Here is a 72089-nt window from a genome sequence, read left to right on the forward strand (position 1 = left end):
ATAGCAGCATTGCCAAGGAGCGGCAAGGGGAGGGGGTGGGACAGTGATGAATAAGGGGCTGGGGACTGAGGTGCCACTCTTCTGCCCACTGTGGCGGAACTAGATGCACAGATGGGCTAGTGGACAAAGCTCCGAGGGGAATGTGGCAGCAGTGGTTGAGAGCAAGGGTCTTGGGGAGAAGTGGATGTGAAATCCAGGCTAGGGTATCTGGGGTTAGGGAGAGACCCACTCTGTCTCTCACTTCCATTCACTCAACATCTGTTTCTCTCTCTCTCTCTCTCTCTCTCTCTCTCTCTCTCTCTCTCTCTCTCTCACAAGCTCACACATGTGCCACACATGCACACACACATACGTACATACATACATGCACACATATGCACACACAAGCACAGGCTGCACATGCATGCACACTCACGCATGCACACTCACGCATGCACACACAAACACACCCAGGTACACGTGGAAACACGCAGATTGCACATGCATACGCACACATGCACACACACATACACACACCCAACAACACCCAGGCAAGCACAGGCAATCATCTACCCCCAGGCCAGGGTCCCCTGCACACTGAGCCCTCCCTGGGCCAGGACAAAACCTGAGCTTAACCCGGGAAAGTCAGCCGAGAGCCGCGGCTAGTAATCCCTGGACTGTGGGCCCCGGATGGCAGGAGCCCTGGAAGCAGCATGATGGAAAGTGATGGGCACAGGCTGAGGGACGGGGGTTTAGGCTAAGGCCTGGCCCTTGGGGTCCTGGGCAATTCTAAGTAGAAGGAGGTGAGTTCCAGCCTGGGTAATAGTTCCTAAAGGCCAGGTCTGGAGTGTACCAAGAGGCTGTCCTCCTAGCCCTATGGCCTTCTGATTCTGGGGCACCGAAGCCCGCCATATGTCACAGGAAAGGCCCCTCCTGACCCCAGGAGAATTAACCCCAAACCTCGGGGACTCACATGTGAGTCCACCCAGAGCACCCTCTGCCCCTCTCCAAGCCCAGGGTCCCACCCCTGACCTGGGGGACTGACGAGCACACAGTCCACTGACAGGCACACTTACTCCTTCCATCTCCAGCCAACACCAAGCAAACAGATAAAGTGCTTTGTAAAGTGCAGGTATATAGGTAATACTCCACATCACCCTGCCAGCCCCACCCCCACCCACGCCCACCCCCCTCCCAGCCACCACCCACCCCCTCCCCCACCCCCCAACCTCCTGGGCGTTCTTGCCTATAGAGGCCTCTCAGCGGCAACAGTGCTGACAGAGACCACTATGGGCCCTACTAAGACCACAGCTGCATCCCCTGGAATTTGGTCTTTCCCACAATCGAATTAGTGTAATAAATGTCTCCCTGGGGTGAGAGGAACCCCCTCCTTTGCAGACTAACCCAGTAACATCTGGCCTGAATTTGGCCTCACTCTCTGTGCCAATTAGCTGCTGTCCTGCTCCCCACTGTGCTGCCCACTCATCTGCCCAAGCCACCTCCACCCACCCATGGCTGGCTTCCCTGGAGGCCCTACTTGATAGCTGGGTGCCGCGGTCTGGAGGAAGAGCCCAAAATGTCCCCTGAGTAGCACAGGGAGGGCAGTATTAGGAGCACTGCCTCCCAGGTGGCTACTGTGAGGGGAGCTTGAGAGAAAGCTTTGCTAGACACCTGACCCACCACACGCCAGCCCACAGTTTGGTGATGGCAGCCACTGGTCAGGATAAGGGGAAAATTATAGTCATCTGGAAGGAAAAGTGCAGCCAGGGCATCACTGTGCCCCGCTTCCTAAAGGCTGACCTGGGAGCGTCAGTGAAATCTGAGGTCCAGCTTGGTCCCTTCTGGGAAGGAAGAAGGCTAGGACCTCCTCTCCCTCAGTAACCACCACTCGCCCTGCCACTGATCCATTTAGTCAAATGGCTGCTACTTACAACGTGTGAGTGGTGACTCCCACCAGAGAATGTCCCTCCAACAAGCAGGAGAAAGACAAAGTGAGTGGTGGGGAAACTGAGGCCCTGAGGGGGAGAGTCGGAGACGAATTACGGCTGGGCCCGGTTCCCAGAACTCCTAGATAAAGTTCCTCCCGGAGCATCCTTGCGCCTCGTGGTCTGGTCTTCCAGCATGGCACTGGGGACCAGCAAAATCACTCTGCCCAAGGGGGTGGGAGATCTGGAGCCAAGCCTTCCTACTTCTGCTCTCTTGATGGGTGACTGAAGGTGATCCACTCAGGCTTCCGGGGTCTTCCTGAATCTCAGTGAAATCAGATGCAGGCTGTGATAGGATATAGCGGTGCCATGGCCTCCAGAGAGAGGTCTGGTCTTAACGAACACCAGGAACCAATCTTTCTCTCGGCCTCAGTGTCTTCAACTGTAAAATGGGGGAGTGAACTGGGAGACCACTATGGGCCCGATGCTGAGAGCAGAGCAGCACCATTTGGAATCTGACCTTTCCCACTTGGAGGGCAGGGTCTGAATCGCACTCATCTCTGCCCCCAGAGTCTCAGCACAGTGCCTAGCACACTCCCCCAACACCTTGGAGTTTGACGACCTTCCTGGGAGGGGCTGTATAATAGTCTCCAATCTCTCTGACTCAAGTCAGGGGAAGCAACCTGGTGATCTAGAGGCTCCACCCATCCCTCCTGCCACTACTGCAATTCTACTTCCATCTCCCTGAAACTAATAATTTTAGGGAGCAAATTTCACATGTTCTTCACAGACATTACAAACCTGGCTCATCCGTTTTGCATTTGGATTTGAATTTGTTGTCTGGACTTCTAGGAAATTAGTAATGAGTGATTCTAATAATTATTTGTTCTAGGAACTCTCCTAAAAATAACTTGGTCAAATGAGGGTGGCGGTGGGGTGAGGCAGTCCTCTAAAACATTTCTCCTTCATTCCATCCGAAGTCTTGAGTTCCAATTACTCATAAAAGTTTGTGTGCATAGTTCCAAATTCTAATGAATTTCCAGGAAATATCAACGAAATGATGTTGGCATTGTCAAGATGTGTTCATTTTGTTTTGTTTTGTTTTGTTTTGTTTTGTTTTGTTTCAAAAACTCTTGCTAGCTGCTCTCTTTTGTGCAGACAACAACTGCATAAAATATGTCAGTTTCTGGGGTATATTATTGGAGCTGTATCTTAATGGCATAAACTGATGATATCGAATTCTCAGAACCATCAAATCTTGAGATTTCAGAGTCAGCATGCCCAGAATAATACCCAGCAGTCTCTCCTCCCAAAGTTGACACTTTTCATAGCTTCACCTCAATATCTATCCATTACGTTCTATGGTTTCTGAGCAAGTCAATAATTTGGGCCTTATTTCTTTAATTGTCATCTCTTTCCAACGAAGTAAAGAGTCTGATGTCAACCAAGTTCCTGAAGGAGCCCAGCTATGGTCAAGGTGCTCAGGGCAAGGTCTCCAGGCCCAAAGTGCAGCTGCATCTGGAAAGCTGCCATCTAGTCCCTATGTAGTTGGGGAGCCTCCTTGCCATCCATGCCATCTCCATGCCCATCATGATGGTCCAGCCCTGTCCCAGTCCCAATCTCAATAAACTTCAGTTGCTGGAAAGAGGCAACCAGATCTGACCAGCCCCAAGGCTTCAGCTTCACGCCGGGCTGGCGAGTGGGCGTTTAGCACCTTCCCCTGGCAGAGCAGCTAAGCCGCAGAAATGAGCTTGGGTTACATTCCAGGTTCCAGCCAACTTGGCAGCCCATGAGTCAAGCCTGGTGTGTGGCCAGCCATGAGTCTAGCACAACTAAAAGGCATAAAACCGTACTTTGCTGTTGAGATACACGCCCATGGGTAGGCTTTGTAGGCAGTTCCCCAGACACAATCCTTGATTTCTGCTACCATGCTCTTCCCGAACACCCTTCCTCCTGCCAGGAGTCTCCACGGCACATGTCTCCTTATGCATCTGGGAACCCAGCTTCCCTCAGATTGAAATGCTACCTCCAATGATGCTAATAAGGAGGGCCACAAGGCATGGGTGAAGGGCAGAGTGTCCTCTGTCATCTCTGATCTCAAGTCAAGCCTCAGCCACATCTACTCCTTCTTAGCAAGTCCATGGCTTTGAGGATTTCTCACCAGTTCTGCATATCACAACTTCTTTGGAGGCTGGAGCTAGAATCTTGACTCTAGAACATCAAGGGACTCCTCATCATGGACGTCTTAGCTTCATCAGAGGTCAGAGCTGAGGTCTCAGCTCTACAACATCAAGCAGAGCCATCATCATGGGCATCAAAGCTTCATTGGGGACTTGAGCTGGAATCTCAGTTCTGGAACATCAAGAGGGCCATTCACTGCTGACATCTGAGCTCAGAGGCTGGAGCTGGGGTCTCAGATCTGGAACCTCATGAGGGCCACCCATGATGGACATCTGAGCTCCATCAGAGGCTGGAATTGGATTTCAGATCTGGAACATCAAGTGGAGCCTTCATCATGGACATCTGAGCTTCATCAGAAGGTGGAGCTGGGGTCTCAGTTGTGGAACATCATGACGGCCATTCACCATGGTCATCTGAGCTTCACTGGATGCTGGAGCTGGGTCTCAGTTCTGAAACATTGAGATGACCACTCATCATGGACATTTGAGCTTCATAAGAGGCTGGAGCTGGAGTCTCAGATCTGGAACATCAAGTGGGCCATTCATTGTTGACATCTGAGCTCAGTCAGAGGCTGGAGCTGAGGTCCCAGATCTGGAACATCATGAGGGCCACTCATCGTGGACCTCTGATCTCCATCAGAGGCTGGAGTTGGAGCTGGAATCTCATATCTGGAACATCATAAGGGCCACTCACTGTGGACATCTGAGCTTCACTGGAGATTTAGCTGGGTTCTCAGTTCTGAAACATGAAGGTGGCCACTCATCATGGACCTTTGAGCTTCATCGGAGACTGGTGGACCTCTGATCTCCATCAGAGGCTGGAGTTGGAGCTGGAATCTCATATCTGGAACATCATAAGGGCCACTCACTGTGGACACCTGAGCTTCACTGGAGACTTAGCTGGGATCTCAGTTCTGAAACATGAAGGTGGCCACTCATCATGGACCTTTGAGCTTCATCGGAGACTGGAACTGGGTTCTCAGATCTTAAACATCATGAGGGCCACTCATTGTGGACATCTGAGCTCCATCAGAGGCTGGACCTGGGGTTTCACATCTGGAACATCAAGAGGACCCTTCATCATGGACACCTGAGCTTCTTCAGAGGCTGGAACTGGGTTCTCAGGTCTGGAACATCAGGAGGGCCACTCGTCATAGATATTTAAGCTTCATCAGAGGCTAGAGCTGAGGTCTCAGTTCTGGAACATCAAGAGGGCCACTCATCAGGGACATTTGGGCTTCATCGGAGACTGGAACTGGGTTCTCAGATCTTAAACATCATGAGGGCCACTCATTGTGGACATCTGAGCTCCATCAGAGGCTGGACCTGGGGTTTCACATCTGGAACATCAAGAGGACCCTTCATCATGGACATCTGAGCTTCTTCAGAGGCTGGAACTGGGTTCTCAGGTCTGGAACATCAAGAGGGCCACTCATCAGGGACATTTGGGCTTCATCAGACTCTGAAGCTGGGTTCTCAGTTCTGGAACATCAAGATGGCCACTTGTCATGGACATTTGAGCTTCACCAGAGGCTGGAGCTGAGGTCTCAGTTCTAGAACATCAAGAGGGCCACTCATCATTGACATATGAGCTTCATCGGAGGCTGGAGATGGGGTCTCAGATCTGGAACATCATGAGTGCCACTGATCATGGATGTCTGAGCTTCATTGGAGACTTAAGCTGGGTTCTCAATTCTGGAACATCAAGAGGACCACTCATCAGGGACATTTGGGCTTCATCAGACTCTGAAGCTGGGTTCTCAGATCTGCAACTTCAAGAGGGCCACTCATCATGGACATCTGAGCTTCAACGGAGGCTGGAGCTATAGTCTCAGCTCTGGAACATCTAGGAGTCCTTCATTCTTAATGACTCAGCTTCATCAGTGACTGCAGCTTTACCCATTACATACAGGACTCTCCTGGAATGAGTGTTGACTCAGGATCACAGGCAGATTGTACCTGCTTGAGACTACCTGCTTGGCCGTCCACTTGCCATCAGTTCTAAAATGATAACTGCCTGGCCAGAGGCCCCCACCACCACAATGTGTGAGGAGGACAAGAACTGTAGCCCTGGGGGCAGACCCTCTGAGGCTGCAGAAGCCAGGACAGTGAGCTCAACTCGGACTTCCTCCACCATCTCTGTATATTCCTTTCTGGAAAGAAACCTGGCATCCTATGACCATTAAACAAAGGGGGTCCATCCAGGTTAGCTCATCCATATGTGCATCAGTCCCAGAACCTCCACCAGGCCAGCCCTGCTGCAGGACATTTTATCACCCTTGAGTGCCAGATGGGTAAGGGACAGGCGGGGACTGGAGCTGGCTCCCCTGACCCTCCCCACCCATCACACTGCCCAAAGAGAGAAGCCCCAGTGAGAGGCACATTTAACACTTACCCGTCCTTACATTAGTAGCACGTCCATTACTGTGTTTGTTAAGGCAAAAAAAAGATATTTATTGAGAGCACAATAGGATGTGCCAAGCCCCAGGTTGGGCACTTTCAGACCGCATCACAGACTCCTCACAACAACCCTGTGAGGTAGGTGCAGAGCCCCTTTCACAGATGCGGATGGCGAAGGCACAGCCAGTCCCCTAAGTCTCAGGGTTCGTAAGGTGTGGGCAGGCGTCAAGCCCACGTGTCTGACCCTCAGCTCAATGAAGTCCATCCGCATAGGGTGGGCGACTACCGCAGGGGAGGCTGAGGAGGAGGGCACACCCCTCCTTGCAGGGGGCAGCCGGGTCCAGAGTCTTTGGGTCCAGCCTGTCCCGAGGGAATGTGAGCAGGGCGTCCCCGTGGCTGTGGAGGCTGAGAGAGACACAGGTGCAGATGAAGGCCACCCACTCTCGGTCGCACTGGCCAACAAGCGTTCTCATGCAGACAGGCAGGTCAGGAGCGCAGAGAGGACAGGAACCCCCTCTGCTTACCAGACGGAGCGCCTGAGAACCTGGACATCGCAGGAAAGGCCCTGGCTCTCCGCTGTCATGGGGTCGAGGGGAGCACCCAGCCACCAGCTCCAGCCTTTCTACTTAGTTCCCTTCAGCCTCTGGTGTCCTGCACATTACCTGGGTCTCCTCCACCCGCACAGACTTCCAGAAGCACAACCCTGGTCATGGCGCCCTCCCCGACCAGCCACCTCTCACAGTGCTCACCGCATTAACCCAAAATCTGGAACTCGTAGCCTTTCCAAAGACCACCCCAGCTCTCCAACCCATTACCAATGAAACCTGAGTGTTTTCTAAAATATCAGCCTCGTCCTACTCTGGGGGTTTCTAGATATTCTCCCTGATCTTCCCATTTTGGCCTCTCTTCCCTTCCCTCCCTCCCTGTCTCCCCAGAGTTGGCCAGGTGCCTCTCCCACACCTCTACTCTGTCCCACAGTCCCCTGGGCCAGAGGCCAGGGAGCACAGGGCTCTGTGACCAGCGCCCACAGACTGCAGGGCGCATGGCCAGCCTCAAAGCCCCCAGGAGGGCGAGGGCTTCTGTGTGCCAGGTAACAAAGCATTTATTTTCATATAAATAACCTCACTGAAGCAAAAACCATGTCAGGTATGTGACTAGTTCCAGGTTACAGGTAAGCAAGATCACATAGCTACCACACACACACCCACAAACACACATGTGTAAAAAGGTGCTGGGGCAGCTCAAACCCAGATCTTGATTCTTGGGAACCAATACACGGGGTACAGCCAGGCACAGCCACCTTTCTCGGTGTCTACCAGCATCCCCTGGAGGACACAATCATGATGCACCCAATCTACAGATGGGAATGCCAAGACTCGGGGTGGTTTAAGTAACCTGCCCAAAGACCACTACACTGGCAAATAGTAACATCAGGACCAGAAACTAAATGGGCAAGACCTCCAGAGCCCCACCCCTCAACATCTGCCCTGCGAGGTGGGTGCTAGGTTCCCCCGCAGAAGATAGACCCAAGCAGTCACCTTAAGTTTAAACGCCACACATTTGTCTAGCTCCAAGGTTCCGGCTTTGCCCAGTCTACCTACCCCTCAATGCAATAAATAAAATGCTGAATTCTCAATAGTGTCCCCAAGGCCCAAACCTTGTCCCATGCTGGGAACAATAGGCTAAAGGCGGGGGGGGGGGTCCTCACCATGTCTGGGACCTGCATGGATGCTGGGAGCTGCATCTAAGGTTTGCCAAGCGCCATGTGCCTTGGACACCCTGCTTCACTGATGAGTTGTTCCGTATAGACCCCTCACAGGGCATGGTCCTTGTCATCCACAAGAGCAATCATCTCCCCCAATTTTCTCTAAATAGAGCTGAGCATTAACTAATCTCAAATGGGGCAGGAATGGCTCTAAGATCTCCTCAGTGGCGCCAGACCAAGGTGCGCTAATGACTTGAAAGCCTGCTCACGGCTGGAACCAGCCCTTCAACTCAGGCCCCCTGGCTCTCACTCGAGCCTCTTGAAAATATGGGCTGTGATTTCTGAGCACGCAGGGAACACAGTTTACTGATTACTAATCAACCTCGTTTTGTAAGGAACAAAGTTGGAAAAGATAATCAAACTTTCAACAGAACTCAGACTTGGAAGTGGCAGCTGAATAAGGGTCTCACCTGATGACTGACACACAAACACAGCCCCTTGCAAACTTGCTCAGCTCTCCTTCCAAAAGGAGATGTCACAATGAATCCTTGTGAGCTGGCCCTAGTCTAGCACTAGCTGATTTTTAAAATTGTGTGTTGACTGGGAGTGAATGAAGGAAGGAATTAAGGGATGAAGGAATGGGTTATAACCACGGCCATCTGGTGGAGGAACCTGGAAGGTGGAAGGCAAAGGTTATGGCAGGGACCAGGCACCACCAGACAGGGTGGCCTGGAGAGGATGTCTCTGCTGGTGGACAGGGGCCCTGTCAGACCCCAGTCGTGGATTCATCACTGTGTGTGATGCATGGGAAAGCACCTTAGAGAAGGAAGCCATATGGGTGACGGTGGCAGATGAGATTCAGCTGGGGCTTGCTTACAGCAGTGACTCTGGAGGAAGAAGCTATAAATATGGGTGTTTGCTATATGACCACAGCCCATGGCACTACACACCACAACCAAAGGAAAAGGTTTGCTTTCAGAAAAGGGAGAGGCCAAAACGCCATGTTAAGAAATGTAGGATGAATTCAAGGATGGATGGATGGATGGATCAAATTAAGTTGGAAATCATCGCCAACCTCCCAAGAATATCACTGACAACTCATTACACTTTCATTCATCCCTTCATCCTCTCATCCATCAGGCAATCATTCAATCACTCACTACACATTAATCCATCCTTCCATCCTCTCATCCAGCCACCCACTCACCAACTCACTACATCTACAACCATCCATCCATCCTGCCATCTTCTCTTCCATTAGCCAATCAATGACCATTCACAGCACAGTCATCCATTCTCTAACTGATAGGCCAATCACTTACCCACTCACTCACAACTTCATCAACATTTGATTATCTCATCCACTAGCCAATCACTGACCACATTACACCTTCAACATCCTTCCTTCCATTCATCAATCAGCCAATCATTCATCACTCACTATACCTTCATCCATCTTTCCATCTTCTCATACATCTTTCTATCCTCTCATCCATTAGCCAACCACTCATCCACACACATCTTCATCCATCCTTCCAACATTCCATCCTCTCATCCATTAGCCAACCATTAGTGAGTTTAGTTCACTCACTAAAATTTCATCCATCCTTCCATCTTTTCATACAATAGCCAACCACTAACCCAATCACTACATCTTCATTGCTCCTTCCATACTCTTATCCATCAGCCAACCACTCACCCACTGATTCACATCTTCATCCACCCTACCATCCTCTCATCCATTAGCCAATCACTGAACACTTACTACATCTTCATTCATCCCTCCATCCTCTCATCCATCAGCCAATCGATCATTCACTCACATCTTCATCCATCCTTCCATCCATGTCATCCATCAGCCAACTACTCACTCACTTACTACATCTTAAGCCATCCTACTATCCTTCCATCCTCACATCTATTAGCAATACACTGACCACTCACTACATCTTCATCACTTCCATCTCTCATATATCAATCAACCACTCACCTCCCCATTCATAGCTTCACCCATCCTTCCATCCTCTCATCCACTAGCCAATCACTCAATCACTCACTCTACCTTCATCCATCCTTACACTGTCTTAACCATCTGTCAAACAAAACCCCACTCACTACATCTTCATCCTTTCTTCCAGCCTCTCATCCATCAGCCAATCATTTACTTATTCACTATACAGTCATCCACCCTACCATCCTCTCATCCATCATCCTACCATTCACCCACTTACATCTTCATCCATATTATTATCCTTCCATCCTCTCATCATTAGCAATACACTGACTACTCACTACATATTCATCTCTCCTTCCATCCTCTCATTCATCAGCCAAACATTCACCCACTCATTCACACCTTCATCTATCCTTCCATCCTTACATCTTCTCATCCATTAGCCAATCACTGACCACTCCCTACATCATAATCCATATTCTCATCCATAATCCAATCACTCAGTCATTCACTACACCTTCATCTATCTTTCCACTGTCTTATCTATGAGCCTACCAAAAACCCACTCATTACATCTTCATCATCCCTCCATCCTCTCATCAATCAGCCAACCACTCACTCAATCACTACATTTTCATCCATCCTTCTATCCTTCAATCCTCTCATCCATTAGTCATATACTGACAACTCACATCTATATACATCCCTTTATCCTCTCATTCATCCACCAATCATTCATTCATTCACTACACCTTCATACATCCTTTCCTCATCTCATCCATCAGCCAACTAAAACCCACTTCCTAAATCTTCATCCATCCTACGATCCTCTATCCATCAGCCAACTACTTACCCACTCACTACATATTCATGCATCCTTCTAGCCTTCCATGAACTCACCCATTTTCCAGTTGTTCACAACTCACTACATCTTCATCTATCCCTTTATCCTCGCATCCATCAGATGCTCACTTATTCACTCACTATACCGTCATTCATCCTTCCATCATCTTATTCATCAGCCAACCAAACTCCCACCCACTACCTATGCACCAATCCTTCCATACTCTCACCCATCAGCTAATTTTCATTCACTCACTACACTTTATACCATCCTTCCATCCTCTAATTGATAAACCAATCATTCACCAACTCACTATATCTCCATTTATCCTTCTGACCTTCCATCCACTCATCCATTAGCGATTCACAGACTACTCACTACATCTGCATCCATTTCTTTATCCTCTCACCAATCATCCATTCACTCATTTACTCACTACACTGTCATCCATCCTTCAATTGTCTTATCCATCAGCCAACCACTGACACACTCACATCTTCATCAATCCCTCCATCATCTCATTCATCAACCAACCACTCACCCCCTCATTCATATCTTCATCCTTTCATCCTTTTTCCAATCACCCACTCACATCTTCTTCCATCCTCTCATCTTCTAATCCAACCACTTGTTTGCAACTTCACCCATCCTTTTATCCTTCCATGCTCTCATCCATTCGCCAGCCATTGACCACTCACTACATCTTCATTCATCCCTCCATATTCTCATACATCAGTGAATCACTCATACACTCACTACAAATTCATCTTTCCTTCAATCTGACATACATCAGCCAACTACTGACCTATTCTCTACATCTTCATCCCTCCTTACATCCACTCAATCACATCTTCATTTATCCCTCCATCATCTTATCCTTCAGACACCCACTTACCCACTCAATCACATCTTCATCAATCCTTCTATCTTTCAATCATATCATCCATTAGCAAATCCCTAATCACTTACTACACCAGCATACATGCTTCCATCCCCTCAGGCATCAGTCAACCAATCACCCATTCACGACATCTTCATCCATCCCTCCATCCTTTCATCCATTAGCCAAGTCATCACCCACTCATTATACCTCATCCATCAAGCCATTCTCTCCTCCATCAACTAACCACTCACCCAATCATTGAATCTTCATTCATCCTTACATCCTTCTATCTTCTCTTCCAATAGTCATTCACTGACCACTGAAAACATCTTCATCCATCCCACCATCCTCTAATCTGTCAGCCAAGCACTCATTCACTCACTAAACCTTTATCCATAATGCCAGCCTCTCATCCATCAGTCAATGACTGAACCATTAACTACATCTTAGTCCATCCTTCTGTCCTCTCATCCTTCAGCCAAACACAGACCCGCACTCCCATCCTCCTCCATCCCTCCATTCCATTAGTCAATCATTCATCTACTCATTCACATACTCATCCATCCTCCTGTTTATTAGCCAACCACTGATCCACTCAGTACATCTTCATCACCCTTCAGCCAGACACTCACCCAATCATTACATTCTCATCCATCTTGAAATCCTTCCATTCTCTCATCCATTACCCAATCACTTATGACTTACAACTTTATGCATTCCTCCATCCTGTCAATCCATCAACCAACCAATCATCCACTCACTAAATCTTCATCAATCCTTCCATCCTCTCATCCAGCAGCAAACCATTGACCCACTCAGTACATCTTCATCTCCCTTCTATGTTTTAATCCATCAGCCAACCACTGACCCATACACACATCTTCATCCATCCTTTCATCCTTCATCTTTTCCATAAAAAAAACCACTCACATACTCATTCACAACTTCATTCATTCTTCCTCCTTTCATTAGCTGATCACTGAAAACACTCTACATCTTTATCCATTGCTCAGTTCTCTCCTCTATCAGCCAATACATGACCCACTCATTACATCATCCATCCTCTCATTCATGAGCCAACCACTAACCATTCATTCACGTCTTCACTTATATTTACATCTTCCCATTTATCTGCCAATCACTCATTCACATCTTCATCTATCTTTCCATCCTTCCATCCTCTCATCCATTAGCCAATCATTCACCACTCACTACATCTTCATCCATCCTTTTATCCTATCACCCATCAGCCAATCATTCCCTCACTACACTTTCATCCATCTTATCATCCTCTGATCCAGCACCAAACCAATTACTCACTTACTACATCTTTATCCACCAGCAAATCACTAACCTACCCACATCTTCATCTGTCCTTCCATCCTCACATCCATCAGCCAACCATGGATCCACATTCATATCTTTATCCATCCCTCCATCCTCTCATCCAGCAGCCAATGCATCATGCATTCACTACATGTTTATCCACCCCTCCATCCCCTCATTTATCAGCAAACTACTAACCACTACTACATCTTCAAACTATCCTTCTATATTCAACCATCAGCCAGATACTCACCCACTCACTACATCTTCACTGATCACTCCATCCTTTTATTCTCTCAACCATTAGTCCATCATGGACACTCACTACACCTTCATCCATCTCTCCATGCTGTCATCCATCAGCCAACCACTGATCCACTAGTCACATCATCATCCATCCTTCCACTCACTTAAGCAATAGCCAATCACTGTTGACTAACTCTATCTTCATCCATCCTTCCATCCTCTCATCAATTAGCCAATCACTGACCACTTGCTACATCTTCATCCATCCCTCCATCCTCTCATTCATCAGCCAATCACTCACTCACTCACTACACTTTCATGTATCCTTCCATATCTTGTGCATCAGTCAACTGCTGATCCACTCACTACATCTTCACCCATCATTCTAGCCTCTCTTCCATCAGCCAGCCATAGACAGTCATTCATATCTTCATCCTTCCATCCTTCTACTCTCTCATCCATTAGGCAATGACTGAACATTCACTACATCTTCATCCATATGTCCATCCTCTCTTCTATCAGTCAACCATTAATCCACTCACTACATCTTCACCAACCCTCCTATCTTTCTATCCACTAATCCATTAGCCACACACTGACCACTCACTACATCTTCATCATCCTTCCATCCTCTCATTCATCAGCCAATCACTCATTCACTCACTTCACTTTCATCCATCCTTCCATCTCTCACCCATCAGTCAACTACTGACCCACTACATCTTAATCTAGTCTTCCACCCTCTGGTCCATCAGGTAACCATTGACCCTATCATTCACACCTGCATCCATCCTTCCCTCCCCTTATTCATGAGGCAATCTCTGACCTAGATCCCTCTTTGCATCCTCTCACCCATCAGTCACGCTCTCATCTGCATCCAACCTTTCATTTTCCTATCCATCAACCCACCATTCACCTACTCATTCACATCTTCATCCACACTTCCTTCCATCTTCTCCTTCATTAACCAATCACAGACCACTCACTACATCTTCATCTATCCTTCCATTCTCTTATTAGCAAACCAATCACCTATTCATTACATCTTCATCCCTCCATCTGATTATCCAGTCAACCACTGAGCACTCATTCACATCTTCATTTATATTTCTATCCTCTCATCCATGAACCAACTATGAACTCAGTCACATCTTCACCCATCCTTCCATCCTGTCATCCATCCACCACCACTCACTCACCCACTATTCCCATATTCTTCCATTCTTCCATGCTTCCGTCCTCTCATCCAAAAGCCAATCACTGATCACTTACTGTATCTTCAATCCTTCCAGCCTCTCATCAATCATCCAATCATTCATTCACTCACTAGACCTTCATCCACATTTCCATCATCTTATACATCAGCTAATCACTTACCCATTTTCATCCATCAATGCTATTATCTGTTAGCCAATCACTGACCACTCATTAAGCCTTTATTCATTCCTCCATTCTGTCATCCATCAGCAAAACAATCATGCACTCAATACTTCATCCATCTTTCCAACCTATTTTCCATCAGTAATTCACTAACTTCTCATTCACAGATTCATTTATACTTACATCTCTCATTCATCAGCCAATTATTCTCCCACTCACTGCATCTTCATCCATCCTTCCATCCTCTCAGCCATTAACCAACTATAAAACCACAGTCACATCTTCATCCAACCCTCCATCCTCTCATCCAACAGTCATTCACTCACTATACCTTCATCCATATTTCCATCATCTCATCCAAAAGCCGACCAAAAACCCACTCACTACATCTTCATCCATCCTCCATCCTGTCAATAATCACCCATTGATTCATCCATTCTTCCACACTTCCATCCTCTCATCCATTAGACAATCACTGATTGTTCACTACATCTTTACCCTTCTATCCATTCTCTCATCCATTAGTCAATCAGACATTCTCTCAATACACATTCATCCATCCTTCCATCCTTTCATCCATTAGACAACCACTCACCCACTCATTAAATTTAATCCCCCCTTCCATCCACTCATCAATCAGTCAACCACTGACCACTCACTACATATTCATCAACCCTTCCATCTTCTCATCCAGCAACCGACCACTCACAGTCATTCACATCTTCATCCACCCTTTTATTCTTCTATCCTCATCAATTAGCCAATCAGTAACCACTTGCTACTTCATCCATCCCTCAATACTCATTCATCAGCCAATCACTCATTCACTCACTACACTTTCATCCATCAGTCAACTAGTGGCCCACTCACTTACATCTTCATCCATCCTCTCATCCATCACCTAACAGTCTTTCACATATTCATCCTTCCATCCTCTCATCCATTAGGTAATCACTGAACTTTCACTGTGTCTTCATCAATCCTTCTATCTTTCTATCCTCTAATCCATTAGCCAATCATTGACCATTCACTACATCTTTATCCATCCTTTCATCCTCTCTCCCATCAGTCAACTATTGACCTACAATCATATCTTCATCCACCCTTGTATTGTTCCATCCTCTCATTCATCAGCCAATCATTCATTCACTACACTTTCACCTATCATTCCATCTCTCATCCATCAGTCAACTATTGACCCACTCACTACCTCTTCATCAAGTCTTCCATTTTCTGATCCATCAGGCAACCATTACCCTATCATTCACATTTTCATCTATCCTGTCATCCCCTTATTCATTAGGCAATCACTCATCATTCACTACATCTTGATCCATTCTTCCATCCTCTCATTCATCAGCCAATCACTCATTCACTCACTACATCTTCATCCATCCTGTCACCCATCAACCAACCATTCACACTATCATTCACTTCTTCATCCATTCTTCCTTACCCCCCACCTCATTGGTTAGGCAATCATTGACCATTCATTACCTCTTTATCCACCATTCCATCCTCGCACCCATCAGCCCAGCTATTGACCTACACTCACATCTTCATGCAACCTTCATTCTCCTATCCATCAAACAACCACTCACATATCATTCACATCTTCATCCACTCTTCTTTCCTTCCATCTTTATCTTCAATAACCAATCATAATTACTCACTATATCTTCATCATCCCTCCATCCTCTTATCAGCCAACCAATAACCCACCCATTACCTCTTCATCCATCTTTCCATTCTATTATCCATCAGTCAACCACTGACCTCTCATTCACATCTTCATTTATATTTACAACCTCTCATTCATCAACCAATTATTCACCCACTCACTGCATCTTCATCCGTCCTTCCATCCTCTCAGCCATGAACCAACTATAAATCCACAGTCACATCTTCATCCATCCATCCGTCAGTCATTCACTCAATACACCTTCATCCATCAGCCAACCAAAAACCCACTCAGTACATCTTCATCCATCCTCCATCCTGTCATCCATCATCCATCCACTTATCCACTATTTAGGTCTTCACCCATTCTTACACACTTCCATTCTCTTATTCATTAGCCAGTCACTGACTATTCACTACATCTTTATCCTTCTATCCATTCTCTCATCCATTAGTCAATCAGACATTCACTCAATACACATTCATCCATCTTTCCATCCTGTCATCCAATAGGCAACCACTAACTATTAACTACATTTTTATCTATTCTTCCATCCTTTAATCCATTAGATAACCACTCACAAACTCATTAAATTTAATCCTCCCTTTCATCCTCTCATCAATCAGCCAATCACTGACCACTCACTACATCTTCATCAATCCTTCCATTCTCTCATCCAGCAGCCAACCATTCAGTCACTCACATCTTCATCCTTCCATCCCCCTAACCATCAGCCAACCACTGATCCACTCACTACATCTTCATCCATCCTTCTATCTTTCCATCCTCTAATCCATTAGCCAATCACTGACCACTTGTTACATCTTCATCCCTCCATCCTCTCATCCATTAGCCATCCACTGACAACAGTCTTTCATATCTTCATCCTTCCATCCTCTCATCCGTTAGGCAATCACGGATCTTTCACTGTGTCTTCATCCATCCTTCTATCTTTCTATCTTCTAATCCATTAGCCAATCAGTGACCATTCACTACATCTTTATCCATCCTTTCATACTCTCTCTCATCAGCTAGCTATTGACCCACACTTCCCATCTTCATCCACCCTTTTATTCTTCCATACTCTCATCAATTAGCCAATCACTGACCACTTGCTACATCTTCATCCATCCCTCCATCCTCTCATTCATCAGCCAATCACTCATTCACTCACTTCACTTTTATTCTTCTTTCCATCTCTCACCCATCAGTCAACTACTCACCCACTCACTACATCTTCATCCAGTCTTCCATCCTCTGATCCATCAGGCAACTATTGATCCTGTCATTCACATCTTCATCCATCCATCTATCCCCTTATTCATTAGGAAATCACTGATCACTCACTACATCTTTATCCATCCTTGCATCCTCTCACCCATCAGCCAATAGTTGACCCACACTCACATCTGCATCCAACCTTTCATTCTCCTATCAACCAATCATTCATCTACTCATTCACATCTTCATCCACCCTTCCTTCCATCGTCTCCTTCACTAACTAATCACAAACCATTCACTACATCTTCATCCATTCCTCCATTCTCTTATTTATTAGCAAACCAATCACCCACATTACATCTTCATCCCTCCATCTGATTATCCAGTCAACCACTGAGCACTCATTCACATCTTCATTTATATTTCTATCCTCTCATCCATGAACCAACTATGAACTCAGTCACATCTTCACCCATCCTTCCATCCTGTCATCCATCAGCCACCACTCACTCACCCCACTATTCACATCTTCTTCCATTCTCCCATGCTACCATCCTCTCATCCAATAGCCAATCACTGATCACTTACTACATCATCATCAATCCCTCCCATCCTCTCATCCAATAGCCAATCACTGATCACTTACTACATCTTCATCAATCCCTCCCATCCAATTATTCATTCACTCACTACACATTCATCCATATTTCCAACATCTCATCCATCAGCCAACCGCTCACCCACTCATTCACATCTTCATCCATCCATGCTCTTACCTGTCAGCCAAACACTGAACACCCACACCTTCATCCAAACATCCATCCTATCATGCATCAGCCAAAGAATCATGCACTCACTACATCTTCATCCATTCCTCCATCCTGTCATCCATCAGCCAACCACTCACCCACTCACTACATCTTATTCTCTTCTTCAGTCTTCTCATCCAATAGACAGACACTTATCCACTCATTATATCTTTCCCCTCTCAATTATCTCATCCATTATCCAATTACTGACCACTCACTACGCCTTCATCCATTCCTCCATTGTTATTGAACAGTTAAACAATCATCTACTCACTATCCCTTCATCCATCCTTCCATCCTCTTATGCATTATTCAACCACTGACACACACTCACATCTTAAATCCTTTCATCCTTTTATCCATCAACTAGCCACGCACCTACTCATTCACATCTTCATCCATCCTTCCATCCTTCCATCCTGTCACTCATAAGTCAATCACTTACCATTCACTACATCTTCATCCATCCCTCCATCCTCTCATTTTTCAGACAATCAATCGCCCAGCCATTACATCTTCATCCATTCTTCCATCCTCTCATTCATCAGCCAATGACTTACCATTCATTCACAACTTCATTTATACTTACAGCCTCTCATCATCAGCCAACAAGTCATCTACTCACTACATTCATCCATCCTTCTATCCTCTTATCCATCAGTCAACCATTCACCCACTCACTGCAGCTTCATCTTCCCTTTCATTCTCTCATCTATCAGGAAACCAATCACCCATTCACTACATCTTTTTTTAATCCTCACCCAAAAAGTAAAGATATTTTTTTCCATTGATTTCAGAAAGAGTGGAAGGGATGGGGGAGGAAAGGAAAGAGAGAGAAACATCAATGCGAGAGAGACACATCAATTGGATGCCTCCTGCACACACCTCAACCATGGCAGGAATAGAGCCTGCAACCCAGGTACATGCCCTTGACCCAGGAATGGAACCTGTGATCACCAGTTGTGTAGGCTGACACTCTAAACACTGAAACTCAACAGTCAGGGCCCATTCACTACATCTTCATCCAACCTTCCATCCTCTCATCCATCAGCCCACCATTTATCTTCTCATTCAGATTTTCACCCATCTTTCCATCCAATCATCCAACAAAGCAATATTTAGTATTTATAACATGTTGGGCATTGGAGATGCAAAGATCAATTCAACATTGTGTTGCCCTTAGGGGCTCACAGTCTAGCAAGAGAAACTGACATGCCTATGAAGCAATGATCATTTCTGGGTGTAGGAAGATAATTCATAAGAATGAGAGAAAGTGGGTGTGCTAAGCCATTAGCTGTGACATAATTTATAACATTAAAAGGAAAGATGCTATGCATAACAATAGCAGGTAGGTGTTGTGAATAATAAGACACAATGCATCTAGTGAGGTGATGAAGACTATGCAAGCAAGAAAATTGTTGATGACAGCATATTAATGGAAAAGGCAGGGCATTAAAACAGCGTATGTGGTGAGGAATGGCAGTTAGGTCATTTAAAAAGAGATGTTCATTTTTTAAAAGTGTGCATTAGACAAGAATTTGAAGGGGATAAAGAAAGATGGGTGCTATGTCAGGTTGATGGATGACCTCATTCTCTAGGTCATGTGCCATTTACACGGTTTATATTAGGAACACAAGAGGGCCTTGGCTTGTCTTACCTAGAGGCCCAACCTCCATCCTCCATCCTCACAGGTGACCCATGCCCAGGGAGGGGCCAAGACACCCACCTGGCCCAACACCCCTTGCTCATGCAACCTTCTGCAGCGCCCTACATTGAGCCCTTCTGCCTATCTAGGTCACAGAGCACTGCCAATAGGCATATAAGCATCTGCCCCCCCGACCCTGATCAATCCAAGTGGGAAGCTGATGCCATTCCAAGGCTACAGATGGAGAAACTGAGGCTGAGAAAGCTGAAGTAAAATGGAGCACACACCAAGCAATGGCAATCACCTGACAGCTTCCTGAGCCAGCGCCTCCCTGCCAGGTACAGTGCATGTAACAGGCACATGACTTGCCAAGAGCTATCCTCCCTGGTCCCCACTTTCTTCAACTGGCTAGATCACGGGAAGCCCAAAAGAGGACGGAAGGTTCCTCCCTTCCTTTCTTCCTCCTATCCACTCCCTCCCTTTCTGTTTTCCTCTCTCTTTTCCTTCCTTCAGTCACTCATCCATTCACTCACTTGAATCAAATCAGATTAGATTTGATTATCTTATTTATGGACTTCAGAAGCACAACTTTAAAGGAATCATAGCCCTTAGTTCATAAGCCCTCCTTTCACAAGTCCTCTTTATTCATTCATATATAATTTTTATTCCTCATTATTTTTTTTATTTATTCCCAAATTTCATCTTTCTCCCTTCCTCTCACTTTTCTGTACATTCTCTCATTCTTATAAATTCAGGTGCATAGGATGCACCAGAGTCCTACATGCAACATCCTTATCCCTGGTCTATGCAGCTCCAACCCTCATTCATTCATTCATTCATTCACTCATTCGTTCATTCTTTCACTCGCTCATGCATTTGTCCTTTCGTTCTTATTCTGGGTCTTCTTTTACTTATTAGGTCTCCTGTGAAATTGTATTAGTCAAAACCCCATGTGCAAAATGAACCTCACTGGCCCATGAATTTATTTTCCCTTGCAATCTTTCTTCCCTGCATTTAGTCACCTTTTACATTCAGTATTTATTATTTTATTTATGTACCTCGATTGCATATATTTTACTGCAGTGGCTGTTTCTTTGGCCAGTGTTTTCTCAATTTTTCATTTATTCTTTGAAAGGTGTAATGTATTTATCTATTTAAGGAGTATGTGTGTAAACCAATTATAATCCCCGTTCAGACAACCTCTTAACTAGCCATTTATCATTTTGGGTGTTTATTTATTGTTTCCTTTTTTGCCTTTTTTTTTTTAATTCTCATTTTCCCTTGCCCTAGACACAGGATCGGATGATCTCATCCATCTTTAGGACTAATGATGACCCATTACCAGCCCCAACAGGCTTTTCTATCTGAGACCCACCCATGTTACCTTTCTACGGGGGTTTTTGGTGGGGGTTTTCCTTCTCCTTCACTTCGTTTCATCTTGCTTTCCTCATCTCTTTCTTTAACCCCGATGCTTTTTTCTTGCGTCTGTTCATGTTTAGGGGCCACAGGTGACATGCTCCCTAGAGTGACATGAACATCCATCCCATGGCAGCCCAGCCCTGGCGGATGCTGGCACAGCCGTTTCCAAGGCAGCCGCTCAGATATCTGTTCATCCTTCCTGTCACTCCTTTATTTCAATATTTATCTTTTTATCTATGGGCCTCAGGTGCACAGAATTGGATTAACCATCATCTGTGGTTCCTGGAGCCTTCTCAGCACCTGTCCGTGGGGCGCCCTTTTGCTTGTTAATTTCTTGTACTGGTGCTTGGCTTTAGGGTTTATTTAATTACATCAAAAGCCCAGTTTTCAATCAGTCATAATTTGGGGGTCCAAGATATTGTCTCATTTTTTTGTTCTAGCATGGCCCTCTCTCTCTCTCTCATACATATGTGTGTGTGTATACATACATATATACATATATATTCACTTAATGTTTTTATTGCTTATATTCATCTTGTCATAATTTTCTATGCCTCCCATTCCTTGTTTTCTCAAATCATCATTTTTTATTCATTTATTCACACAGCCATTCCTCTGCTAATTCCATCTTTCGTTTTAGCCACGTGGGGTTTTTTTACTGTGGAAACTCACTTTTTATTACTAATTATATTTAATGAATATTTGTTCATTATATTTAAATACTTATCTAGTAAGTGCCTTTTCCCCCACACGTCTATTTTAATTTCTTTTCCTACATCTTTTTTCTCCCAGTCTTTCCTTTTATTTTTAAACTCTTTTTCTTGCTCTCTCATGGAACACGTGGATTTATTCTCTGTGTCTTTTGCGTGTGGTATTGTTTTTATTATTTATAAACTTCGGGGCCACAGAGTTGAATTAATGTGGAAAATCAGTGTTAAACCAGTCCTCTCTCATACATGGTAGTTGTTTGGCCTACTTATTTATTCTTTCTTACTCCTTTTATTTATGTTGATTTTTTCCCCATCTTAATTGGTTTTTCTACCAGTCTTTCAATCTTTCTTTCTTACTGCCTTTCATTCTTTTGGAGGCCAGGCACCAGAGATTGGCTGAACCCTAACCCCCTCTACAACCTCTCCTCATCAGTCAATGCAAATCTTTTTCTTCATTCTTTCCCTCATTCATGCCTTCATGCATCCATTTAGTCTTTCTACTTAAATTGTTGTTTTTCCGCTTCTGGATGACAGATGCAGCTAATTGGATACACGATAATCTGTAGTCAATGGGTCCTCCCCTCCCTGGCCTCACGGTGGTCCTCCCTTATGTGTGTCAGCTTTGAACTGTTTCCTGGGTGGGTGGGTGGTTGCCCATGTCAGAAGCACAGATGTGAATTAATCAGAGTTTGGTTCATGCACCCTCATTCTTATTCCTAGAATGGCTCTCTCTTATATATTTATTTGTTACCTAATTACCTTCTTCTTCTTTAGATAATTTTTACATTTCTCTCCAACTTTCACTATTTCTCCCCTTCACTCTCTCATTCTTTCTTTCTTTCTTTCTTGGAGCTCAGCTGCCATGGTCGGATAAATCCCACTGCCACCTGCAAACACCCTCCATGGCCCCCACAGGCCCAGTCTCATTAATTCCTTCTGTGCTTCCTTCAACCACTCATCCATTCATTCTTCCTTCCTGTTTTCTTTCTTTTTATTAGGTATTTACTCCTCTGCTAGTGAATGGAGAGCTCAGATTTGGACCAGTAGTGATCCAATTTGTGAGGGCCCCTCATTACCAGTCCTAGCTTAACCCTCTCCTGAGGGTCTACCACTTGTTCATTTAGTCACTGTCCCTGTTTATTCTTCCTGTCTCTTTTGTTACAGCTTTCTATATCCCCCCTTTCTCACTTGACTTCTTTCATTCTCCTAGAGCTTCTGCCCAGAGGGAATTCATGAACCTCCACCGTCCCCCCGACTCACCCACCCAACCTCTCATCAGGAGTGCTGTCCTTAGGGTCTCCTCTCCTTGTGTATTGATATGCTTACTATTTTATTGTCAGCACTGCAGTTTTAGACTTGGATTCACCCTACCCCTTGATTCATGGCAGTCTTTTACCTCTCCTCTTAGCATCAATACACCCATTAATGTACTTCTGTACCTAACACCTGCTACTTGTTCTTCCCTATTTCTGGACTTGTATTTAGATGTTTTATTTATCCTCTTGTTCTTTCATCATTTCATGCAGCGGACCTCAGCTCCCAGGGACTGACAACGCAAAGCCCCTCACACCACATGCCCCACCCAGGGCCAGGTGTCTCACTGCTCACCCAGCCCTTCTATGGCTCCTTTCTTTTTGGCTTGCTTTCATTTCAGTATTTATTTATTTATATGCACCCAGAGTTAAAAACCACTGTTGGTTAAAGTTACTTCTCAGCTGTGGTCCCCTGAATCCTCCTTCCTCTTTAATTACTCTTTTAACTTCCTCTGTTGTTTATTTTCTATGCCAGGAGCACCTACTCAAATTAATCAGCTGATAATAACCCGACATAGTCCTTATATTTACTCATCTCCTAATTTTTAAAAGTTATCTTTCTAAGGACACATGTGTAATAACTTAATCAATAAAAAACATTTTTTAAAGTTATCTTCCTTCCTTTTCTTTAATTTTTTGCTTCTCGCCATTTTCTTTCTCCCTTTCAATCACCTGTCCCTTCTCTCCAGCATCTGTCCCACCTGGACGGGTCTCAGAACCTCACCATTGGTTTGTGGGGTTTTCCACAGTAATTTTCTCTTTATTTTTTTAATTTTTACCTTTTTGACAAAAAGCTGTACAATAAATGTACACATGCACATCAGAACTTGGAGATAAGTGTGCACTGTGAAACCATCACTACAATCTGTGTCATAAACTTGTCCATCGCCTTGAAAAGTCTCTTCTCACCCTTGTATGTGTTATTACCATTTATGATAACAATGCTTTACATAAAACCCACCCCCTTAGCAGGCGTTTACACATACAATACAGTACAGTCACCATTGGTTTATGCATTTCTACTTCCTTCTTCTTTCCTTTACTTAGCTTTTATTCTTTTGTTGAAAAACTTTAGGTGCTCTCTATTTGAATGACACATATTCCTTGGTCCATGATGACCTGATACCAGTTCGTGTGCGGCCTTATTTACACATTGATTCAGTATTTGATTGACTTACATAGTAATCTCCATTGGATCTTGTTCAGCGTACACTCTCATTCTGGCTCATGGCTTCTTTACCTATTTGTTTATTCATTCCTTCATCGGACCAATAAAATCACCACACCTTAGGCCTTTTTTTTTTTCCTTCCCGAGTTAACCACCAAGACCAGGGTGTGCACAACCCACAGTCCTTAGCACATTCACATGGCAGGAGCAGGCACAGGTATAGTCAAAGTTAGTGTAGCCTAGACCCACTGGGGACAGGGCGGGCACATCCCCCCAGCCCTGTGAATGGCTATCCCATGAGAAAGCAGTTTCAGGCCCCGGGAGTACACGCAGAGACACACATGTCGTACCCGGTCTCCCCGGTGGGAAACAACAGATATGGAGTTCATTTTTAAATAGGCAGCTTTGTTTGTAGCAATATAAAAATATTTTGGCCTTTCAAGGCAAATACAAAAGGAATGACCCATTACCATTGCCGAGTGTCTCAGTTCTCAACAATAAAGAACTTGAAGAGGTTTAGCCGGACACCGTGAAGACAGAAAATCTGCCCATTCTGTTTTCCAGACATTTCAAGGGGGTGAGCGAGGTCATTGAGGCTGCAAGCCCATTTGAAAGGCAGGTCCCTCGGCCCGAGCGCTTTCAGTGGCCTGTGAAGGCCCCCAGCTCAAAAGGGCACTTCCATCGTAGGCTGCCCTGCAGCACAAGAGCCATAGGGACACTCGGGAATGAAAGGGCCATTCATTTCGAGGAGTGAAAGAAATTCTTTTAGGGTCTGGCACTCGAAGCCGCCTATAGAATTCTTTGCCACAACACAAGAGGCTGGAGGTCCTGCCTTAGAACATGAGCCCCCCAAGGTCCTCATTCGACTCACTCGCTGAGCGCCCACCTCCCTGCAAGCAGACCAGTGCTCAGCAGTCCCTCCCACAGGCTCGCCTGGCAGTGTGCGGAGTGGCGGCCCCCACCCTCAGTGACAAGGCCACAGGTGTGCACTCGGCTCTCCAGGAACTTACGATTTCGCAGGTGGAGGGTGCGGGGGCTTGTGTCTGAGGTCCCGTCCCACGACGAATTCCGGACGATGGCTTCGTCTGGAAAGACAAGGCACTAGTCACCGAAGAGAACCTCATCCAACGAATGGAGCAAGGACTCCCCAACGTCTAGCCAAGTATGGAACTGGTGACGCCAAGCATCCCTCTTTGTAATACACTGGTCACGCACTCACCTGCCTGCCGAGCTCCCCACCCCAACTTCGGCCACAGATGGAGAGGACAGGGCAGGGGACAGCATGGAACGTGGCTCCTGCGGTTGGTGCTGCCCATGGACTAAGTTCTGTTTTGTGAAACCCAAGAGTTTAGGGCCACTGCTCAAGGGAGAGCTGAGCTGGACAACAAAAGCGTGGACGGGATGCTCCCTGGAAGGGCACTCTGCCTGGCTGGAAGGGCAGAGCAGCCATCGGCGTGTGCTCAGGGAGATGTCAACAGTGCAGCCAGGTGACCAGCAGAGCAGCAGGCCCGGGATGACACAGAGAAGTGGGTTGTGGGCGGCATTAAGGGTCCCTGACTTCAAGCATTTGCCTTAAATTTTGAGTTTAAAGAAAGTGAGTTGGGTAGTGGCAGGTAGGGTTTTTATAGAGTTTTCCCTCCGCGTATACGGGGGACTGGTTCCAGGACAGCCCTCAGATACTGAAATCCGCGGGTGCTCTGTCCCTCACCCGAAGTGGTGTAGTGTTGGCGTGTCACCCATGCACACCCTCCCGCAGACTTTAAATCACCTCTAGGTTGCTTGTCATGCCTCATACAGTGTAAATAATGTGTACGTAGTTGTTACAGGAGATTGTTTAGGGAATGGCGACAAGAAAAAAGCCTGTGTGTGTTCAGTAGACGCAGCCAGCAGCCACTGTAGGCCTCACGACACAACACACGCTGTCAGCAGCAATGTGACTATTTTCCCAAATATTTTCAATCCACGTGGGGTTGAATTCATGGGTGCAGAACCCATGGATCCAGACAGCCAACCGTATATTGGCTCATCGATTGTAACAACGTGCCACACTAATGCAAGATGCTAATGGCAGGGGAAACTGGGGGTGTGGGGGTTGAAATGGAATTCTCTGGATTCACCACTGATTTTTTCTGTAAACCTAAAATTACTCAGAAGAAATAGTCTATTCATTACAAATTTTTAAGTGAGTGGATTTTGAACATACATTGATTAGAGTCTAGTGAAGGTAAGTAGGTGTGGCCAACAGGTGGTCTGCAATGGCTGAGGTTTGAACAGGGGAGAGGGCGGAGCCTGAGACTGGGGAGAGAATGAGAGGGCGCAGGCTGCCCCTGGCCCTCCAGGGAACCCCAAGGAAAAGGCTCTCGCCAACTCCCCTGCCCTGACGTAAGCCACTGGGGATACCCCTGCTGCCTTTGCCTCTCCATTCCCTGCTGCATCTCTCACTGGGGCCCCCAACATCTAGACGGGGCACTGGAGATACACCTTTTACCTCTAAACCCTCCTCAAAACTCCTTCCCTGGTCTTGAGCTTCCCAAACACTGTTACTCCCCTAATGGGTTGCTTTTCTATCCAAAAAAAAAACAAAGTCTTTTAAAAATAAGTACTGATGAAGCAGTGACAGCTCGTGAGTGCCCGAGGGCGGACTGGATATCTGAGGGTTCCGGGACCTCTGTTTGTGCAGGATACCTACCACCTGCGATGTGCCCCACCCTCCCAGGAGCCCGAGACACCTGCGGTGGCCCTCCCACCACCCACGCTGCCCTAAGAGGACAGAGGGACTCCAGAGCCTGAAACTGCAGCAGGACAGACCGCGGGCACGGCCACTTCCCCCCGGACAGGAGCAAGGAAGTACTTTGGGGATTGTTCTGCTCTCTTAGGTAGTTTGATGGGACCTGCTTCTGCTGGGGGTGGGGGACCATGCGCCCTCAGAGTTCCTGGTTGCCCTGGATGAACTTTCATGCAGGCCCCAGGCTGCTCTGGGAAGACGCAGGCCTGGATTTGCGTGTTGTGCTAATAACACGGTCCTGGGCTGAAATCTTAACAAATGTCAGAGAAGCTGCAAAGATGAGCCAGTGCCTGGCGCCACAGGAAAACACGAGGTCCCCTTACGGGGTCCAGAGGGACAACTGTCACACACTGGTGCCTGGGAGACCTCGGAAAAGGGTGTGCAGAACTCCAGATCCACCCAGAAGGCACCGTGGACACACCCCCTATCTCCTCCCCGGCTTAATGGGGTTAGAACATTCTGGTTCAGCATCCCAAGATCTTTAAACTCACTCTTTTCTGGAGGCACATGGAACCTAAGTGATCTGACCTGTCTTTGGGGACAAATCACTGGATGTTTAGAGCCCGCCCTGAGACGAAGGTCTGTGCAGAACTCATTTCCTGGACCTTTGTGAGGGCCAGGGCCCTGTGCATTATGGGCCCATTTACAAAAATGAGAGCGGTAATTGGAAGATCTTTTGAAATCCTGTCCCCTCTCTCTGTCGCCGGCCCCCTCAGCCGCCTCACCCCCCTTGGTGGGTGGTGAAGGATGTTTACATATGCCTCTTCCTGGAATTTCACTCTTTGCTCCAGGAGTGGGCAATTAGAGAGAATTAGGGCCTATTTGGCGTATGGGTACCGTTAATGGATAGAATGGCAGAGGCAGCCTTGGGAAAGGCAGTCTGCTGGTCTAATTGAAGCTGGCAATTTTTTGATTCCTTGTTTCAGCTCGCAGGTATTGTAGTAACCAAGGTCACCAAACAAAGCGCAGCCCACCATGGTAATGACGGGTGCAGCCTGACCGAGGCTCCGGGAGCTGTTTATTGGCGCCCACTGAAGCACAAAGAGATGGCTGGGAATGTTTGCAAAGCTGGGGCTGAGGCGCGCAGCGGCACAGGGCCGCTTGCTGATCACTTTTCCAGAACTTGCCACCCCGATGGCTTCTTCAGGAAGTTCTCGGCGGAGCGGGCCAGGCTGCCAACTGGGGTGTTGTGTGTTGCCAAGGGTCTCGTGACCCAAAGGCCCAGGGCGAGCCACGGGGGAGGTGTGGCCGCCGCACCCTCCTGGGACTGCAGCCGCGGGCCGGTCTCATTACACAGGGACCGCTCCACTGCCCAGAGGTTTTCCAGGACTGGCCGGCGGCCCACACATTTGGAAAAGTGCTCCATAAAATGCAATCCTCGCACCACACAGCCCCTTGGAGCGAGTGTGGGGCGTGAGCACTATTAGAATCTGTGTTCACAAGAAGCTGACCGGGAGGCCAGCTACTGGCTGCAACCCCACCGCCAGGCTGGTTGAGCGGAGCCAGCGTGACAACAGGTTCACAGCCAGGCCTGCCACCCTAAAGTATATCTCTTGGAAGCTAATGGACCAGTAATCTCAGCCCCTGACTCTAAAGACCCAGCAAACAAACAAACAGGCCACGGATGACCACCGAGGAAGCTGGAAGGGTCCCAAAGCAACAGGGGCACTCAGATAATGGTGATTAGGCACCGCCCCATTTCACAGATGGGAAAACTGAGTCCCAGAGGACTGGAGACAGGGGCCAACTGCAGTCAGTGCCATGCATAGGCTGGAACCAGGTGTCCAAAAGGCCTCTTAGGGCTGCTGCCTGACCCTGGGTCCCAAGAAGCTCTCCTCTGACCAGTCCCAAGTAGCAGGGGTGTGCCTTCATCCCAGTGCCAAGCTAGGAGACTTATGGGGGCCCAATCTGGACACTTGGGACCTCCGACCCGTCCCCTGGTAAAACAGGGCCTGGCCTGTCCAATACTGATACCCAGGCTTCTTCTGCCTCATGGATTATGCACACCTGACACGCTACTGCCTCACTTTACAGATGGGAAAACTGAGGTCCCGAAGCCAGTGGTCACAAAGACACCAGCCAAGACTGAGACCTGGGACTCCTTCCTCTCTTGCAGGGACTTTGCCCTGGTTCCCAGGGAGGGGACTCAAGCCCTCGGGGCGGTTTGGGGCAATGGTGGCTCTGTTTTCCCTCCATCTCAACAGGTCCCCTTGCTCCAGGCTGTTCCTGCTCCGGGGGGTCCCTACCGACTCTCCCCCAACTTTCCTGATCCCAGCACAGTTCCATGAATCCCCAGGTCGTCAGCCCCAACTTCTTAGCCTGGTGGGAAGGACTCTCTCCACCCGGGGGTGGCCTCAACGAAGGGCCAGGAGGCGGCAGGAGCCACGCAGCTGCGGCCCTGGACGGCCGGCACAGACATGCGGTCAGCCTTTGGCCCCCTGACTGTCCTCCTTCCCCAACTTTCCATCCTGGAGTTTTGTCCTTGGCCCCATTCTGTCTCTCGGGCGTCGGGCCCAGTTTGATCAAATTCTTGTTTATAGGCACAGCCACTGATTCTTCCTCCTGAGAATCTCGCAAAAAGAAAGCCCTAGAACAGGGAGCGCGAGCACGGCCGGGGTCACGCGCTGGCATGGCTGGCTAAGCACGCCTTTGTGTCGCCTCTTGTCTGCGTCTCTGAAGACACACACAAGGGCAAGGGAGCCCGCGGGGGCAGCAGCCCCCAGAGGGGACACACACACACACTCCCACACCCTCCTCCTCAGGGGAAGGTAATTGAGGTTTTCTTCTTTTCATCTGAAGAAAAGGCACCTTCTATTGAAAGAATGTATTCACAGACCTGGGAAAACTCATCTGCACTCAGCCCTCCCAATTACCCCAGGTGGCTGTTCTCCACAGGGCTCCCCCACATTCCATTCTGCCCGCGCCTTTGTTCCCAGCTGAACCGGCCCTGGGAGCTCCCAGGCTAAGAGTCTCCTCCTTAAGCCCCTGCCAAAGACCCTATTCACTGCGCAGAGCGACGCCAAGCAAAAGGTGGTGGGGAGCCTTCCTTGGCCCCGACCCCCAGGATGGGGGATTTAAGAAGTCTCCATCTGGATTTTTTTTCTAAGCCCAAAGAAATTGGAGAGCAATTAAGAGAGTCATGTCTATACCCTCCGCCATCCTTTCCCTTAATTAACTCCTCTCTCACACACATCCCCCCAAGGTGGGGCCACCCTGGCCTCAGCCACCCAGCACCTGCTCTGCTCACTGGTCCCCGTGACCACCGAGGTCTTAGGCGGGCAGGGAGCTGAGAAGACGAATAGAGACATATCTGGAGACTTTCTAATCACCCTGAGTTCCCCCAACAATGGCTTGAGCGATCCGTTTTCCAATGAAGACTGGAATATGGGTCCAAGTGTCTAAAACGCACTAGGGAGGCACTAGAAGTGCCAGGATGTATGGGCACCTCAACGATGCCCCTCCTAGGTACCAGGCAACTTGCCTTGGCAAAAGTACGGGGTCCCCCCACCTCTATTGGACCCAAGTGAACTTGGGACCCCTCTCCCTGTCCCGTCCTACTGCAGTGCCCGGGTACCCAGGAGGGTACTGTAGAGGGCTCCCTCCCTTCGCACCTTTCCTGACTCTGAGACACTGAGCCGGCGCTGCTGGTTTCTACACTGGCCGTGGCCCTGTAACTCTGTGGGACCTTAATTTGGGTCCGTTCTGTGTAACGCCACCTTCCCCCCTTTTTTTTTAATTCAAGGAAAAATTGTGTAAATTCTGTGTAAAGCCACCTTCCTCTTTTCAAGGAAAAATTCATTAGCAAGCTCATTAGAGATGGACGGATTCTCCTTTTCTTTCTGGACGTCAGATTGCACATAAAAACACGGCTAAGTTTCTGCATGTAAATGAATGAATGAGAAACACATGCATCGAGCTGCCCTGGGTCTTGCCAGGCTTCGACATGACTTGGAGAAATGTGCTTGGAAAGACATTTGGGGTTTGAATCACGAGTCAGGAGGCACCAGGGCAGGGACCCTGGAGGCTGCACTCAGCCCCACAAGCAAACCTGCAGGTGGGCAAACTGGGGGGTGCCAAGAGGGAGCACCTTCTCCCTCCCCACGAGTCTAGCGACTGGGTGACACACGGCCCCTCTCCCTTGCCCCTGGGGAGGCAGGCGGGGCGGGAGGGCCAGCTTCCAGACAAGGCCACCGCCTCTTCCCCGACATCTGTGCCCATCCGGAAGCATCCGGGTAGCAGCAGACCCCGGGGAACAGCTGAGTATAAGGACAAAATGGCCAGAAAACTGCCACCCACCACCACGACAGAGTCCTCTGGCTGTTCCGGGTCTCATGTCTACCCCTTACTGCTCAAGGGCGGACCGATCCACCGGAAAAGAATTCTCCTGAAAATGTTTTTTGACACTTAACAACGGCCCTTCTGCCATTCCTGGGATGACTGGGATGCAAGGCTGATTTACGATACATTCAACTTCTTTCATTGAGAATTTGATCTGTTATTATCTATTTTGTGCTTATGCCACACAAACCCCAACACGTGTATTTGCCTAGAATTGACCATTCACAAGTGTACCTGAAATACAGCTCGGCCCAAAGCCCGGCCACCCTAAACTACTGAGCAGGGTGAGGGGCCAAGTCTGGAACTGGCTGGGCACTTGCTCTCACCTTGACTCTGCCCCTCAGCTCAGCCCGCCCTGAAGGAGTCCTGAGATGGCCCTAAGGAAGAATCTAGAAGCCCTGGGCATTTGCCTCAGGCTAGCTCCACGGACCTCTCCGGTAAGCTCCGGATCGAGCCCCCCAGGAGTTCTGTGTAAAGTTCCCGCCCCCGCCTGTCTTCCTCGGCACCGTGTTTGCAGGTGGCTTGGCAAATGCCAGCTGTGGAGTAAATATCACAGGGCACCATCTTCCTGGGGCCCCTCCCTGGGCTTAGCCCTGGGCACACACACCCCACCTCTCTCCAGCCTGCCGGGCTCCCCCAGGAGCGAGAACAAGCACACACGGGCAGCAGTGCCCAGGTCCGCGTCCCTCGCCCCTCTCTGCCTACACCGATGTGTTTTATTTCAATATCCGCACCCCGGTTCCATTTCGGGGAGGAGGCGGGGCTGTGAAGGGGCTGCCTTGCAAATGCATTATGGGTGCTGCATGGGACCCCAAGGCATCTGGGGGACTGAATCTGATTCACCCTGGCCTACAGGTCTCCCTCACCTCCCGGCTGGACGCCTGGCAGTCTGCGCTCACCGTTCACCCAGCAGCTCCCCCAGGAGCAGCAGACGAGAGGCTGGCCAGGCACAGGGCCAGCCGCTCACCGGGACACCCCCACTGGGCTGCCACCTCTGAAAACCCCCAGTGTCCCTCCATGGGACTCAGGCTTCACCTTTTCCTGAACTCGGCCACCGGGACCCCAGAAAGGAGGGTGCCGGCCGCAAAGCCTCTTCTCTTCCTATCACCTTGCTGAGCTGTCCCCATCGCTGCGTGCGACCTCCCAGGACACCCAAGTGGACCCTCTGGGCCTGCAGGCAGACCTGATCTCGGGCACCGCAGAAGGACCCCCGCCCTGAGCGCCCAGGCGGCGCGAACGAGGGAACCGCGGAGAGTCGGATGACGCCTGGGCTGGTGTGTGGCTGCAACCCCGCTTTCTTCTTCCTCCCCACCATCACTGATTGTGTGTAAACAAACACAAACATTCCCGTCTCGCTGCAACTTCAGGGGGAAGGAAAAGAGGCCAAGAGGAGGACTCACTCAAAACCACTATTTGATTAAAGGACATTATCAAAGCCTCGTGTGCGAGGAGCCCGCATTCCCTCAGGGAGTGACGTTGCCATGGCTTGGGGCAGAAATGTTTTTCTAGCTGAGGAGCAGACAGGCATGCCTACTGCCGCGTCTCCACAAGTGGGGGGTGCTCGAGAGAGAGAGCAGTGCACCCTCCTTCATCTCATGAACACGCTCAGTGAAGCTTTGTTGAGGACCTATTATGTGCCTGACCCTAGCCGGCTCTCGGGGCCCAGACCAGAGTTGGACGCTCCTCACTTACCGTATGGGGGGAGGGGGGCGGGCGGGGGGTGCCCACAGCATCCGGTCAACCAGGTGGCCCCGTCACACGCTGGCTGGTGGGGCTCCAGGCAGCAGCCAGATTCCCAGGCCCCGAGTTGGAGTAGATGGTCGTGATCCCCCCAAGCTAAATGTGTACATTCTTGAATGTGAGGTGGACTTAACACATTTTGTACCGCCCAGGAGTTTTCTCGTGTTTTGTGCGCCCTCTGTTAAGGACCTCTCACGAGTGTTCTCGTTTTTCACGCCCATGGAAAAAGCAGCGAATCTAGATACTTATGTAAATTTTGTTTGGTCCCTCTTCATAGAGGAAAATGTTTTACGCGGTACCATAGGTTAAAAAAGTACTAGGAACGTTAATTGTTTAATTGTTTAAGTAAATAAAAATGTTATAATTATTGAAAAACAACACCTAAAGTGCATTATGAGGATTTAAATAACGTGCAGTTTGCCCAAAAACGTGTGGTCCCTGGCGCGTGTCTTAGAGATTTCTATGCGGTACGCAATGTGTTAAGGAAATCTTGGTGTTTCAAGAAAGCAAAACACTCACCCCAAACCAGGACGGAGGCGAGAGGCTGGGCGCGGGGTTGGGAAGGAGGGCTTGGTCCAGGGCGGTGTCCTCCGGAGGCTCTTCTGCCTCTTCTGTCAGTTCTTCAGCTGACCCGGCCCCGGGTCAACCTTGGGGAGGGACAGAAAGTTAGAATACAGCGAGGCCAGCACCCCAGAAAAGCCACACTCCAAGAAGAGGCAGAGCCGTCTCACCAGAAGTCTGGTTTTCGGTGGAGGGAGGTGGCTCATGGGAATGAGCAGTGATGGGAAAAGCCAAAGGCCAGGGTGGCAGCTCCCAAACCAACTGGAGACCTGGGGTGACGTGGGGTGAGCAGGGCTGGGGACTCACAGGGGCGGGGCAGGCCATGGGATGACCTGCTTGGGGACAAGGGATCTGTGAGGGAAGGAGGCAGGACCGAAGGTTGCGCAGACCCTGGGAAGCCAGGCAAGTTGGAGTAGGTATTTGAGGGTGTTTGCGGGAGGTAGCATGCCAGCAGGGGCTTGTCCCATAGGCACTGGGGGCCTGTTGGCAACCTGGGCAGCAGGATGGAGAAATGGCTCCTTGGGCTGTGGGGTGTCTGGACCTAGCAGCAGGGCCAGAGGAAGCAGGTGAAAGGTGGGTGATGCAATGTAGCAGCAGGGGCAGGTAAGACAGCGGGCTGGCAGCTGAGGCCCACAGGGTCATAAGCCAGGTGAGTCGGGCACAGAGAAGGGGAAAGCAGAGCTCCTAGTGGGCAACAGACCAGGGGAGGAGCCGCCAGGTAGAGCAGACAGGTAGGCAGCCAAGCGGAGGCAGAGCCTACCCAGCTCCCTGGAGGTTCCCAGCCACCTATCCTTTGCATAGGACAGTCTCTAGCCAAAGGAGCTAGATTTAGCCCCAGGCGGGAGGCAGGTATCATGGAGGGAGGGGTCCAGCTCAAGGACCCCAACTCAAGAGGGAGACCATGTGGCCAGAGCCCAAGGGTACACATACCACATTCCGGGGTGCATTCAGCTCTGGGCTGAGTCGGGGAGGCAGAGAGGGCAGGAGAGGCTGGCTACGTAAAGGTCACCGGGCAACTGGCCCAAAGGCAAACCAGGCCAGCCCCTCGCACAGTCCCGCTGTCCTGCCTTCTACAGAGCAGTCGCTGCGCCAGTGCTGGGAGGCCAGGCCGCCCTCGGCAACGACACCCCCCGGCCCGCTCTCCCGAGGGCAGAGGCCATCAAGGGACCGGCTAGTGTGGCGGGTGCTCAGGCCGGGCCGGGCTATGGGCTAGCTCAGTAATGATCAACTGTTGGATGAAGGTTGGCCGCGTGAGTGAATGAAGGGGCGAGACCGGCAAGGCCCCTGCTCAAGTGGGGGTGCCCACCCCTCCCTAAATTGAAATCCACTCTCCATCCTTTTGACCTACATGTAACTCCTAGCATCCCAACAACTCCTCTAGCAGCCGAGGTCCTTCGTTGACTCACCTGCCCAAACAAACAAACATCCCACATACTTTTACTGAGCCCCACGTGTGCCAAGCTGGTGCTGGGACACCCAGAGGAGGTGTGGGCTGGCCTAGGGCACCCCCAAAACACTAGGTTAGGAAGTGGCGATGGAGGGGTGAGGGAGGAAAGAAGGTAGCATGAAGAACAGAGGTGGGAACAAGCAAAAACAGGAAACCAAAACTCAGAATAGCTGGAGAAGGGGGAGCATCTCTGGGTCCTACTCATCCTCTAGGATCCCACCCACCTGGCTACAGCCTCCTCCTCCATCACCGGACCCTCCAAGGTTGACCTAAGGATGGATGTGGAGAAGCGTGGGCTCTGGAGGTCAGGGGTCAACCCAGGAAGTCACCCAAGACCTCTGAGCTGGAAGAGTGGGACGCAGGGTCCCACGTGAACAAGCAGGTGCCACCCCTAAGGGAGCCGTGAGCTCAGACCCCTCTGCTGGTGAACACAGAAAAGCTAGAGACCAGCGGGCCCAGAAACCCAAGCAGGAGGGGAAGTGGGAGCCAGTTCCCCTAGGGCAGTGATGGCGAACCTATGACACGCGTGTCAGAGGTGACACGCGAACTCATTTTTTGGGTTGATTTTTCTTTGTTAAATGGCATTTAAATATATAAAATAGATATCTAAAATATAAGTCTTTGTTTTACTATGGTTGCAAATTTCAAAAAATTTCTATATGTGACACGGCACCAGAGTTAAGTTAGGGTTTTCCAAAATGCTGACACGCCGAGCTCAAAAGGTTCGCCATCACTGCCCTAGGGCCAGGCAGCTGGGGCTCCAGGAATAACACAAACCCCCAAGAACCTGGCCAACTAATGCCTTCCACCCCTCCTCAGGTGTTCAAATGCTGAAATACCAGTGACCTTGGGCTTGTATTTTAATTATCAGTATGAATTTGAGGTGAGAAGGGTCCTCTGGATTTTTTTTTTTCCCCTATTAAAATGCATCCTCTCATTTAGAAACCCCAGGAATTGTTCTATTCCTTTCCTCTCCAGTCCCCTCATCTGAGCAACATCTGGGTCACCTCTAAGGTAGGGCCTTCAGCCTTTTTATTGGGGAGCCGGATGCAAGCTGGTTTGGCTAACTGGGGAAGAGGGGCAGAACTCTGATTCAGGCCTTCAGCTGACAGGTAAGTGAAGGGAGAGGCGTAAATTTCCTACTAATCAAGTTTTAAAGCTCCAAGCACCCCGCTTCCCTCTTAGTTTTTTCTCCATTTGGCTGCAGGTCTGGCCAGAGCCTGAAGTGTAATTAAAATAACCTAATTTAACTGATTGATCTACCTCGGGGTGGGAAATGTCCAGAACTGGAGACACACAGGGCAAGTTTCAGGCTCTGGCCAGACCTGCTGACATTAACGGGCAGGGGGAGTTTCAAGTATCAGGATAGAAGGGGGTTCAGGTGGGACGCAGGCCGTATGAGAGGGGACAGGACATGTTCTGATGCAAGATCTATTGTAAAGTCCCCTTGGCAATCCTCTGCTGCTCTGAACCTCACTCTCCTCAGAATGCGGGACCGAAGTGTGAACGCCAAACCATGCCCTTCCAGGGGGGTGCCTTTGTGATAATTCCCCGGGCCCTACACCTGTGACATGGCATGCTTTTCATGTCCGGTGGATGCTGAAACAAGTGAGGTGCATGCTGGAGTGGGAGCCCTGGACCCCATGTCCTCATCTGTGAGGGACTCCCACAGGCAGGCAGCCCCTGGCCCAGGGCAGCTGCCCGCGGGGCCCAACAAAGGAACCTTCTGCAAAGCAACCCTCTCCCCAAAGCCGCCTTCCACGTTCAGCCCCGCTCAACGGGCCTCGCCAAGGCTTAAATGAGGAGCAAAGGAGCCCTGGGCCCCGGCCCCGAAATTACAAGTGTGGCCTTGGGACCATCGCCTCTGCCCTGCGGACGGCAGTTCACCTCATTATGATAATCAGTGTGTTTTTCCTTCGCAGACAAAGAAGGCTCCTTACGAGAGGAACACTGGAGCCCAGCAGCTCCCTCATTAGCGGCTGCAGCCTCTTCCTTGACAAGGTCCAAGACTAGCCCTGTGTTCATTAAGGGAAAAGGGCGGAAAGTGCAAGGAAACTGAAAAACACAGCTGGGGGGAGGGGAAGGGCTTTCTGTTGGCCATTCATTCATTGAAAGACTATGTGTACCTTCAGGACTTAATCACTAGCCGAGGGGCCAGGGAGAGTTTAACCAGGATGAAGGCGGTAAAGAGGTTAAACTTGATAGGAGTTAAAACCCCAAAACCGGGCAATTTGATTTGAAAGCTTCCTGGGACTTGTCACTTGGATCATTAATTTAAAACCTTTTTCCTGTTTATTTTAGCCCAACCCGACACTAGAGGAAACCTTTCCCTAGATGTGTTTTCCGTCGATGTTAATATTTTCTAAGTCCCCTTCCCTACTTTATTGTCTTTGGTGCCTTTGCTCATTCTTTTCTTTCTCTCCCACCTCTTCCTCCCCTCCTCCCCCCACTTCTTTCTTCTCTCTATGGTCCTCCCCGTGGGAACTTTACCTGTAAGAAAATCTGCTGGTGGCTCTAATTGAATTTTCTCACGAATACTTTAATGACCTTATTTCAAGTCCCTCAAATAGTGTCTGGTTCTTACCTGCAAGAGAGTTCGCCAGACCTGCCAGGTGAACATTATTAATCCTATTTTGCAACGGAGAAAAAAGTGGCTTGGAGAAACTGACCTAACTTAGGGCCTCAGCACTAGGTGGGTCAGCCAGGACTCAACTCCAAGGAGGGATGGTGAAAGGCAAGGTCCAGAAATTGGGAGCTCTGGCTACATGAGGTCCTACGAGAAGGGATGCTGGGTGGGGCAGGTGTCCCTGTGGATTTTAGAGGGAGTGCATGTCAACAGGTGTGAACCAGGGCCCAAGAGCCACATGAGAGGAAGACTGGAAATGTGTCCATGTGTCCATGAGCTGGAAACTGCCCAGGCTTAAGCTACAGAAAAGACATTACCTTAGTGAAAGCCGCTCGACGGAGTAGAGAAGGCAGGAAGCAGTGGATTGAAGAGGAAATTGGAGGTGAGGAAGGAAGACAGCAAGTGGAGACAGGCCTTTGGAGAAGCGTGGCTGTGAAAGGAAAGAGAGAGACGGTAGTGGCCAGACAGGAGGAGCCGGAGGCTCAGGCTGCAGAGAGAGCAGTTAGGAAGTCGGAAGGGATAACTGGAGACTGGAGGTGAGACAGGAATGACCAGTGCAGAGGACACCTCTTCCTTTACAACGCAAGAGGCAAGGGGGGTGCAAATGCGTGTGGACCCCAATCTGAAGGGCCCCTTGACAGCCTCGGATCCCCTGGGAGGCGGTAGGCCAGCCCCGGGTCGGGACAGGGAGTTGTGAGGTTCAAATGAATTGGCAATTGCAAAAAGGCCTTTGCAAACGGCAAAGGAAGACTTAACGTTCACTGTATTTACTCGCTGGTGGTGGGAGGCCTGAGTTTACAGCCCACTCAAATCTCACTGGGGCCTGGATTTCACTGACCATAAATTATGCGTCCTTACATTAAGGATGTAAAAAGCAGTGGCAAAAGCCTCTGGAAGACAAAAGGTTCCCTCCTAATAGCCTGGATTAACTCAAAGCAGATCTCCGCCCACTTCATTCGTCACCTTCCAAGTCACCCTTCCACCTTCATTTGCCATATAATCCAATCAGGCCCTTTCAGAGGCCCAGGAGCTATTGTCTACACCAAGCTGGGCTTCTCAAAGCGGCCTGCGTTGTTTTTGTCTTGTCTGGACAAAACTGCTTGGCTTAAAAGGGGACGAAAAGAAGTGCTGGTCAAATGAGGACCCCAATTAGCTTCCAAGAGACTGTTTGCTTCATCTTTGTGTCACGTACCAGGCCTGGTGTGCTGGGCATATTGTTGGTGTTCAGAAAAGGTTTGTTGAATTAATTCTGTTTTTATTCATTTTGAAATTTATTTATTGAGCGCACACACTCACAGCACCTACTGGGTGCTAGCCCAATTACTAGGGCCGGGCATGCGAACAATCAGAGTGTTAAGGACCTTGCAATTTCCACAGCAATTTGCAAAGCACTTTCCTAGTAGTGACATCATTTGGTCTTCAAAAGCGCCGTGTGGGGTAGATAAAGGCGGGTGGGTTTTTTTTTTATTTTTAATCCTCATTTAGACCATGAAAGGAACTGAGACCTGGAGAAGTTAAGCGACTTGTTTAAGGTCACACCATTATTGAGGTGGAGCCAGCACATGGTAGCAGCATTGGGGCCACCCAGACCCCCAAGGCCACCCGAGGCAGCTAGGATTTCAAACAGACGGTCCTGCTGTCAAATGCTTGATTAGACATCAAGAGCTCTGAGTCTAACTCTGGGCCAGGGGGGTAAGAGGTAGCTACAATGTCACCCAGGGTCCAACTCTGACCCCTCGTCTTGCCAGCAGTATGACAAAATACTTACGTTCCTCCAGCCTCAGTGCCCTCACTGTAAATGTGAATAAACCCTGTCCCATAGAAGGGCCATTCAATCCCCACCCACCTTTATAAAATGACTCAAGTCAAGGCCAAATTCATTCTTATCTGTAAATGATCATCACCTATATGTCTGACATCGAAATAACATATTCAAAGATCATAGAAAGTGCTCTGGAAATGACTGCATGCATAATTGATGTTCCTATTCAAGTCAGCCCATCACCCTTCTTGGTGGCGCCCTACCTGTGCAGGAGAGCCCCGTGGACAGGGGCTGGCGGAGAGCTGTGGGGAAAATAAACAAGAGGCATCAGACAAGTGACACTGATGGGGATGGACTGACCTATCAAACTTTCAACAAATGTTTGCTGAACACCTCCTCATGCCCAGCCCTGCCCCAGGCTAATTTGGCTCATTTAATACTCACAACAACCCTAGGAGGTTGCTCTTCTCATCACCATTCCCGGAAAGGACAAGGATGCCCATGACATCAGGGCTCATGCTCATTCCAGAAGCCCACCACGGCTTTGGAATTGCCAGTGAGATGCTGGCGGAGCCCTGGGCCCAGGTCCCCCTCCTGAGAAGTTCCCAAAGGGGTCCTTCTATTCAGGACATCACCCGGGCAACAATAGGGTCAGCTGAGAAAAACTGACACATTCTTGGGGAGGGAAACACTCCAGGTCGCTGGCATATTAACACAAGCAGAGACTTACAGGACAGTATTCATAGCAATAAGCACAAGCATAGCAAAGGTCAGGGGTGAATGTCCAATGCCCCCTCACTAGGGCATTGGATTAAGTCTTTAGCCAAGAGGAACAGCTGGTTGGTCAGTTCTGGTCCTCTTCAGCCTCCGTGGTCCTGGTCCTGGGGGGTCTCTGCCAGTGGCTGCTTGGTATGCTGGTGGGATCCAAAAAGGGGCGCTCCTGAGGTCTTCTGCAATTGATCAAAGGTTAAAGGAACCACTTAAAAGCCCAATTCTAGGTATTAATTAAAATTTAAATGAATTAATTATAACTAAAACTAATTAGTTAAAATTTAAAATTGTCCTTTAATTGCTCATGGGTCTGGGGGTAGTGGGAGGAGTGTGGCAGGGGCGGATTTGGCCGCCATGTTGTACATAAACCACCACAAGGAGGGGTTGCATACCATAAGGTGGAGATGAGCAGCAAGCACCTTGGCAGCAGCTGGGCATCGACAGGTGGTCCTTGAAGACAAGGAGGTGAATGGTGATGTCATCCCTGAAGAGAGAACCTATAGCATAGGAGGGGGCCATATTAGAAACCATCTTGATGACCTCTAATGGCCAGCACAGGAACAGCAGAGAGAGGGAGGGGGCAGTCAGAGGGAAAGGAGGGGGGAGCGGAAGAGAAAGGAGGAGGGAGGGGTGAGGAGGGAAGTGGGAGGGGTGAGGAGGGAAGAGGGAGGGGTGAGGAGGGAAGAGGGAGGGGTGAGGAGGGAAGAGGGAGGGGTACAGAGGGAGGAAGGAATCAGAAAGAGGAGGGGGTAAAGGGGGGATGAGGGAAACGGGAGGGGAGGGGGAAGGGGAGAAATGGGAGGGGTCAGAGAGATGGGAGAAATAGGAGGGGGAGGAGGGAGAGCAAAAATGGGAGGGGAGGAGGGAGAGAAGTGGGAGGGGGTAAGGAGGACTTGATTGACAGGACACAAGTGTTAACTATGCGCACGCGCAAACTCAAGCCGAATTTGGCGGGCTGAGAACATTTGCAGGCACCGACCGCTAGGGGGCGCACAGTCAGCTCCAGAGCCCAAGAGCACAGCCACCTGCGGAGGGCGCCTCTCGCCCCTCCCGTGCCTGGCCCGCAGCTGCCAGGGCAACAGCTGGCATAGGATGGGCGGGAGAGCGCCCAACAGGTCTCAGGCTATGAGGGTGGGCACAGCCCACCCCAGCTCATCACACAAGACCACTAAGTCCCCTAAAACGCAGGCACGCCATCACCAGCCAGAATCCACCTGTGGACATGCGGCAGCACCCCCACGCAACCGCCCAGAGGGCCTTCTGTGTCTCGCAACAGTGGGGGTCACCAAAGAGACATGAGGATATCAAGAAAACACTCGCCATAAGGGTCTTTCCAGAACATGATTCCACTTTTAATAAGTAAAAACACAGAAAGCTTGGCCCCGACCTTCGGTAAGTCCAATTAAACAAATTAAAACGTAAAAGATCCGGTTCTCAATACAACACTTTCACTCATTTCAGTGGTCTCTGGACACATGATACAAAATATGGTATTCTACAAAATAATATAAAGGCGGCCAAAACCACCGCAACTCATCCAAACCACCATTGCCTCCCTCCCCCCACCCCACCCCCAACCCCAATCTAGCCTCCCTCCCTTCTCCACAGCAAGAATTCCAAGACCCCGCACGATGGCGCCTAATTGACTACTGCACGGCCTCTTCATCCGGCTCAGATGAGCCACACCTTCCTGATATCCGAAAACCGAAAACCAAATGAAATAAACTAATCCGCGTCCACGCATTTCCACGACCCCCAAGTCACGCAACCAGTGTGGATCAGGGCATCTCCGCCCAGCGCGAACCCTGCAGCCGTTCCCCAGTGAACCTAGGGATCTTAAAACATTCCCCACTTGGGTAATGAATACAGAATTCTCCAGTAAATCTCATGCCTGACCCCCTCCAGCAGAAGAACAAAGGCCACCTCCCCTCCCCACCCCGCCCCCCAAAATTCCGCAGTGCCACCAGCGCCCTCTGGCGGCCATCAAGAAAACATTCCAGAAACCTGCCACGTAGCAACCCGCTAGCGCCCCCCACACACACACACACACACACACGCACGCGCGCGCTCGCACACACTCACACTCACACTCACACACACACACACACACACACACACAGCCCGCCATCCCTGAGTGGGGAGGGGGTGGTATGGGGGGGCTTGACAGGGACAAAGGAAATGGCAAACGGCGACTTTATCAAAAATCAAAAGCCCGCAACATGTCAGAATCTTCCAGAGACCATCACGCAATGCTGAAAGGACCCTCCGACCCCCAATTCCCAGCTCACGGCACCCAGACCTCCCAAACACACCCCCTTTTCTGCTTTTTCCTCTCTTCCCTCTTGCTTCCCAGACACAGCGTTCTCTCCACGCCAACCCACCCCCCTTTTCTACCCTGCCAGGACCCCCAATTACTGGGCCCTCCCTCCATCCGCCCTTCCTACAGAACTGATCGTGGGGGGCTTCTGGCAGGTTTGCACTTGGGCGCCATCTCTCTCCACCATTAACAAGGAGGTTTATCCGAGTGAACCCAGATGATATCGGTTAGAAATTTTACTCTTCGTTTTTCACTAAAGCGGGCTCTGCACTCAATCTGTGTGCTTGCCTCGGGAATCCCTGGCGGGTAAGAACCTCTACTCCTCACGCCCACAGGCCACCAACGTGCTCAGCAGAACCTGGGGGGTGGGAGGACTATGCCCAGGAGACCTTTCTCTTCGGGTGCTTTTCCCCCCTAATCCGCGGGGCATGCAGAATGCGTCGGCCGCCATATCTCCCACCATTTGTGGTTCGAAAGGTAGCTTTAAACACAGAAAATCGGGGCTTTGGACCCCAGTGACTACGGGACACGAGATTCCGACATGGGTTTGGGGCCGATTCCTCCCACTCCTCGTCATTTAAGCCTCCACCACCCTCCCTACCCTCATGAACTGGACGAAAATGGGGCCCTGATTCCCCCCCAAAAAAAATGTGCCTCGAGATTTTCCTTCCTGACAGCATTTTGTTGCCGATGCTTGGGACCAGGCGAGGTGGCCACCTTTCAGAGAAGGTCCCGGCGGTTGTCCTTCGGCATGTCCAGGAGGACAGCGGCCGACCCGGACGAGGGTGTAGCCTTTATTTTGCACATCCTTTCCGCCAAGGATGGCCGACGACTCACCTGGCGGGGAGATTCTCGCGTGGGCGCCCCGGTTCTTCGGAGGAGCTGCGGCCCAGGCCAGCAAGGCAAGGCGCGCTCCATCCAGCTCGTCGCCGTCTGCGCTAGGGGCTGGCTGGGTGGGGTTTATATCGAGGCGCAGAAGGGGTGGTCTCTGACGTCAGCGCATTCTGCTGCAATGCGCTCATTTCTCCAAAAGTGATTGGCTGGAAAAATGAGCCCCCCAGATTCTATGACAAATTGCTCTAGCCGCACCCAGATTGCAGCAAAGAAGGGAGGAAAAAATTCTGCCGCAGTGCCCCTCGCCGCCATGACCAACACCCAGTGCTCACGGGTGTTTTTTCCCTCCACGAGCCCGCTCGCCACCCGGGCCATCTGTGTGCACCGTCTTCCGAGAGAAGGGGACCAGGCGTGTTTTTTCGCGGGTGGGCCGAGGGTAGAGCGGGGCTCCAGGGGTGCTCGGGCACGCACCTGGCTTTTTCGGAACCTCTATTCGAGGAGGCGTCTTAAGGAGAGAAAAGGATGCTGCCTGCGTATTGTCCTGGAAAATCACATCCCGGGCAAGATAACCGATTCCCAACCGTAAATCCGCGCCTGCCACCCCCTGTCAGCCCACCCGCCCATTTCTGATCGGTTCCCTTTGACACGGGAGACTAGGCACACCGCGCCTTCAACTCCGAAAAATAAAAAATAAAGAAATAAATGAGGGGAAAAAAAAAAAAAAAACGGGTTTCGAGTCCAGGCTCTGCTGCTCTTTACAACCGGTGTACCCAGAACCTGCAGTACCCCCTCCTCTGCTAGGGGGCCCGTTTCTCCACGCTAACAAGGCGGTACCCCCTAACGGGATTGTGATAGGAACCTACGCCTGAGCTTTGTCCCTCTAGGGACAGGACTTTTCGGGGTCTGTGTCCCACCTGGAGATGAATGGGGTACCCCCCAAAAAAATGGAGGTGCTTTGCCCACACGTTCACTTTGGAAAGCAGCCCCCCACTCCCCCGCAGCGCCCCGGGAGACGGGCAGTGACACATGTTGCCGCAGAGCCGGGCCGGGCCCCCGGGATCCGATCCCTAACAGGTGGCGCTCTCGGCAGCTCGGCCGGGCACCGAGGGGCAGAGCGGGCAGGGCCGTCAATCAAATGTCCTCCCGCAAAGGTCAACACGCTGTTGAAAGGGACTAAGGATCTATCTTAGGGTGACAGGTGGGTGCCAGCCGGGAGGGCACGGATGAAGCGCCTGGTGACAGGAGAGGGGTGAGCATGAGTGATGGGTCCCCAAGGGGCAAGGGAGCGGGGCCCCGCGGGGGTATCGGGTTGGAACAGCGCCCCCCGCCCTTCCTGCAGGGCAGCTTCCGAGAGGGCCCTCCCCCCCCCCCCCCCCCCCGGGCCCCGCGGTCCTTCGAGGCGGCTGTAGCACAGACGGGGTGTCCTGGGGCAGAGACGAAGGGACAGGGCTGTTTGTAGAGGCCACGGCTAGTGACGGGGAGGTGACCATGGGCCACCAGGCCGCGGAGACACCCCGCGCCTTGGGCGCCGGGCTCGTGGGTAGATCCACGGGCGCCGAGGACAAAGTGGGCTTTGGGGTTCACGGCGGGGAGCCGCCCTAACGTGTCAGGTCATGGGAGGGAGGCAAGGACACCCCACTGATAGCTTGGGGGGCGTGCAAGGCGCCTCGGGGACGAGAGCCCCCCCAACAGGAAGGCCCGCGCCAACCACAGACGTCAAGAAAGCTTCAAAAAATCATGGCTCCGAGCATCCCCGTCAACAGGAGAACGTTTATTAGCCACGGTATTAATAGCTAGGAAACAGCCCGAGCGGCCCGGGCCAATCAGCGGCCAGGAGCCCCTGTCGTCAGGCCTGCTCGGCCAATCAGGCGCCAACAGGCCGAGTTGCTAGCCTTCCCGGGCAGAGGAGAGGGGCTTGCATTGTCACGGGGGCTCCAGCTCGCCCTCCACGCGTGGGAGGCCAGTGTGGGAGCCCAGGCAGCCACCAGAGAGCGTCCATCGTCACGCACTCGGGGTCCCTGGAGTCTGTCTTAGAGACAGTGCTTCCTGGCATGAGTCCTGCAGCCCCAGAGATCATGAGCTGACACTCTGGCAGGAGCCCCCAGCCTGGGTTGGGGTGCCTCCGGGAGGCCCAGTGGAAGGAGAAACTCCAGACATGCAATGCGCATCTCTCTCCAACAAGCTGGGCCCCACGAGGGGAGCGGGCCTCCCAGCGCCAAGTCAGCCTCTCTTGCTTTTTTTTTTTTTTTTTCTTGCTTTTTTTTTTCTGGGCTCCCTGGCTCCTCGCCTGCTGCTCTGAGGTTCACAGTAAACCCTGCTCCTCTTTTTCAGGGTCTTCACTGACAGGCCAAGGCAAAGGACCCTGGAAATGATGTGTTTCTGACAAAAGTGGGGCGGGTGTGCGTCCCAGCGCTGCCCCCTCCGATCTGGGAGGCTGGGGTCCAAGCCCTTCTCCCAGGGCCCCCTATGTCCTCATCTGGAAAAAAGAAAGAGTTGGACAAGATGGTCCCCAAGGAGCCTTGCAGCCCTGCTTTGCTTGATTTGAATGTATACATCAGGCGAGTCAAATGTCTTCCAGAACATTGTGCCTGACAGTAATTAGTATCAGGTGTGCCCTGCAGCCCATGTGGTTACTTCATCACGCCGCTTTTCTTTCCATTGTATTTTATTTTAAACAGAACTCCATGGCAACATGTGTATTCTTCTGGCTCCCTAAAAGAAAGGAAGAAAGAAAGAAAAAGATAGAAAAAGAAAAAAGGCTGCTGTAAACGGATCTCGCTGAGTGTGGTTTAACCACACTACAAAAAAATAAAAAATAAGAAATCCATATGTTTAAATGTTTTTGTTGGCTTTTCTGAAGCTCAGAACCTAACTTTTAAAATATTTATTGGTCCAAAGCAATGGAAGAAATAACTTAAAAGAGCCAATCTATGGTAATCTCTGGATCCCAACGGTTCCTCCATGCGGGCGGTATCAGGCATGCTTTCCTCGCTCGAAAAAGACCTTGGAGGCTCAGATTCATATCTAAAGGGCAGAACAGACGAGGAAATCCAGGTTGAGGAACGGCTCGCTGTCTTTTCTGTACATGCTGAAACCCAACTCTCCTGAAGGGCCCTGGAGGAAAGCCATGTCCCAGACGCACGGCTTAGCCTGCTGCCTTTTTTTTCCTTCTTCACGTAGATCTAATTCAAAGCACACATTTTTCTTCTTTTTTTTAATTCATACTTGGGAACCCTCAAAAGCCATGTGAGCGGTCTCCTATCCACATGTACATACTTGTGGGCAAGTGTACAACCGTCCTAAGATTCAGCCAGGAATGGAGGACAAGGTCCTTCTCTATCCATCTCCCGGGTGTGGGTCAATGCGCTCTCCTCTCAAAACTATACTGAGAGCTTTTACAGAACAGGAGCCCCTCTAAGCAGGCCTTTTCAGCCTTCTAGGTACTCTCACCGCCCCCGCCCCCTCAAAATCGTTGTGTTCCCCAGAGATCTCTCTGGACCCTCCTCTGAAACTCCTTTCAGTTGCTGGGCTGGGTGTCAAACAACAGTCCCATCCATATCCCAGGGTCCTGGGATTGATGGGGTCTTCTAGAATGCACACCAACCCACACAGCCTTTCAGGGACCTGATTTTGCCTTCAAAATAGAGGCTAACCTCTTTAGTTGGACATTTAAGGACTCGTGTGGTGGGCTCACTTCTTACTTCTTTTGGCTTATCCAACTTCAGCTCGTACCCAAATTCCCTTCAAGTTGTATATTTGGGGGGGGCCGGTCCCTGCTATGTTGTGATCCTGGGAGTGGGGAGTGAGGAGCACCATGGCTGCCTGCACGCTTCTGGACTTCTACCCAGGACCCCGATATCAGGAGCACTCTGCTCCCCTGAAACCTGAATTCTGGAGGCAGCGCCAACCTTTGCATAGAGGCGTATGCCGAATTGTAGATATTAAAAGACAAATAAAATTCGGCCTTTTGCAAAAGGCCAAGGATAAAGCTTACTTCCCGGTAGACCTCTGGGCTTCCAGGAAGAGCAGAGCAGAGCATGTTGACTCTGAGGTCCGTGTACGTGGGAGAGAGTAAGCATTGCTCCTTGGGGATACTTGTCATGACCACAGACAGGGAAAACGAACTAGAAGGTAACACCCCCAAACTACCCCGTAACACCCCTAAAAACCATGACTTGTTCTGGACAATAGATTCTGGCCATTTTTCTTTTATCTACTTTGATGGATTTCTTTATTGGCATATATTGCTTTCATAATGTACATTTTTCTTTTTAATGTAACAATCCAAGAAGACTGGGCCATCTGAGCCTCTTCCTTAGGGACCTCAAATATGTAATATTTTTCTAATAAGTAAATAAAAATCAAGACACTCCGGATACCCTGCCTGAGGAGCTCGAGGCACAGTCCCCACCAGGGGCTCCAGCGCGGGGCGTGCACCGCAGGGGCCTGGAGCCGGCCCCACAGCCACATCAGACCTCTGGAAGGCCTCTCTTGAACCCACCACAGAGGTGAACAATTCCAAGCTGGGAACGACAACAACAAAAAACGAGCTCCATTGGTTTCATTCCTGCAGGAGGGGCCTAGAAAAATCCATCGCCTAGGGAATGAGAGAGGCCAAAAAATGGGGTCTTGGCAAAGCAGACCAGCGCCAGGGGTTGGATTTTAGAAGAAGTCACATCCTGACACCAGGAAAACGCGGCCACGTCGCTCAGCCTCGCCCCCACAGGGCCCCCCTGGCTTTGGGCGTGGGCCAGCCCCGGATTTAAGCTAGGGGTTTTCTTGGCCCAACTCCATGGAAATATTTCCTTCGTGGAGCAAAGAACTGCTTCATTCAACTGCCTGCGGCTAGGGAGGGGGCTGGCTTTACTGTGTTGACAGAGAACGCAGAGGCCTGGGGAGGGGCCCCAGAGGAGAAAATGTATTCCAGGTAGAACAGGACTGGAAAGTTTGCTTTTAAAAAAAAAAATTCTTTTTTTTTTTTTTTTTTTTTCAAAAAAAACCCGAAAAGATTGCTGACAGTTGAAAAACTGCCACCCCACCCAAGAGGCTCCAAGAGAAGACATTTGTTTGTACTAGATTTCAGGGAGGACTACAGCAGGGACCTGTCTTCTTAACGGCAAAGGGAAGGAGGCCAATTCCGGGCATGCTTTCAGTTTAAACATTCGAGGTCTGGATCCTTCCAGAGCCCACAGTGGGCCTCCCTGAGCCAGGCCTGGTGATAGCTGTGTCAGCGCTGGCCCAGAAGCCACCAGCTCACTAGTGGAGAGTCAAGGGCACCCAGGGGGCCCCACGTTTAGATGCCCAGGCACAAAGAGGCTGTGGGGCAGGTTCCCAGGGGCGAGTTGACCCTCAGTTTGTGAGACCCAGCTCCCCTGCCAATGATAGGAACGTGGAATATCTTCACCAAGAGATGGGATGGTTCATTCTACCACCTCGTGCCATCCAGGGGAGGCCAGAAGTGGGAAAACAGCCCAGGGCAGAGCATGGCAGGCAGGCAGGTGCCACTCTGTGCGACGGCCTGTGCCGCCTTGAGTTGGTAGCACCGGTCTCTCCTGGCACCTGAATTGAAGGGATAGCTTCAGGACATCACCAGGGAGACTGCTGGCTTTTTCCCAGCTCCAGGTAGACCGCTCGTCCCGCCTGATGGCCCTGCCACTTGCTGCCTGTGTGGCTTTGGGTCAGCTGTGTAACCTCTCTGAACTTCATTTTCATCCCCACCTCGAGAACGGGGATAAATGCCTCCTTCCGGTGGAGAAGATCAAATGGGGGGAAGTGGTGTGCTCTACGGGGATGTGAAGCACAGCATAAGGAATATCGTCAGTAATATTGTAATAACTGTGTATAGTGGCAGGCGGGGTCCTAGATGTGTGGGGAGGAATCCCTTTGTAAAGTATATCATTGTTTAACAACTATGCTGTCCACCTGAAACTAATACAAAATAATATCGGCCGTCAACTGTAATTGAAAATAAAACAAAATAAGAGAAATAAATAAAAGTAAAAGGAATCCTTTTATTGTGTTCAAAGCTCCCTTGTCCCATCCTTCTTCCATAAAAACCCTCCACTTGTACAACCCCTAGGAGGGCCCTTCTAGTTGTTAGATGGGAGGCTGCCCAACAGTACAGCCAATTAGATCTTTAAAAAAAGAAATAAATCGTGTGTTGTGTTCGCTGTGTATCCCCAGCTACAGGAAATGGAGGGTGGGCGAAGAAACCTTCTGGTTGTCAATGTTGTTTGCATTTATTTTCTAAGAAGCATACATCTATTCTGTAATTTTAAAAAGTATATTCAATCCGCGATAACTGCTAGGTCAAAGAGCAAAGGCACCCTGTTGCCCTGCCCCGGCCACATAGGTGCCCTTCTCATGTAGATGGGGCAGCCTCGAACCCTGCGCTCCAAAATGTCGAGGCTGCCGACATTTGGGGGGTGGACCCTGCCAGTCCCACCGGGGCACTGAGGAGATTAAATCACATAGAGCCTGTAGATGCTCAATACTGAGGCGGCACCTCCCTCCCCAGGCAGACAGCCGTGCTGCCCCGGGGAGAGCAGGTCTGACAATGCCACGTTTCCCACAGGAATGCAGAACCCAGAACCTCTACCACCTGATTGAGGAGGAACCCATCTGGGCCCGGCAGAGGAGAGCTGTGAGCCTCTGGGTCCTGGGCGGGCCAGGACAGGGGTGGTGGCAACGCTGCTGGGGTGGCCAGGCACCCCCAGGCCAGCCTCTGCTGTGCTCCATGTCTCGAGTCAGGATGCAGAGGCGTCTTGCAGCCTCTGCTCAACAAAAAGCGTTGTTTCCCCGTTTTGGGGGGTAATTTCACCATCCAGGTCCGTGGGGGTGACTACGGGTCACCGTGGTGCCTTGTCCCCATCTAGCCTACCAGCTTGCTCAGGCTTATGCTCTGCAAACGCTTCGCCCACTGAGACGTGGGCTCAATGTTCAACATACCCTTTAGGTGTTTGCAGAAAGGATGAGCTTAGAGGCGCCTGCCTTTAGGTAAACGGAGCGGCCCTGGTACATTTAATGATAAAGTAAAGCAAACAGAAGCCGCCTTTCCGGGGCCGGCCTGCTCCCACTGCCTCCCAAACGGAAGACACCCCTGCCTTTCGAAACTGTTGGGGGTGGAGGGCTTCAGGAAGGCTGCTGGGACCCCCAGCCCTCTTCACCCCACTGAGCCTCCGTTTCCCCTCTGCAAAAACATGAACAGCATCACTGGTTTGCTCTGAACACAGAACAAGACAGACTCACAGACTGTGAAAAACAAAAAGCCCGCTGACTCATTCGGCAGGACCAGGAGGGTGACCATCCAGGGTCCGAGGTGGCACACTCAGCCTGGACACACTTAAAACCAGCTGCCCCCCCCCCCAAAAAAAAAACACACACACACACACACATACACAAAAAAACCACAGCTGAGATTTTTCACTTTTAGCCTGAGTTTTGTTGCCTTTAAAAAGTGAATTCCAGATAGTTTTAGTCAGGCATTCATCCATTCACTCATTCATTCAAGAAACACTAGTAGGGAATATAGTCAATAATATTGTGATAGCTTATGTATGGTGTCAGGGGGGTACTAGACCCCATCGTAGGGCTCACTTTGTAAGTTATAGAAAGGTCTGACCACTATGCTGTACACCTGAAGCTAATGTAATATTAAATGTCAACTATAATTGAAAAATTAGAAAATAATAACATAAAATATGGCTACCATCAATGAGTCAAAAAACAAGGGCTGGTGAGCATGTGGAGAAAAGGGAACCCTCATGCACTGCTGGTAGGAATGCAGACTGGTGCAGCCACTAGGGAAAACAGGGTGGCCTTTCCTCAAAAAATTAAAAATGGAACTCCCATTCGACCCAGTAATCCCACTTCAAGGAATGCTAGTGTATACTAAGAATCCTGAAACACCAACCAGAAAGAATATATGCACCCCTATGTTCATAGCAGCATTATTTACAATAGCCAGGATCTGGAAAGAGCTCAAGTGCCCATCAGGAGATGAGTGGATAAAAAAGCTGTGGTACACGTACACAATGGAATGCTATGCAGCTGTAAAAAAAAAATAAAAAAAAAATGAAAGAGATCTATTACCCTTTGAGACAGCATAGAGGAGATGACTAGGCTAAGTGCAATAAGCCAATAAGAGAAAAACAAATATCACATCATCTCATTTCTGTGTGGAATCCAATGAACAAAATAAACTGATCAATAAAATAGAACCAGAGAGGTGGAAGGATAGAACAGACAGATACACCTCAGAGGGAAGGGAGAGAAGCAGGAAGAGATTAACCAAAGAACTTATATACTTCAATGCATAGATGCATTGCACGTGAACACAGACAATGGGGTGGTGAAGGCTGGGGCAGGGTGGGAGCCAGGTGGAAGAGTTTAATGGGGGAAAAGGGGACATTTGCCTCCTCTCAACAATAAAGATTTTTAAAATTAAATATATATATTTAATATAAATATTATATATAGTAGATCTATTGGAACATAAACCTAAACTAGATTTCAGTAAAAAGCTGAAAAAAAAAGAAAGAAAGAAAGAACTGGGTGCCTAGGGCTGCACTGTTTCCCGTGTTGGGGATAAAAGGACAAGTGGAGGGACAAGCTCCCTGCCTCGTGGCGCTCGGGGCGCCGGCTGCACACCTTGGGTGTGGTGGGCTGGGCTGGGCCCTGGCTGCCTCTGCCACCATCTCAGGTGCACGAGGAGCTCAGTCCCGGGCCCTGAGAGCAGTGAGTGCCCCCCACCCTCCCCGGGAGCGGGATCAACAAGGGGGGACTTGTCCGTTGAACTAGGAGGGCCGGCTGAGGGGGAGCTGGGCGGCCGTGGAAAGCTGGCACCTCCGCCTGCTGGCTCTCGGAGTATCAGGAATTCTGGGCCCACGTCCTTTCCCGACAGTCTGGCCTTAGGTATGTTTCCCAGAAATCTCACTGTTTACTCTGAGGGGCCTCCCACAGCAGAGGCCTCCAGCTCCTGCTCGGGGCTGTAAGTCACTTTCTGGCTGGATCCCCGCACAGACGTCTCAGAGCGTTGAACGTATGGCCACGCGGCCGCCCCACGGATCCAAGCAAAACTGTCTGGCTGCCCGGCCTGAGCGTCCTGAAAGGCTTCAGTGTACACCCCGGCCCCCGCTTTGGGGGCGCGCACACACACACACACACACACACACACACACACACACATACACGCCCCGAGCAACCAGCACAGACCCAGGCCGGACCGACGGCTGGTTTCCGCAGCCCAAATCAGGGCCTTATTTGGAGAAACCTGAGTGGACCTGGGCTGAAGGGGTCAGGGAGGGTATCAGCTGCCTGCCCCCCCAGGCTGGACAGGAAGCCAGGTGACAGCGGGGGCAGAAAGTAGAGAGAGGAAGATAAGGCCAGGGGCAGAGGGGTCAACACAACAAGCAAGCCCGCTCCGAGCCTGCTCTGGGGAGGGGCTGCCACAGGGAAGAACAACCACATGAAACAGGAAGGCCCCTGACCCCCAGGACCTTGCTGGAGGACGGACGTGCAGGCCGGCACCACCTGGGCGGGGCAGATGCGGCAGAAATGTGGACCGACAAGCAGGACCAGGTCAGGCTCCGCCACCTGAAGCCCTTCCGTTTCCGGGCTCAGTCACTGTCATCTCTGGTCAAAGCACAGGGTCATCGGGGTCTTTTAGTACAGAAAGAAAAACAAAGGCTCAAAAAAAAAAAAAAAACCGCCCGAATAAATAAAGCAGAAGACAGGTGCCAGGAACCTGGGGGACACGCTACCCCTGTGTGTGCCACGCCCATCCAATGGGCGACATGGGCTGGCCTCCCCAGGGTCCTTACACATTCTTTTCTATTTTTACTTTTATTTATTTTATTTTTTAAACCTGTATTGTTGAAAGTATTACATATGTCCCCTTCCCCTCCCTCCCCCCCATCGACCTCCTCCAGCCCACCCAGGCCCTCACCACGCCACTGTCTGCATCCACACCTTCTTTTTTCAGATGTTATTTATTTAATTGATTGGGGTGACATTGGTTAATAACATGATGTAAATTTCAGGTGTAAAACATTATAATCCAACATCTGTATAGTCTATTGCGTGTAGTCTCCCACCAACAGACTTGTTTCTTTCTGGTACCGTATATTTGACCCCCTTTCCCCAATTCACCCCCCCCCCCACTTTCCTCTGGTACCACCATTCTGCTGACTGTATCTATGAGGTGGTTGTGAATTAAGAGCCCGATTTGGGGTCCAGGAAGGCAAGCCCGCAAGGCTGTGCCCCTCCCGCTCAAGAAATGTGTGAGGGTCTGTGTTGGACCAGAAGACACTGCAGCCTTTCAGGGACACCCCTGGGCGGCCCCAGGCTCCTGGCAGGTCTCCGGAAGGGGGGCTGGGCCCTCAACAGAAGTTGTTGCCACGCTCCCATATGTTAAAGACTACCCTGTGCCTGCATTTCGAGCCCCAGTGGGAGGCAACTGGAGGCAGAAACAAGATGGGAAGAACTTGAGCATCTGCTCTGGGGCCCCTGGAGTCAGTCACGACAGCCTCAGTCTGAAGGCTACCTTCCTGGCAGGCTGGGCGCCCAGCTTTGCCCCCCCCCCCGCCCCCCTGCACGGCAGTCCATGCTCAGCAAAGTACAGATGCAGAACGGTGTTCCCGAGATGAGGGTCTCACACTTAAACCCGTATTCCCTCTAAATAAAGGGGAAAGCCCAGGGCCATCCGTCCCCCTGGGAGCCAGGGTTCTCTTGTCCCCAGCAAGGCTGTGCTCTGGCTGACCCTTGCTCAGTCGGATTCAGCCTTGGGACTCTCCAGCACCCAGGGGTGGTGGCCATGGGATTCTGGGTCCCAGAGGCCAGCACACCCCCCCAGGGGGCCCACAGAAAGTAGAAAGTAAGGCTGGCTGAAGACCCCATCAGAGTGTCCCCATAGGACTTCTGTTTATTTAAGATTTACATTCTTTTACTAAACTACTGGGAAACTTAACTACCAATCATTTAAAAATGCCACCCGCCCCCCCCCCCCCCCAGGCTTGCTCATCGACGATGTGATGCCATGTCTACGGTCTAAATGAGCAGGGCTTTCTGGAGGGCAATCTGGCAGCACGGAACAAACAACTCGCACCGGAGCCCCAGCCCAGCCATTTCCTCTAGAAATGGCTCCCGCTGGAACGCCTGCGCCCGCCCTCGCGGAAGGTGCCGGGCGACTGGGTCCTTAGGGCTTTTGGTACCTCTGAGCAGCTCATTTAATCCTCGCCCAGGAGGTGTGAGCTTCATCATGCCTGGTTACAGAGGAGGAAACCGAGGCACAGGGCAGCCCTGGCATTTGAGCCGAGAGGCGCTTCTCCCTGCTGCGTGGCAGTCACGCAACAGGAATTCCCTCGGGTCCAGGAATGTTGAACCGAGTTCTTGGCCGCAGGGAGACAGAGAACCTCAAAGGAGGTAGAAGGTCACCTGAGCACCATTTCCCAACCTGGGAGTTATCTGTGTCCCCCCCTCCAGATATGATAAGCCTTCAAGGCTCCTCCCTTGGCACCGGACGGGGACATCGCGGCGTCTGGCTGGCACCTGGCCAGCACCGTGGTGCGGGGAGCTCCTTGCAGAAATGAGTGTGAGTTGACCTTCCAAAGAGGGCCTCTGGGTAACCTGGGAGGAAGAAAGGCCTGCAGTGTCCACTCCAACCCTTCAGCAGTATCAGGAGGGGGGGTGCCGCCCCCAGGATCGGACTATTGTGAGGTGCCTGTCGCACCACAGGGAGTCGCGGTGAAGCGCTAGGAACACCAGCCCCACGATGTGCCCAACGCCGTGTCAGCCATCGCGGTGTGCACAAAGCCCCAGGCTGAGTGTGGCCAGTGCCCACCCTGGGACCGTGGGCACTGTGGTGAACTCGGCTGCGCCACAAGGCAGCGAGCCTCGGTGTGCCGGTCAGGGACTCTCGCAGGCCCATAAATGGTTCGAAATCGCTAGACCATTCGACCTATCCCATTTCCAAAGCCACCAAGCAGCCCAGGCACACATCCGCACACCCCAAAGTCATCTTTCCACTTGTTCAAAGGGTGAGGGTGCCGGCCAGAAGCGCCCAAAAGGCTTCTGGCAGTTTTGGGGTGAACCCCTGGGGTGCTACACCTCCTCTGAGACTCATAAATCCTGAATCTCATTCCTCAGTCCTCAGGGCTGAGCGGGGAGAGGGGGATGGGCCGCCTGCAGCCTCACCCCTTCCCCCAGAGCAGACACAAGTCATTTGCAAACCAGCAAGACCAGGCTGGGGGCCTGAGAACTCCAGGCTGGAGAGCCTCTTTGCCTTCTTAAGGGAACAGTGAGCGAGGCCAGCTGGAAGCAGCCTGGACCCAAGACCTCCCTCCCTCAGGGGCGTTAGTTCTGTTCACTTCCTGGGCTAAGTCACACCACCTCTGGCTCCAGGCTGGGAGAAGGAGCCCCCGGGTTCCGTGGGTGTTCCTTGCTGCCTCCTGGGGCCTGGGAAGGGGCTGTACCCCATCCCAGGCCCCAGGAGGGCTTTTTGGGGATCCCCAGAGAACCATTTCAGGCCTCCCCTTACAATTTAGCGTGACTTCGGGGATTGTGTTCCAGATTTCTGTTCTCATTTTTTATCCTCCAACTCTGCCCAGCAAAGCTCCCATCTTTCCCTTTTACAGAAGCCTCAGCTGGGGTGCCCCGAGGCCCAGAGACGTGCCCCGACTCCAGCTCCGACTTGGCAGCGCCAAGGGGGAGGGCAAGGCTCTGGACCGCCAAGTATTTCTCCTCACTGCCCCAGGGAAATCGCTGACCTGGGGATTGCAAGAGATGGTCAGGGCCCACCATACGGGTTCCTGCGTAATAGGCCCTCCTGGCAAACCTGGCGAGAGGCCAATGTCAAGGGTCAATGTCCGAAGGAAAAGGGCGCCATACCAGACTGACTGCGGCACTTCCTGTGCAAGTCAGAATGACACAGCAAAGCCCATGCAATGAACCAGGGGCCGAGAATCAGTCAAGGTGAGACTTCACTGAAAGACACAATTGTCATGAGAACCTTATCCGATGAGACAGGCATTTCAGGGGGTGCCGAACTGCTCCCCAGTCTTCCCTCATACCAGCTCTTCTGTCTCCTGACAGCCTTGTTGCCCTCCCTTCTGGAAAAGCAAGACCCAGGGCTCTGTTCAGTGCTGGGGAACAAGAATCGCCCCTCCTGCCGAAACCGGTTTGGCTCAGTGGATAGAGAGTCGGCCTGCGGACTGAAGGGTCCCAGGTTCGATTCCGGTCAAGGGCATGTGCCTGGGTTGCAGGCATATCCCTGGTGGGAGATGTGCAGGAGGCAGCTGATCGATGTTTCTCTCTCATCGATGTTTCTAACTCTCTATCTCTCTCCCTTCCTCTCTGTAAAAAATTAATAAAATATATTAAAAAAAAAAAATCGCCCCTCCTGAGTCCCAGCAGCTTCGTGTGTAGGAAATAGTGAAGGTCCACCTCCAAGGGCTGGAGAGGCCCACACAGGAGCGTGGGCGTGCGATATGTGAGCGTGCACCTGCTCACGTGTGCGTGGGTCATAGTGAGGCTGGCCACAGCACGGGCACGGCTCTCAGCTCTGTGCTCGTCAGAGTAGCATACGCAGCTGGGCGTCGTACCCAAGCACCACCAGCAGCGCCAGGCCTGCACCACCGCTGCTCAGACAGCTCCGAGGGCTGAAGTCGGCCTGGGAACGGGAGATGAGGCTGAGCCACCCTCGGACACCACCATCCCCCACTTTGGGCTGTTGATTCACTGGTAACCGAGAGCCTTGGGGGAGGGTCAACTAAGAGTCAAGTATCAATTCCTCTTGAAATGCTGAGTTTCAGCTGGGGGAGGTGCAGAACGAGGGCCTGGAGCAGTGTTGCTACAGCAGCTCAGCAAATACTTGAGTCTTGCACAAAGTGGCCCGAGGCCCGTAGATAACCCTCAAAATCGAGAATCCCGGATGCTGTGAAATCACGAACCATGAACCACGGCGAATTGTGGTGAATCACTGGACTGCCGAGAAACACACCCTAAGGACCAGGGGGACAGGGCAGATCAGCGTGGCCAGCTACAATGCTGAGGACTACCACGCGGCGGATCGCAGGCACTGGCTGACCGCGGGCAAGTGGCCGGACCGCGGCAACGGGCGAACCCTAAGCACGGCAATTGCCGTCTCCTCTCCCAGACCCTCACGCAAATCAATCCCTGATCTGAGGCCGGGGCATGAATACCACCCTGACTTGCAAGCTGCCCAGCAGCCCACCCTCAGAGATACAGGTGCCGCACTTCCTCAGATCCCAAAACTCAATAACTTGAGCGCCAGGCCTAAAAGAGCAGGGCGCCCCAGACCGCATTCTTGGAGCAACACATAAGGCCAGTGGGAGAGTCATTTGCAAAAATGCCGGGCCAGCAGGGGGGCAGCCCCATCCCTGGAATTCAGGAGATGAGTTGATCTATTCAACTCTAGTCAGTCCTTTTTTTTTTTTTTTTTCCCTTAAAGGAACAGGGCATCCCTGGGCAGGTTGGTAGGAGCAGCTCTGAGGATGAAATTTACGGAGTTCATTTTGGTGGGAGGTCAGTTGTCGTTCTTCTTGTCCTCTCCCTCACCCAGCATGGGGGGGAGGGGGAACAGAGCGGACACTTAGGAGTAGCCCCAACAAAGCCATTCTGGTGACACTGTCGTCCCCAGACTTGGGGAGAAGCCAGTGTGATCCCCCACACCTCACCTGTGGTCCCTGAGTGGGTGGTTCTGGCACACGCATACAATTAATAGTGTTTTCAGGAGCTGTACCCTGACATTTATTTCCTTTATTCAACTCAACAATGCTAGGAAACGGGTCATATTCTTCAAGTTTTGGCGAATCCCACACTGGCTTCTCTCACAAACTGACCAGGCACTTGGTCCACAGAAACCATACAGGAAAAGAATTGGGGGTACAGATGGGATCTCAGAAGGAGAACTGGACCTTTGAGAAACCCGTGAACAATTTTCCTAAGTTAGGGCAAAGGTCTGGAACACCTTCCACTGCAGAATGTCAGGAGATCATTGAGTGGCGCACATGATTGTGGGCCGGTGCCTCCCCCTGAGAACCAGTGGATCTGAGAACGGCGGACACCCTGAAGTTGCAAATGGGGTGCATGTGGGTGAATCACAGGGCGCTGTTCTGTAGAGAACGGCCTCCAAAGTAAGAAGGGCCAGGAAGCCCGGGCTCTGCAGACCCAATGTCGCAATCACAACGCAGAAGGGTGACGGTACCACGGACCGCGGCAACGGGCGGACCGCAGCAACGGGCGAACCCCAACCGCACACCTGGCTGGGCTCTTTCTGGCCAAAGTGGTAGTTGATGGTTTTGGAGGAAACTGCAGGTGCCAAACTTCCCACAAAGACCCCTATCTCCATTTCTTTGAGCCTAACACTCCAGGACATTCTCACTCTCTGGGCGGGCCAGCCTCAGGCAAGGAGAGTCATTTGCAAAACAGTAAGGGGAATGCAAGCCTCCTCTGGAATTCTTTGCCTTTTGAGTTTTCTCTTAAAGGAACCGAGCTTACTCTACCGCTGCAAGGATGACATTTACCTAAGTCGTCCTCGAGAGGCGTTGCGTATACGACTACTCTTGCCCCCTCACCCCAGGCAGGAGATGCACTGAGAAAACCCCAGACATTTAGGTGCAGCTGGAAACTGGCCCCCAGATCTGGAGAATGGCCACGCGCCACTTCAAGAATCAGAAATTTGAGCAAACACCAGTGAGGCCTGGCATCATGGTGAACCATGGGCACAAACCACAGTCTGGCAGGGGTGGAGCAGGGAGTCCAGAGGAGCTGTGGTGAACCTCAGCCTCTGTGCAGGATTACAGTGCTGGTGCTGCTGACCGCTGGCCACTGGTGAACCGCTGGCCACTGGCGAACCGCGGCCAGTGGTGAATCGCGGGCCACTGGTGAACCGCGGCCAGTGGTGAATCGCGGGCCACTGGCGAACCGCGGGCCACTGGCCAACCGCGGCCACTGGCCAACCGTGGTCCACTGGTGAACCGCGGCCACTGGTGAACCGCGGCCACTGGCAACCCGCGAGCCGGTGTTGAATCTTGGGTCATTGGTGAACCATGGGTCGCCAGCAAGCCGCGAGCCTCTGTTGAATCGCGGGCCACCAGCTACCGCGAGCCGCCGTTGAACCACGGACCACTGGTGAACCGTGGCCATTGGCAAACCGCGGGCCACTGGCAACCCCCAAGCCGCGGTTGAACCGTGGGCCATTGGTGAACCGTGGGTCACTGGCAAGCCGCGAGCCGCTGTTGAACCGCGGGTCACCGGCAAGCCGCGAGCCACTGGTGAACAGTGGCTCCCCGACAAGCCGCGGGCCACTGGTGAATGGTGGCTCCCCGACAAGCCACGGGCCACTGGTGAATGGTGGCTCCCCGACAAGCCACGGGCCACTGGTGAACGGTGGCTCCCCGACAAGCCGCGGGCCACTAGTGAACCGCGGGCCATTGGTGAACCGTGCGTCACTGCAAACCACGGGCCACTAGTGAACCGTGGCCGCTAGAGAACCGTGGGCCACTGGTGAATCGTGGGCCACTGGTGAACCGCGGCCGCTGGAGAACCGCGAGCCGCTGGAGAACCGTGGGCCGCTGGAGAACCGTGGGCCACGGCCGCTGGTGAATCGCGGGCCACCGGAGAACCGCGGGCTGTTGGTGAATCGCGGGCCACTGGAGAACCGCGGGCCGCTGGTGAATCGCGGGCCACTGGAGAACCGCGGGCCGCTGGTGAATCGCGGGCCGCTGGTGAATCGCGGGCCACTGGAGAACCGCGGGCTGCTGGGGAATCGCGGGCCACTGGAGAACCGCGGGCCGCTGGTGAATCGCGGGCCGCTGGTGAATCGCGGGCCACTGGAGAACCGCGGGCCGCTGGTGAATCGCGGGCCACTGGAGAACCGCGGGCCGCTGGTGAATCGCGGGCCACTGGTGAACCGCGGGCCGCTGGAGAACCGCGGCCCCTGGGAAGCCACCTCTCACAGGCCAGCACACTCTATAATTCCCATTTAGGGCCTGAGGCGTGAAAAGCCTTTCTCTCTAGTCACCAGCAGCCCAACCTTGCACCTGGGCTCAGTGTTTTGGGGAAATCTTGCAGGTGCTGAACGTTGTCAGCAATCCCAAAGCTCAATTCTATAGTCCCCGGGGCTGAAAGGAGAAGGCGCGCTCTTTGACCAAGGGGTGGGCCTGCTCTCATTCTTTGGGGACACGTGGCCCCTCCCCATGCTCAGTCACTGGCAGACAGCCATTTACAAAGCAGCAGGAGGGCAGTTTAGTAATTCAGGAAAATGGTAATTCGGGGAAAATGGTAATTCTTTCCCAACACGGTGGGTTTTCTCTTAAAGGGGCAGAGGCTCTCCCAGCAGGCTTAAAGGGGCAGTGTCAGGTTGAAATTTACCAAACCCTCTTGGGAGCCAGCACTTACTCATGCCACGCCTTCCCTGATGGGGGCCCACCGAGTGGGGAGAGGCCGATTTCCTGTGCACGCTCACCATGCAGAGTTCCTCGTGGACCGTAGCTTTAATTGAACACAGACCGAGGAAGTGGGTCTTCTAGTCTCCTGTTTTGTAGAATCTCAAACAGGTCCATCTAGTGCAGGGAGAGGGCTGAGCTGAGCCAACCTGGGGACGACCAGCAGCGGTGGCAGCCAGGTCCTCCACTGGGCATGATTACAAGGCAAAGGCCCGCCGCCATGGCCATTCCCCCCACCCCACCCAGCCTTTTAGCAAATGTGTGGTGCACCGAGTCCCACGCGGTGGACTGCTTCAGGTGGCAGTTCAAGGCCACAGTGCCGCCGGCAGCCACGAGAGCCTGTGGGTACCAGAGCACAGCTAGAGATGAGGAGCCAGGCAACCGCGGCACCACGAGCAGCGGCAGGACCGTGCCCGGCAGCCCACGGCACCGTGTGCACACGGAAATCCGTGGCACTGCCAGGTTGTCACTTCTCACAACCTCCCTACCTATCTGGGGTCTGGGGCCGTCAGTGCTGCCAGGCAGCCCCACCACGCATTTGGGCATCAAGACACCCTCAGCTCAAAGGGGAAGTGTGGTGGGCAAATAGCACCCACGTGGCCCCAGTGGGTACCATAGGCCCAATTTCCCTGTGACAGCTGCGCCAGCCTCAGTCCTACAGCCCCCTCCAACCTTCCCAAGCCCCCAACCTAAGACTTTTCCAAACTAGCTCAACCAGGTAGGGGCTGGGCAATGTGAGTTCTGTAGGTCTGAAGCCCCAGTGAGTTCCTCCCCTTCGTAAAGGAACAGCCTGGAGCAGCTTCTGGGTCCAAAGACCACCCTTCCCTGGGGCGTTTGCTTCCATTGACTTTCTGGGCTTAACCGCCCATCCCCACCCCCGCCAGCTCTCCAGGCTCCGGAGCTGGGCCGCCACACTCCACGGGAAGCCACCGGAGGAGCCACCGGAGGAGCCCCTCAGGGACCCCGGGCGTCTGGCAGTTGCCAGCTCTTCAATTCACTGTGATCTCTGGGGTCTTTACTTGGGATTCATTTCACCAAATCCTCACCACGGTCCCTGGAGGTGTGTGCTTGTTGTTGTCCAGCATCATAGGCGCCTAAACCGGAAAAGCGGAGGCACCCGACTTCCCGCAGTGGCCACGGTAAGAGTGACCCCAACACTGTGACTGCCCCAGGCCTTTGTGCCGCCAAGAAGGTGAAGTGGAGGTTGCAGCTCCCCAACCTCGCAGGACAGAATCCTGGAGACGGAGAAGGGGGGTGGGGGGGGGCGGGGTGTTGGAGGCTGACATTGGGTGGTGGGGTGAAGGGGATGTTCGAGCTCTGGATGGGGAAGGTCTGGCGAGGTTGAATCCTGTAATAAGAATCCCACGCCAACGTTCTTTATGACTAAAAATTCCACTCAAAGACTTAAATGTGCCATTAGGATGGAAGTCCTCCCTGGAGACCCCCTAAGAGAATCTGTCTTGTGGAGGATGGCAGTAGCCAGAATTTGATGAGTGACAAGCTTAGGAGACCCAACAGCTCCCTGTGGACAACTGAGGCACAGGAGCTGCTGGTAGAAGGACAGTTCTTTCTCCGGCGCAGTCAGAAAGCTCCCGAACACCGCCCTGACATTCCCGGGAGCCTCGTCTCACTTAATTCTCCCAATAGCTCAATCAGGGAGCTGTCATAATATTTTAACCTTTAAGACAATTACAGGAATAATTCTTGTTTCTTGTTTAAAAAAAAAAAAAAGACAAGCACAAACAACACAAACAAGGGCGGGAGAATGCAGCAACGTGACCGTGAAAAGCGGTATTTCTCAGCCCCATTCGCGGTCCCTCCCCACCTGCTCCAGCTGGGATGGGGAGGCGGTCTTGGGAGCTCCAAGTCACCACCGGAGGGTCAGGGGACACGCTCAGTTTTAGGGTGCCCCTCCCACTCTTTAACACAGTGGAGGGGGGCTGGGAGGGAGGAAGACCAGGCAGGATGCTGCCTGGTACAGGGAGCCCCTTTGTGTCCTGTGAAAGAGGCTATCCTTCCCAGATGAGTTCTGCTGAGTGACTGATTTCAGAGAGCTTGGGGTGGAAGATGAACCCCAAAATGCTAGGAGAAGAGGGTCATTGCTGACATAGGGAGAGGCCTTAGCCCCGTTTCCCCTCTAGAAATACAAAGAGAGTCATGAATATGTGAGGGCCTCCAGGGTGCCAGCTTTTGCCTCACAAAGTCCAGGGAGCAGGTTTGCAGCTCTCCTTTAACCCCTAAGGAGATAGGAGGCAGCCGTGTTAGTGGAAATCACTGGCTGAGGGGCAGGGCTGACTCCAGCTGAAGGCCCTTCTTCTTGGCCAGGTGCTGGGAGCTGAAATTGACCTACAAAATGGAGACACTTTCTGCTTCTTACCTGAGCTCTTTTTCACCTCTCCCTCTCCCTCACTCTCTCCTCCACCCCTAACCCCAGACCCAGGCCCTCCCTGGTCTTCCCTCCACCCAGGGAGGGCAGGGAGGGAGCCCAGACACCCCCAGACCCCACAGCCCACCCCTCCTTTATCCCCAGCACTCTACCAAGAAGCGGGGAGGGATGATGAGGAAGCTGGAGAGTTGGTTGGTTCTCACTCAAACTTTTAAATAGTTGTGTGATAGTATCTCATTGTGGTTTTAAATGCCGTTTTCCTAAATAATAATAATAATAATAATAATAATAATAATAATAATAATAATGTTAAACAGGTTTTTGTATACTTATTTGCCATCCATATGTCTTCTTTGTTGAAGTGTATGCTCCAGTATTCTGCCCAGTTTTAATTGAGTTCTTTGTTTTCTTTTTAACTTTATTTCTTTAGTTAAGAGGGAGGAAGGGAGAGAAAGAAAGAGAGAAAAACATTGATTTGTTGTTCCACTTGTTTATGCATTCAGTGGTTGCTCCGTGTATGTGCCCTGACCGAGGGTCAATTCCACAACCTTGTGTAATCGGACGATGCTCTAACCACCTGAGCCACCCGGCCAGGGCAAGTTCTTTGTTTTCTTATTACTCAGCTTTGAGAGTCTTTCTAGATTCCAGCCGCAAGTTGCTTTGTGTGTTGTTGTTGTTTTTCCAATATATGCTTTGCAAATACTTCCCACCAGGCTACGACTTTAAAGTATTTCTTCGAAGGTAATTTTTTTTTTAAATTTTGATGAAGTCCAGTTTATCAGGCTGTTTCGTATGGTGTCTTAATTAAGAAATCGTAAACCAAGCTCCACAAAGGTTTTTTCCTATATGTTGTTTTCAAAGTTGTGTCGTGGTGGGTTTTACGTGGGGGTTTCTGCTGTGCTCTGTATTTGCTGTGCAGTACAAGTGAGACTTCATCTCCTGCACGTGGACATCTCCCCGGTCCGGCTCTCTTTGTCAAAGACTCTCCTCTTGTCACTGAATTGCCTGCGCGCTTTTGTCAAAAATATGTGTAGCATGTTTCTGGATTCTCTATTCTGTTCCTTTGATCTATTTCGTCTCCCTTTAAAAATATTGTTATTGATTTTTAGAGAAAGAAGAAGGGGGGGGGGAGAAGCACTGATATGAGAGCAAAATATCAATCGGCTGCCTCCTGCACGCCCCCTACTGGGGATGGAGCCTGCAACCCAGGCACATGCCCTGACTGGGAATCCAAACAGTAACCCTTCAGTGCATGGGACAATGCCCAACCAACTGAGCCACGCCGGCCAGGATGGCTAGTTTAAGCCTTGCATTGCCATATGAGTTTGAGAATCAGCTTAGAGTAAATGGATCAATCACTGTTTTAAAAAATCCAGCAGGGATTGTGATTGAGATGGTGTTTTATCTATTGATTAACCTGGGGAGAAGTGACATCTTAACAGCATTGAGTCTTCCTATCGGGGACCAAGGTATATCTCTCCATTTATTTCCACCTTTAGTTACCCTCAACAGTTTTCTCAGTTTCACTGTCCAAGCCTTGCCCATCTTTTGTTAGACTTACCCAAAAGTATTTAATGTAGTTTGATATTTTGGTAAGTGGCATTTTAATTTCTATTCCTGATTGTTTGTTGCTGGTGTACAGAAAAACAACAGATTTCTAATGGGTCTGGTAATCTGCGATACTGCTTAGTTTAATACTAATTCCAGTGGCTTTCTTGTGCTAGATTCCGTGAGATTCCCAACATAGATGATCGTGCCACCTGCAAATAATGACAGTTCTCCTTCCTTTCCGATCTGAATGCCTTTTATTTCTTTTTCTTTTTCTCTTCTTTTGAAATAGAGAGGCTAGTAGGCGACTAGAACTCCCAGTACAATGTTGACTATAGAGGTGAGAACAGACATCCTTGCCTTGTTATTGTTCTCAGGGGGGAAGCATTCAGTCCTTCGCCACTAAATACGATATTAGCTGCAAGATTTTTATAGGTGCTCTTTGTCACTTCAAGGAAGTTCTTTTCTTTTCCTTATTACTGTGAGATTTTATCGCAAATGGATGTGAAATTAATTAAATGCTTTTCCTGCGTCTATTGAAATGTTCTTACGGTTTTTCCTTTTTTAGTGCATTAATATGATGCATCACACCGATTGATTATCAAGTGTTAAAGCAGTCTTGCCCTCCCGGAATAAGCTCCACTCGGTCACGAGTATTTTTCCTTTTTCATATATTATTGTTTCATTCCATTTCCTAAAGTGTCACCGAGGGCTTTTACATCTAGGCTAATGAGGGACATGGGTCCACGGCTTTCTTTCTTGTAATATCTTTATCTGGTTTGCATATCAGGTTAATGCTGGCCTCAGCATACGTGAGGAAGTATTCCTCCTTCTTGAATTCTCTAAAGAGTTTGAGAAGAACTGGTATTATTTCTTCCTCAAAAGTTTGGTATCATTGTCTAGGGGAGCCATGGGGGCCTAGAATTCTCTCCGTGGGGAAGTTTTTAACTATAAATTCCATTTCTTTCATCTGTGGACAGCTAATTAGGTTATCAACCTCTTTTTCAGTGAGCTTTCATTGTTTGATTCTAGGAAGGTGTTCTTCCATATCATGTAAGTGGCAGAATTTGTATGCATACAGTGTTCGCACTTAATATTCTCTTGTTATCCTGTCCACGGTGGCAGGTGTGCCGGGAGGTAGCTCTCCCAACCCTGATATCAGCCACTCATATTTTCTCTGTGGTTCCTAGCCGCCTGGCTGCCAGGTGTATAGCCCTTTGCTTCATCTCCCGGGGAAGCAGCTTCCGGCAGCATTTGGTTCTCTCCATTGTCTTTCTGTTTTACTGTTCACGGATTTCTGTTTTGTTCACGGATTTCTGTTTTGATCTTACTGATTTCTTCTCTTCACGTCCTATGAGTTTAATTTGCTGTTCATTGTCTTTGTTCATTTGGAAATGGAAGTTATCGCCTTTAGATCGTTTCTTTTGTTTTCCTTTTTAACACAGGCATTTGGTGCGATAAATTCCTGCCTCAGTAGGCTTTGAGAGGCAGCACACACATTTTGACATTCCTTTTTTTCTTCTTCATGTTTCTCCATTCAAAACGCTTTTTAACTTTCCCTTTTTATTTCTCTTTGACCCATGAGTCGTTTGGAGATGTGTTATTTCATTTCCAAGTGCTTGGCAACGTCCCAGAGATCTTGCTGTCATTGATACTGTACCTGATTTAATTCCACCCCGATCAGAGGATATACTTCGTATGACTTGTATCCCTTTAAATATACGGATACTGGTTTTATGGCCCAGGATGTGATCTATCTTTATAAATGTTCCATGTACACTTGAGAGGAATGTGAGTCTGCAGTTGTTGGGCGGCCTGTTCTATAAATGTCAGTTATGTCAAGTTGGCGGACAGTGCCGCTCACGTCCACTCGATCCGTACTGATCTTCTGCCCACTTGTTGTATCAATTACTGAAAAGGGAGGATTGACATACCCAACTATAATTGCTGATCTGTCTATTTGAAGTTCGGTTGGTCTTTATTGCATGCGTTTTCCACACTCTGTTATTAGAGGTATAAATTGGGAAGATTGTTATGTCCTCTTGGTCAATGACTCCGTGACCATTATAAAATGAACTTGTTTTTGAGCCTTGAAATCTACATGTCTGATACTAATATAGCCACTTGAAATGTCTTTTGAGTCATGTCACAGAATTGTATAAATTTTTCCACCCTTTGCTTTTAACCTGTTTGTGTCTCTCTACTTGTGGTGTGTTTTTTTGCAAGCGACTTTGGGTCTTGCTTGTCTATTAATGGGGGTGCTTCGACGCTTACATTTAATGCGATTATCGATCTTACGTTTAAAAAGCCAGTCACCTTACTGTTGGGTTTCTATTTGATCCAGCTGTTTTTTGTTCTCTTTTTCCTCTTTTTTTCTGCATTCTTAGAACTGATTACTATGTTTATTATCTCATTTTATCTCCTTTGTGGACTTGCTAGCTATAACTCGTAATTTTGTCATTTTAGTCATTATTTAAGGTTTACAGTCTTCACCATTAACTTACCACAGTCAACCTTCAAGTAAATTTCACTTTACATCTAGTGTAAGAACCTTTCAGACCAGACTTCATTTCTCCACCCCAACTTCCATGCTGGTGTCATACATTTGACTTTTTCACATATTAGAAACACTATAATACATGAACATATTTATGCATTTATTTTAAAATATGTTTTTATTGTTTGTTTGTTTTTAGAAAGAGAGAAACATTGATGTGAGAGAGAAACATTGATCTGCTGCCTCTTGCATGCTCCCTACCGAGGATCGAGCCCACCACACGGGCATGTGCCCTGACGAGGAATTGAACTGGCAACCTTTTAGTTCACAGGACAACGCTCAACCAACTGAGCCAGGGTTCATATTTTTATTTTAACCATCAACTATCTCTTAAAGAAATTTAACGAAGGAAAAAACAACTTTGACTATTTACCCATGAAGTTATCATTTTGGGTATTCTTTAATTTGTGTAGATCCTTATTTCTAATATCATTTTCCTCCTGCCCTAAGGACTTGACATTTCTTGGCGTACTAATCTGTTGGTGATGAATTCTTTCAACTTTTGTATATCTGCAAATGTACTTTACTTTTGTTCTTATGAGATATTTTCCCCAGGTACATCAGTGAAACTGTTCTAAGTGGACAGTTGTTGTTTGTTCGTTTTTTCCTTTTGGTATTTTATTTTATTTTGTTATAAGTTGCTTTTTAAAAGAATATTTTTATTGATTTCAGAGTGGACGGGAGAAGGAAAGATAGGAACATCAGTGATGTGCATGCCTCTTACTGGGGATCAAGCCTGAAACCCGGGCATGTGCCCTGACTGGGAATCGAACTGAGACCTCCTGATTCATAGGCCCACGTTCAGCCACTGAGCCACACCAATGAGGCGCCTTCTGGCGTATGAAAGATGGCTGCTCTATTGTCTTCTCGTTTGCATCGTGTCTAGTGAGAGCTTTGCATTCATTTTTAGTTTTATGCCTCTGTGGAACATGTCTTTTTGCCTCTGACTGCGTTTAAGATTTTCGTTCTTTATTAATGGTTTGGGGCAATTTCATTCTGATGTACTTTTGTATAGTGTTTTTCTTATTCTTGTACTTAAGGGTCATTGAGTCCCTTAGAACTGAGGATTTATAGTTTTCATCAAATTTGGGAAAATGTGGCCTTTACTTCTTTAAATATGTTTCTGCCCCCCTCCCCTTAGGGTCTTTTATCTATGTATTAGGCTGCTTGAAATTGTCCCACACGTATTGATGCTATTTTAATTTTGGGGATTATTTCCTCTGTGTGTTTCATTTTAGATAGCTTCTATTACTAAATTGTCGAGTTAATTATCCTTTCTTCTGCAATGTTTAATCTGCCAATAATCTTACCCAGTGTAATTTCCTCTCACACACGACGGTATTCATCTCTGGAAGTTCAATTTGGTTCTGTTTTTATATCTTCCATTTCTCTACTTAACCTTCTGAACATATGGGATACAATTATAATGACTGTTTCGATATCTTCTTCTGCTAATTCTAACATCTGCGTAGGATCCAGGTCGGTTTTGAATAATTAGTCTCCCCATTGTGCGTCCTGTCTTCTTGACTCTTCGGATGCTTGGCAAACTTTTTGTTTAAGCATCACCTGAGGACATGCTCAGAGAGAGGGAGGGTGGGGGGCGGGGGGAGACATGGATGTGAGAGAAAAACATCGATCTGTTGCCTTCTGTACGTGCCCCAACCGGAGGACGACCTGCAACCCCAGGTATGTCCTGACCGGGAATCGAACCGGCAACCTTTCGGTGCACAGAATGGCACTCAGCCAACTGACACTGCAGCCGGGATGGATGCCTGGGCAACTTGGATTGGGTGCCAGACATTATGAATTTTGCCTTGTTTGATTGTTGAACGTCTTTGTGATTCTATAGGTATTCGGAGCTTTGTTCTGGGATTCAGTCAAGTTACCTGGAAACGGTCTGACCCTTGTGGGTCTTGTTTCTCGAAAGTGCTGGGCAGGTGTGAAGCCACACCTTAGTCCAGGGCTCATTCTTTCCCACTGCTGAGGCCACACCTGGTGGAGGATTCTGTGAAGGTGCGTTTTTCCAGGCTGCTGGGTAGAGACGGACACTGCTCCCAGCCCCCGGGAGTGCCGGGGCTCTTCCCTCTCGTCCTTTTGGGTGGTTTAAGATGTGTGTGTTTTTTAGTTTCTGGATTTGAGCAGTTTGGTCTTTCCAACCTGAAGTCCTTTTCTTCCAGGCCCCAGGGTTTTCTCACTCCTCGCTGTCCTCTGCCCTGAGAGCTCTGGCTGCCTCAGTTTCCCTCCCAGCCCCACAGCCTGGAAACCTCCCCGGGAAGTCAGCTGGGGCGGTTGTAGGACTCACCTCATTTGTTTCCCAACTTTCACCGATGTCCAGGGTCTTGAAAAACCCTTAGTTCCTATAGTTTGTCTGGTGGTTTTGAAGGTTTCACCTGGGAGGGTAAATGTGTTCCCATTACTCTGTCGCTTGTTTTTGTTGTTGTTGTTAATCCTCACTGGAGATAATTATTTTTAGAGAGAGTGGAAAGGAGGGGGAGAGACAGAGAGAAACGTCGACGTGAGAGACACACCGATGGGCTGCCTTCTGCATGTGCCCCGACCAGGACCAGGGACCGAGCCTGCAACCAAGCTACATGCCCTTGACCAGAATCGAACCCAGGACCCTTCAGCCCATAGGCCGACGTTCTATCCACCGAGCCAAATGGGCTAGTGCCTGTTACTCTGTCTTGACCAGAACATTCTGGAGATGTCCTCTCGCCTCCTGGTGTCCACCTGACCGCTATTCCTGCAGCTCTATTACGTAGCTCCCATTTATCCTGACAAGAAGGCTGGCACCTGTGCAAACGCCCCCCTTACTTTCTTCAGAAAACTGAGAAGCTACGGGCCCAGCCTCTGGGCACCGAACCCACCACCAGCCCCATCTCAGCAGAACTGCACGGAGGCGGCAGCAGTCGTGACAGTCACGCTGGACGAGGGCCAAAGTGTGGACCGCCTGGCGGTGTTGGGAAGGTGGTGCTTGAGGACACAGCAGGGCAAGGACACCCCCAAACAGGTTTGACACAACAGGAGGCAGCAGGTCTGTGGTGGGGACTCGAGGGGAGAGTGGCAGAGATGGGGAGGGGTGAGGCTTCCTCCCCTGGCCCGGAAGGGGGACCCGGTCTGGGAGAGGGCAGAGCAGGGCCCTGTTGCCCTGGCAAAATGGCAAAATTTGTTCTTGAAGGTGCTTCTTGCCGCTGAGCCACAGTGAGGCCTGGAGCGTGTACACACACACACACACACACACACACACACACACACACACTGGGTAGAGCTGAGGCAAGGCAGGCTGGGCCTCTCGGGGCCTGGAGCCCGCACAGCCGAGCCCGGGTGCTGCCAGGGTATCAGTTAATCCCCATAAGAGGTTAGAAGGGTGGGTTCTTGGCCCCATTTTGTAGAGTTTCCGAGCTACTCAGCTGGCACACGGGCGAGCTGAAGGGCCAGCTTGAAGCCTTCCCTGTGTTCCAGCCATGAGCGGCCCCTTCGCTGACCTTCAGAGCTCAAAACCTCCATCCTCAAATTTCCTGGCCTAGTGACATCCAGGGGAGTCCTGGACCTCAGGCCCTAACTTCTACCACCCCCCCTCCCCCCACATGTGCCTGTGAGCGCCGACCCACCGCAGAGCTGCCCGCCGGCCTCCAGGCCTTATAAGTCGATGAAGCGGCAGCGCGCCGCTGGCATGGGGACGGCTAGTGAAAGATGGCAGGAATGCTGGCCTGGGTCTGAGGCAAGGGGCGCTCCTAAATAGGGCATGTGCGGTCCCCAGCAGGACACTCGGTGTCCCGGAGCCCGAGACGTGTGCGTCTAAAATTGGAAGGTGCAGAGGTGGCCTTGACTTTTTCCGGCCTTGGATCATCCACACCCGCCCTCAGCTGGGAAGGATCTGACAGGTGGTCCCGGCCCCTGGGCCCATGTGCCTGGATTCCTGTGTTCTCAACAGAGGCCCCAAAATAGACCGGGACATGCTCGCACGTCCGTCCTCAGCGCCCTAAGTCTCTGCGAGGAGCCGCCTGCAGACTCTCGGGGCCTAACGCGCCGCTTTCCCGAGCCTGCGGCGGGTGAGGGGGCTTTGGCGCCGGGCAGGCCCAGCCCCGTCTTTCCACTCAACTCCTTGTGGGTTTGGGGCAAGACACCTAAGTCCCCTGAGCCTCATGCTGCTCGTTTGTTCAC

General features: G+C 50.4%; 1 long non-coding RNA gene across 2 annotated transcripts; it reads right to left on the reverse strand.

Annotated features, from left to right (window-relative positions):
• Positions 1-6513: 6513 nt before the first annotated feature.
• LOC118659995 lies at positions 6514-44098 on the reverse strand. 2 transcript variants are annotated; one of them, XR_004968779.1, is made up of 8 exons: positions 43973-44098; positions 41211-41315; positions 40311-40997; positions 38603-38715; positions 34383-34544; positions 34171-34298; positions 25799-25873; positions 6514-6889 (listed from the first exon to the last, which is right to left on the reverse strand). It is a non-coding gene; the product is annotated as an uncharacterized LOC118659995 (long non-coding RNA). The 2 variants fall into 2 exon arrangements; XR_004968777.1 differs by lacking the exon at positions 34383-34544.
• Between the last annotated feature and the right edge of the window lie 27991 nt (positions 44099-72089).

The sequence above is a fragment of the Myotis myotis genome, unplaced genomic scaffold, assembly GCF_014108235.1.
Source record: "Myotis myotis isolate mMyoMyo1 unplaced genomic scaffold, mMyoMyo1.p scaffold_m19_p_1, whole genome shotgun sequence".
In the NCBI taxonomy this organism is placed as follows: domain Eukaryota; kingdom Metazoa; phylum Chordata; class Mammalia; order Chiroptera; family Vespertilionidae; genus Myotis; species Myotis myotis.